Below are 72,089 nucleotides of genomic sequence, written 5' to 3' on the forward strand. Positions count from 1 at the left end.
ATCTGCCTCCCAATCTGTTCCTCCATGTCTCTGATGCTATTGGGGGATCTATAGAAAACTCCCAACAAAGTGACTGCTCCTTTCCTGTTTCTGACTTCCACCCATAATGACTCAGTGGACAAAACCTCCTCGACGACCTCCCTTTCTGCAGCTGTGATACTATCCCTGATTAGCAATGCAACTCCCCCACCGCTTTTACCTCCCTCCCTATTCCTTTTGAAACATCTAAACCCCGGAACATCCAACATCCATTCCTGCCCCTGTGATATCCACGTCTCCGTAATGGCCACAACATCGTAGCTCCAAGTACTGATCGAAGTTCATCACCCTTATTCCTGACGCTTCTTGCGTTAAAATAGACACACTTCAACCCATCATACTGGCTGCAACTTTGCCCTGTCAACTGTCTAACCGTCCTCGCCGTCTCTCTGCACTCGGTATCTGCCTGTTCAAAAGCTACCCCATCCACTGATCCGTAGCTCCGGTTCCCATCCCCCTGCCAAACTAGTTTAAACCCTCCCGAAGAGCTCTAGCAAACCTCCCGCCCAGGATATTGGTGCCGCTCCAAAACGGATGCAACCCGTCCTTCTTGTAGAGCTCCCACCTTCCCAGAAGGTAGCCCAATGATCTACATATCTGAATCCCTCCCTCCTGCACCAGTTCTGTAGCCACGTGTTCAGCTGCATTCGCTCCCTGTTTCCAGCCTCACTAGCACGTGGCACCGGTAACAATCCTGAGAATACGACTCTGCTCGTCCTGCCTTTCAGCTTCCAACCTAACTCCCTATATTCCAGTGATATCACCCAAAACAGAATGTCAGTTTCACCATTGGTGCTGAAGACACCAAACTCTCCCTCACCCTCACATCTGTCTTTTCTCAGTTGTCTCTGGATTGTCACATGGGTTGTGAGAAATCTGGTACTGGGTGAACAGCAATGTCCTTCAATTAAAGATTGGAAAGGCTGAAGCCATTAACTATGTTCCTTGTTACAAACTTTACTCTCGAGCCAGAATTCCTTTTCCTGGAAGTAGTCGATGACTGAACCCTTTTTTTGCAAACTTGGTCACACAGTAACCTCGAGAAGAGGTTACAACCACAAGCTTGTGCCATCACAATGACACATTCCGCTGCCCCCGTTTTACCTCAAATGCTGCTGAAAGCTCATCCGTGTATTTATCAGCTCCTGTTTTGAACGTTCAAACACACTTATGGCCGACCTCCCACATTCTACGCTCCTATTTTTTCTTCTATTTATATGGAGGAATCATACTCACTGTGTCCACTGTTAGAAGCATCTGCTGCACAAGTTCACTGGAGCTCATCAATGGTAACCAGGGAGGAAATCTGATCACAAAGTCAGGAGCCAATCAAACAGCAGCCAGCGCAAGTTACCCCAACTTCCAGTCAGACAGGGTCACATGACCAATCCAACTGTCCCTGGCTCCGACTCCAGTTTTTGTCTACCTACGACCAATTCAGGAGCACAGCCTAAACAACAGGTATCCCGAATGCCACAGCTCAAATCCTGACCAGGAATAGGACCCCAATCCCTGTCCAGCAGCGTTGCACCAAGTTCCACTTGTCCTCATTGCTGCACTTAAATAATTTGAAGAATCGTGGACTAACATATCAATCCTGTTGCAAATGACACCCTGTCAATCACAACAATCTTCCAAGCTATAAATTGCTGTGAACTTTCTCCACTCCTCCCTTGTTATCTGTATTCGAACAGTATTAGTTCTGCACCACAGTTTCTGCTGCACTGTCAGCAGTTTTCACCCCCAAAAAAACTGTACCCAGGACATCAGAAATTCCAGCACTCCATCATTTCAACTCTCTCTTTGTCTTCAAAACCGGTATGGAAGTCGATATCTTTCATCACGTGCTCATCAATCTCACACTCTCTATACTTTTCCACTCACTCTGGATGTCACACTGTTTGAACCTGCTCTGTTACATCTTCCGAGATGTCTCTTTGATTGTGTGTCGCGCTTTGTTAATGTCAGTTGTCATGGTTGTGGTCGGCGACCATTTCGCTGCATGTCACCGGTGTTTTGCCACCCCACCCTTTACGGTCTGGGTTCACCCACTTCTTTCATCATTGCAGTGGAAGGTATGTTGGAAAAGTGCATCCGTGAAGGAGGAGAGGAACCATCACAAGTCGAGTGATACTGGTCAGCTGTCCTATAACTGCTGGAGCCTGCTTAAATTGGAGAACCTGTGCAATGGGATTTGTGCCTTATATTTTTTCAAGATATTTAGCACTAATGTCATTTGACACAATTACTTTAATATTATTGCCATGCCCAGTAGAGCCATGTCAAATTCATATCTTTTAACATAGAATTTCACTGAGTGTGCAGCATTTTGTAAGTGACTTTTCTTTTAAAATGGACAATACGAGCCGCAAATAATGGCCAGCAATAGTCATCTGAAATGAGCAGTGAATTTCTAAACAGCCTTACTATCTCACAAGGACAAAATGATACATTCCAGACTAAGAAGTGGCAACTCCCGTACCCTGAGACAATCCAAGAGGCAATCCTGAACTGAAAGGGTCTTTCTGAAACAAAGACCATAATCAAGCAATACGCCAGATAATGAATAATCACACTAATTCCAACACCATGTTTGGGAATGAGAAATGTGACAATGCACATGATAAGCTAACCATGTTGGCTTCTTTTTATTCTTTAAGTAACAGCAACAGCAAAAAGGGCAGAAAAATCTAAGCCTAAATAATTGGAGACTGTAGCGTGGTAAGGTCTCCAAGCCTTTTCTACTTCGAATCCACTGGTACTGCAAACTGACCTCGTGGTAACGAGACTACAAGCAACTAAGTTTGTGGCCTGCAGAAATTCTATCCCTTCAAGAGAATCCTGAAAGCTACTTCAGCACGTGACTCTGGCTGTTGAACTAAGCAAAGCTGCTCTTCAGGAGTGAAGGCGTTTCGAGAACGAGCCATGTGAATTATGAACTATTATTTTGATAAGCTGTAAAAGTGCACTATTCTTTTCAACTGTATTTTCCTTAAGTGTGTTTTGTATGTCGCTGTATGAGTGAGTGCCATCGCGTTAGATTTCAGGGTGAGTTTTGAATGAACAGTCCAGAGGTTGGGCATTCATGCAATACAGGACACGTGAAGAGCAGTTCTGGTCTTCAAACAGGAGCTGTAATGCTCACATTTGGCCTGTATATTCGAAGAGGAATCACAAGAAAAATAATAATGTACAATGGACACATTGATAGACTGATAACAAAATGCTGCTTATGAACCAATGTTGCAAATTATTTGCCAATTGAGTATGTATTGCTTCATGCTCTAATTGTGATTAAGAGCAGCTGATACTAATTGTGGAAAGATCAGGGTACATTTGGAATAACCAGTTTCGACCCGGGGAGGGGTATCGGGGAGCTGGTCTGGAGAAGGTAAATGTCGAATGCACTTATGTTGTATGTAGTATTGTGAATAAACCTATGTGGAAGTAAGACTGTCTCCTGCTTTATCCTTTGACAGATGCATGTTTACCAAATTAACATAATGGTCCTGCATTTTGTGCCTTTCCAGGATCAGATCTTGTAATTGGCATGTTTCATGTTCCTTTGTTGATCTCTGTCAGGGCGTGGGATTTGCCTGACTTCAGGCCGTGCAGGGCAGGTGAATTAAATATTCTATTAGGCTATGAGTCCCTCCCTCAGGGTAATTAAAACCAATACGGAACCGACTCACCGCAAAGTAAAAATGTGCAATAATTGTAATTCATTTGAGGGAGAGGCAGAAGGACGTGGCAATGCTTTTGTTGGCAGATTTGCCTTGAGGATTTTTGTGGGGTTTGTTGAATATCAAGTTAGTAAGTGTAGAACTGATCCATCATGATAATGTGCGAAATCGGACATAAAATCACATAAACATTTGGGAACAACATGTAAAATTACGAGGGAAAATAGACCTTCTCGAGAAAGGAAACGAAATTATCTAAATAGGAAGATATTTGTCCTGACCAAGGTTTGAATCTGATTCACCAGTGAATCCACTTCTTTGGTTTCTGTTATGAATGTGAAATCTGTGGCAGCTTTGCCTTCACAGTGAACTGACATCGTCCTCGGGGTTAGAGGTTTCTTGCTGCTGTGTTCAGGTAACCCAGAAGATACAATGATATACTGGGGCCGGAATTGTATTGCTTACTTTCCGTCGTACTCTGCAATCTGTTGTCAATCACTTCCAGAACTCTGAGTAAGAGCTGTGCTGCTAACAGCTTCTTCCATCGCCTACCAACTGGACACTCGAGCTACAGTTCCATCAACAAGAAGACAAGGTTGGCCCTCCCATTAGCCCGAACCCCCGCACACCCATTCTGCATTCCCCCCTGTTACTACGATGTCCCTCCATATAGTGGGAAGAGATGGTTCATCTATCTCCCAAGATTAAGCCTTGAATACCCCAAGGTTCGATACACAACATCATAACTATCCATATTGTGACCTCCCCTTTGAAACATGTAACTAAGCATTGATGAGGAATTGAAGAGCCTTTATCAGATCCAATGACCCCTCCTCTTGTCCATATATGACACAATACTGAGCATTTTCCATGTTCTCCTGATCATTACAATGTATCTTTTCGAAATTATCACAGCCAATCGTGAAGCTCGTGGCTTGGTTCAACAAATAGACCAACGGAAGTTTATAATTCCCCCAACTACCCTGTGATTTGCATCTTTCAATTATTCGGTCAAAGATTGAGGCCAAGTTGAGAAGCAATTTACTCTGGATGAATGGCGGACAAACTGAAACTGTCTTATTTCACTCCCACAAAAAACAACGCATTGTATTGTTTGCATCAGATTTGGGCTGATAAAAGGCAACTAAAAATCGCATCACACATTTGCCATGAAATGGCCTTGTCCAACAAGAGAGAATCTAACCACCTCCCCTTGATAGTCATCATTGTGGTCAGTCCCCAATTACCACATTATTAATATCACAGGCGTTATCTTTGATCAGATATTTAACTGGGCCAGCCAAATAAATATTGTTGCTCCAGAGATCAGACGCTGGGATTTATGCAACAAATAACTCACTTACTTTTACATCCGCAATCTCCAAGGCATAAGTTAGGATTAATGGAATACACTCCACTTTCCTGAATCTGTGCCGCTGACAACAAAACTCAAGCGCCTCAGCAAGATCCAAGAAAACGGGCTTGCTTGATGTGCATCCGATGCACCATACTAACACTTAACTCCTTCCACCACCAGCACCCCAGCTGCCGTGTGCACCATATATAACATCACACTGCAGGAAGTTGCTAAATATATTTCGACAGCTCCTTTCAAGCATGAGACCGCTAACACCTAAAAGGATAACGGCGGCAGACGCATGGAAACATGAACACCTGAAAGCTCCCTCCATACCACAGACATCCTGAGTTGGAACGACATCACCATTTCTTCATTATTGCTGGGTCAAAATCCTGGAACTTCCTTTCTAATTGCACTGCAGGTGTACCTAAAGCAGATGGAATCCAGCGTTTCAAGTAGATAGCTCTCCACCTAGTTCCCAAGGGAAACAAAAAATAGATAGCGAATCCCAGCCTCGCCAGCAATGCCCACATCCAAGGAACAAGAAGGAACAGCCTTCACCTTGATACGTCAGTCTAAGCCCAGATGTGTGGTACATTGGTGCCCTGCCTGGCCCTGAGCTCAGCACATTCTCCACCGTTTATGAATAAGCGGTCTCCCAATTAAAATGGTGATGAGGAGGAATGTCTTCTCTTGAAAGTTCCATCGGATTTAGAATTCACTTACCCAGAAATAATTGGAGCCCGGGTCCTTGAATATATTCAAGGCTGGTTTAGACTGACTTTTCATTCACGAGGGAGTGAAGACTGAATGTTGTCTGGCGGGAAATTGGAAATACGGCCATGGTCAGATCAGCCATTATGATATTGAATGCAGAACATGATCTATGGGCTGAATGGACTAATCCAACTTCTATTTCTAATGACCTTATTACCATAGGTGAAAGAAAATCTGTTGCATCTCTTGCACCTGCATAGAAAGGAGCTGCGGGCAAGCAAATCAGATCTTGGCCATGACAGAAGTGTGAACAAAGATGTTTAGTTCATGATTTTAGGTGGACATGGTGGAGATGGAGGAGGATGATGTGTTGAAAGCAGTTGGACTGGACAGTGAGAATAAGTGAATTAATGTCATGGTCCTGGAAGGCAGGGAAGGAGGTGAGGACAGACACTCGGGTGATGGGAGAGATAAAGCTGAGGCCTCTGCAAAACTAATGTGAGGAATGCACGGTTAATATGAAATGATAAGACTGCGGAAGCTCTGGTTTGGAAGATAGCACCGTTGGGACAAACAGAAGGCAATGAGGAAACTGAGTGAATGGAAGTTACTTTTTACGCAAAGTGGAGTTGGAGGAAGTGTGGTCAAGGTAACTGTGGAAGTTGGCGGATTACAGTAAATATTAATGCAGAGTCTGTCCACTTCAATGGAGAGAGGGAATTCGTGGAAGAGAAGTGAAGAGTCTCAGATAGACCGTTTTCAGGCGAGGGAGGTACAGATATTGAAATGCAAATTTGATTAAATTTTCGATCTCGATGTGAAAGAAGGGTTTGACACAAAAACAATTATCCATGTATTGGATAAAGAGGGTGAAAAGGGAAACGGAGTAGCTCGGACTGTGTGAAGGACAGAACGGTATTGACAGTCCTGCCATTGTATCCAGTTCTCGGCACCACACTTTGAGGAACAATGTGTAGGCTTTAGAGCGGGTGTAGAAAATATTCAAGAGATAATTCTAGGGGTGACAGATGTTTTCTGCCGACAGATTCGAGAATCGGGGTTGTTCACCTGAAAGAGGAAATTGAAGGAAAGTTTGATAGAGTTGTTCCAAGCCATGCACGGTTTAAATTGCTCTCATTGGCAGACCAGCGAAAACCAACTGACACAGGATTAAGGGATTGGCGAAAGAATCAATAGCGACATGAGGGAAACGTATTTTTACACAGCACGTGCTTGGGACATGAAATGAACTGCTTGAGAATGTGGTGAAGCCAGGTTCAGTCAGAAGCGAATTGAATAAACAACTGAAGAGAAAAACAATGCAGGTCAGTGATGAGGAGGTGTGGGAGTGAGATTAGCTGAGCTGCCCGTGCAGAGAGCTGACATGGTCAAGGCGGATGAAATGGCTCCCTGATGTGTTGCAACCATTATACGTTCCTTTTTGTTTGAATATATTAATTGTTGAACGGAATTGCACAGATAAGAGGCGTCCAAAGTATAGACGAACATCCTTTAAAGGCTTCTCTGACGTTAGCAATTTAATTTCTGAATTGTCATGCAGAGTGAAGGCCATCACAAAAACAACATGAGATCTACAGATGCGACTCGTGATTTTTGTAGGACTTCCTTGATTTCTGTTGAACACAGCTTCCAGTTATGATTCGTTGCTTATTGCGATCAGATTTGTCCAGTCTTGGGGGTGGAGATTGGTCCAATTCAATTTTAGTGGAAAATATGTTCCATCAACAGGGAATTAATCTGTTTGTCGCAATCTGTTTCTTCAAAGATTAAGAAAAAAACTGTTTGAACAATTTTGCATACCTCAGTATCCCCATATTGATCCGGGAGGATATAAAGTTAATACACTGGGAATGTGTCACCTCAGAATGTATTTCAGAGATATTACCTGCAGCATGAACTGACCGATCACTCCAAGCAGGAAATACACCGACCAATTCATTGGGTGAGGAACATATTCTCTGTGATCCTTGCTATAATTGACGTTCCTGGTAAGTATCTATACCCAATGAAGTTTTGTAAATCTGTGTTAGAGCTGGCTTTTTTCATTACCATGGGAATAATAATGTTACATATAATCGAATAATTACAGTTACACAGACACACATTCAATCATATAATTGCATTAATTTCTTGAATGATATGTGCAGTTTTAATCTTTTGTCTCAAATGTTTCTAGTTCAAGGCATTCTACATTGTAAAGTTATTGGATTCTGTGGAATGTTATGTTCTGCAGAATCACAGCTCGAAGCAGAAAAATCTCAGAGGGGAAGGATTACTGGAATTATCTTTTAACGTAGACTTATACAATGTGTGTGAACTAACTGGAGTGGAACACCTGACCTCAGCGATCATGTATAACTGGGAGTCTCTGACACTCCAGAATTGCACTGATGGTGGCTGACTAACTGGGGTGGACAACGTAGCATTAGGGACCATGTATTTCCTGCAGTATCTGTCATTGTATTCAATGTGTGTCCCCAATTTACTCTTACTCTAAGTAGAGTTGTTGACAGCACTATCAGGTGCTGATTAATTTCCTTCCCGAGCGCGGTCCTGAGAAGCGTTTGGTCATAGGTGCACTGCAATAATAAATAATCCTCTTCAATATTACGAAACAAAACTGATGACTATGACTTGTTAATAGACAAGTTACAGGTTTTATAGCACAGAAACTGGGCATTCGGCACAACGAGATTAGAAGTTTCTTCCTGCTCTGCACGAGCCTCTCTTCATTTCAGCTCATCTAAGCCGATCTGTATATCCTTCCAATCCTGTCTCCCTCATGCACGAACCTCGCTTCTGCATATATTGTTTTTCCATTTCAACTACTCCAAAAGGTCTCAATTCCACGTTCTCAGCACTCCGAGTAATTAGAATTCTCTTGAATTCCATCATGCATTTATTGATCACCATCTTATTTTGAGGAATTGCAGAACTGGTCACCAGAAAAGGTGGAAATAGCAGTTTCACGTTATCCCTCTCTAACCACTATACAATTTTAAAGGCCTCTATTAGTTCAACACGCAGCCTTCTCTGAACAACAGAACAGAGCCACGACATATCCCGATAATTATAATCTCTCTGTTATGGTATTACTATTGTGAAGAATATGAGAACCTGCTGGTTCCCCTGGATATTTGTTATAATGTGTCGCCCAGAAGAATACACATTATTTATGTATTCAATAACCACCGCTATAATACTTTATTATAACACTATTCTTTTAGTGATATTCCTGCAGAAAATAAAGCCTGTGCTGTGATCACATTTGCAGTGACTCAGTAAATTCCCTTTTCAATTTAACTCATTTATACATTAGAGGGAGTGGTCCAAGACGGATGAATGCCTCCAATCCGAGGGACTGGTTCGAGTTTGGGAGGAATTCCTTCGTCCCCAGGGAGAGATTCGAGTCCGGGATGAGTTCAGACACTGCGAGTGGTTGGAGACCGGGTGCAGTTCTCCAATCCACCCGTTTTTGGCTCCTCATTGCTACATTTAACTGGTTGGCCAGCGTCCGGTGAGCGGGGTGTTGTTCCTCCCCTTCCAGGATTTGTTAAATCTCGAAGTGCTGAGGTTGGATGTAGGTTGAGGTCATGGACCCGATCTCACCCGATCCCAACCCACACGATCTTTGGTGCGAAAATCCTTCCTGCCTGGGTTGAGAAGCGGAGAATGGTTTTCAGTAATTTACAGCCACTTTTCCCTTCTCTCCTTGACAGCTAATTTAGTGTCAATTCTGATCCTGTCCAAGGGAAATTGCGGACTCTCCAGCTGCACCACCCGCTATCTGGTGGCCATGTCAACGGCGGATCTACTGGTCATTATCACTGAGATCATACTCCGGAAAATCAATGATCATTATTTCCCATTAAATTTCCTGGACCTCACCTTTGTGTTTCTCTCTCGTTATGTCCTGACCCGTGCAGTCGTCGACTGTTCCGTTTGGTTCACCATCGCTTTCACATTTGATCGATTTGTCGTCATTTGTTGTCAGAAGCTGAAATCAAAATATTGCACCAGGAAAACTGCAGCTGTGGTTCTAACAACAACTGGCATTCTGCTCTGTCTAAAAAATATTCCCACCTACTATAGATATAACCTTAAATGAGTAATCGACAGTGTACAATGGGGCTGCTCTAATAAGCCAAGTTATTTCACTGACCCGCGATGGATTGGATTCAGATTGTTTGAAAAGGTTTTAACACCATTATTGCCATTCATTTTAATTATGTTGCTGAACGCTCTGACTATAAGACACATTTTGTGACCAGTCGTGTTCGTCCGAGACTGTGGGGTCAGAGCAAGAAAGATAATTACAGTGACTCTGAAATGGAGAGAAGAAGGAAGTCCATGATTTTACTCTTCACCATATCTGGCAGTTTCATATTTCTGTGGCTGCTGTATATTTTATATATCTTTGGTGCTGATTATTACTTCGATGATGTTTCTAATTATACCTTTGAAGATGTTGCATATATACTGCGGAATTTCAGTTGCTGTGCAAACACATTTATTTATGTGGCCACTCAGTCTGAGTTCAGAGAGCAGTTAAAGAGCACCATGAAATATGAAGTTACATCAATTATTAAATTAATTAATAAACAAAGCAACTGACACCATCTTAAATATCCAGTGGTTAATGGACAAGAGGTGACCGCTGGAGGTCCAGAAGAAAATGGCCTGCAGGAGTAAATACAAACACAAGAGCTGTTAGCGACGGCAAGAGGGAGTCGTGAGCAGGAGGATCAGAATTAAACTCGCGGAAATCAAAAAAGATAACGAGCAATGAGTGAAGGGAAAGAGATGACCTTCGTAAAGGAGTTGGGAGGAGAGTGATTGCTCTGCCAAAAGGAACTGATGTGAAAGAAGCTTGAACTGGATATGACACCTATCATTAAACAAAAATCATGCAGTTTAATAAGTATGCTAACTGACTTGATCAATTAAATACATCTACAGAAGAAAACATTTCTATTTAAAAACAACGTTTTTTTTCTGATATTCCACTAGAAACATTTATTCTTAATTGCTTTGGCACCCTGGGAATGTTGAGTTGAATTGTTGATGGTAGTTGACATTGTATATATGAACATGAAATATTGCTTGTATAACTGCTTTGGATGTACAAGGATGTGTTATTTGTTCACGCAATGAAATGGTAACTCTCAGAGCCTAGGAAATAAGAGATGGACATGCTTTTAGCGAACTCCACTCGAATTACAGAGGTGCGGTGACAGCAGATGAACGTCATGTTAAACTAATGGAAGAGTTAATTCAAAGAATATCATAATAAGGAATCGGAAGCCCAAAAGATGGAAACTCAGTGTCTTTGCTTGTACGGTTTACAAAGGTGTCTGTGGTGTAATTGTTCGGAAACACAGTTCAACGTAATGTCAATTCAGAGACAGGAGAACAAAGGGATCGCCTGTGCTGGCAACATTCAAGGAATTCTGGCCTTGGAGGATAAAAAACTTCCATGTTGTCTCCAGTGCTTTTTTGTTAAGTCTTCATAACATCTTGCTTAATAAATTATACTGGATTCATAAGCAGCCGTTATTTGTAACTTGTTAGGTCAGGCACAACTGAGGACCCGATTGTAATAAATTGAAAATTCAGAACTGAGAATTTTTAGATAAAAGTGCTTAAGCCTCAAAACCCCAAAACATACAATGGTGCAACTTGGGGCCAGACCTTGAAAAATGCTAAAACGAAATGACTGGTTGTGAAGTTGAGTGGAATCTTGCTCTTGTTAGTCTGACCAACTTTTTTCATTCAAGATTGGGAATCCATGAGGGGAACAACCGGACATAGAACCTGTGAAAAAGATGTCATTTGAATTACGAGGAAAAAGATTGTTCAAAAACATAGAACGAATATCAGCAGCAAAGAGGAATAATTTAGTATTTTAAGCTTCCAAGAACCATAGAATCATCGAAACATAAAATGTTTAATGCACAGAAAGAGGCCACTTTGACCCATCGTGTCTGTGCCAGCCGAAAAAGGATCCACCTATTCCAATCCCACCTTCCAACAATTGGTTCTGAGCCCTGCAGATTTTCGGAGCTGACGTGCATATCCAGACTCCTTTTCAATGAGTTGAGAGTCTCTGCCTCAACTACCCTTTCAGGCAGTGAGGTCCAGATCACTACAACTCTCTGGGTTAATTTTTATTTCCTCATCTCCCCTCTACTTTTCTATCAATCAGTTTAAAGATATACCCCCTCGGCACTGACCTCTCTGCTAAGGCGAATAGATTCTTCACCTCCATTCTATCCAGGCTCCTTAGGATTTTGTACATTGCAATCTGATCTCCCCTCAGACTTCTCTGTTCCAAGGAGAGTTACCCCAGCCAATCCAATATTTCCTCCTACTTGCATTTTTCCGGTCCTGGCAACATCCTCGTAAATCTCCTCTGTACCCTCTCTAGTGCAATTGCATCCTTTCTGTAATGGGGTGACAAGAACTGCACACAGTACTCAAGTTGTGGCCAAACCAATGATTTATACAGTTCCAGCATAACCTCCCTGCTCTCATATTCTATGCCACAGCTAAGAAAGGAAAGGATTCCATATGCCTTCTGGACCACCTTGTCGACCTGTCCTGCTACTTTCAGGGATCTGTGGACATTGACTCCAAGGCCCCTCACTCCCTCTACACTTCTCATTAGTTTATCATTTATCGTGCACTCCTTTGCCTTGTTTGACCTCCCAGAATGCATCACCTGACATTTCTCTGCCTGGAATTCCATTTGTCACTTTGGTGCCCATCTGAGCAGACCATCAATATCTTCCTGCAGCCTATAGCTATCCTCCTTGCTATCTACAAAACAGCCAATCTTCGTCTTATCTGCAAACTTCTTGATTATGCCCCCTACATTTCCATCCAAATCATTAAGATATACCACAAAAAGCATGGGACCAAGTACTGAGCCCCTCGGAATACCACTGGAAATAGCCCTCCTGTCATTAAGACACCCATCAACAACTACCCTTTGTTTCCTGCCACAAAGCCAATTTTGTATCCACCTAGGATTTTGTGATAATTACTGTTTCTGAATTAACACATATATCTGGGCAGAAGGAACTTATCTGCCTCCAAGCCGAATGGACCTTGTGTTCTTTGTTTCTCTAAATAAGTGGACCATACGGTCACAGAGATTGATCAACTCCAGCAGCTTAAGACTTCTGCAACATTTATGAAAGCATGGTAATATTTTGATCTGAAGACTTGGCCTTCTTTTTTTAAAAAGTCAGGAATTGGCATTAATTCATTCATACATTTGTTTATTTTTGTTATCTTTCTGGAGAAAGTCTTTGGAATTATTTGTAGCCAGCTTGCATAACAACTGAAGACATTAATGTCTCTGAAAAATTCATCTGAAACCTCGAAAGATGGAAATAATTGTTTATGACGTTTAAATCAATAATAAATAAATTAATATGAGTTGCTATTCCAAGCACTCAAAAGGAAATCTACCTGAGTTTAAAGGGATATAAGCAAAGGTAATTTTGCAAAACGTTAATGGGAATACTGTCTCGGTGGTTGCAGAGTATTGAGGAAAACCTTTTTTTTAAGATGCATAAATGAAAGATGTTATCAACTGACGACACCATTATTTGAATTTGGGAATCTTAGACGAAAAAAAAAATCAGTATGATTCGGTACGTTTCCTATCAACAGTCAACCCCGCATGCATAATTTGTTGTTTTAATTGCATGCACTTACTTGATAATAGTTTAGGAATAAACAGCACTCATGTGAAAGGATAAAGATTGTCATCGAGTGAGGTGACCAGCAGGTGGGGTGACAGTCTTCAATCTGAGGATTGTCAATGAAGTTTTAACAGATAATAACATTCTTCATCATCAGTAGTCACTTCGGGTTATGATATTTTAGAAGGTAAGAAGATGCAAATTTGTGCAGATCACACCACTCATGAGCTAGAGAATAGAAAGAGTGGTCAACAACACAATGAGATTAAGGAAGAGGCAGATTTTGTCCTGTGGGGAATTGGAGGTTCTTGGAATGATGTTTTAAAATGACCAACGCTACTTTATCCTCATAATAATTAATCAGTGGAATCATTAAGAAAGGATTGAGTCAATTTAGTACGTTGTGAATGATAACATGATTTGCAACTTTTCCTGGGATTCATAATTAAACATCCATCCATAAAATAAATGTGTTGAGGTGGGGTAAACTCAGTCGTGGTGCATTTATCTTTAAATAGGTAACTATTTTGTTGCAACTTGCAATAAGTAATTTGAGTTATAAGATAATCCAGTTTCTATTTTAACCTAACTTATATCAAGCAAATAGGAGAGAAAATATTTGAGTATGACCACTGGGATTCAGAAGTGCAACAACAACTGAGACAAAGACAAAAGAATTATTATTGGAGGAATCAAATGAATAGACAAACAAAACATGGCAAGGCCTGGAATCAAATGGAATGTCGATTCTTGAAACAAAATATAACACATTTTAAATATTGTATTGGATAATAAAGTTTCTTCAATGCTCAACAGTTGGCGAGTAACAGTTCTTAGAGAATAACACCAAGTAGCTGGGTTGGAAAGTAAAGGTAAAGGGAAAGGTCTACAGTTTTTTAAATACAGTATGTAGTTTTTTTTAGGGACCCAAGCTACTTTGTGTAAATCATCTAATTGTTGGGTAATTTAAGGGTACAAATTAAGGGTAGGTTATGGCAGGGCAGCTCGACAACTAGGAGTGCTGCTCGTCAGCGATATCGGAAGTTAGGGACACTTACAGGGTCCAGGGCGAACACGTGTGCAGGAGGTGTCTCCAGCTGCAGCTACTCGAAATTCGCGTTTCGGATCTTGAGCGGCGGTTGGGAACACTGTGGAGCATCTACGAGATTGATATCATCGTGTATAGCACGTACAGGGAAGTGGTCACACTGCAGGTAAAGACTGCTCATGTAGAAAGGGAATGGCTGACCCCAAATCCAGAGTAGAAGAACTATGCTGATAGTGCAGGTGTCCCCTTGGTCCATCTCCATACCTAACAGATGTTCCACTTTTGAAACTATTGAGGAGATAGTTTCTCAGGGGAACGCAGCAAGAGACAGGTCAGTGGCACCACGGGTGGCTCAGTTGCACAGCAGCGTATGAAAAAGAGTGGGGGAACTATTGTGATAGGAGATTCTATCGTAAGGTGTACAGACAGGCGTTTATGTGTCCGCATAAGTGACTCCAGGATGATATGTTGCTTGCCTGGTGCTGGGTCCAAGTATCTCATGGAAATGTTGCAAGACATTCTGAAGGGGGAGGGTCAACATTCAGAGGTTGTGGTACACATTGGTACCAGCGACATAAGTAGAAAGAGGGATGAGGTGATGCAACAATTATTTAGGGTGTTAGGTAGCAAATTAAAAAGCAGGACCTCAAACGTACTAATCTCTGGATTACTCCCAGTGCCACGTGCTAGTGAGTATAGAAATAAGATGGTAGAGCAAATGAATGCATGGCAGGAGGGAGGGCGTTAGTTTCCTGGATCACTGGGTCTGTTTCTGGCAAAGGTGGGACCTGTACAAGGTGGATGGGTTGTAGCTGAACCGCAATGGGACCAACATCCTTGCTGGGAGGTTTGCTAATGCTGTTTGGGGGTGGGGGGTGGTTAAGCTAATTTGGCAGGTGGATAAGATATAGAGTGGAGGCACAGTAGGGGTGATGTACAGTCAAATATAGAAGAGAAAGGGAGTGAGACTGGAAGGTTCAGCAAATATACACCAGGACCCTTAGACATGAATCAATGAGTCGTTCCAAGGCTGGCGGGAGGGTTTAGTGGAGACCAGAGAGAACTCCGACCTTATCAGCTCCTTTCAAACAGAAAACCAACATTGCATTGTCAGCGATATTAATAAAACCCTTAACAAGACAGAAGGAAGCCATTCAGCCCCCCGAGCATGTCCCACCCATTCACTCAGGTCATGGCTGATTTGCTCCTTATCCACATCAACTGTCTCGGCTCCATAAATATTAATACCATTTCAAATCTCTCCCAATAATCAGGAATTAATGCCACTGCCTGTTAACACTCGGGAATTACTTTTCTCAACCTCTCTGCCTCGCTACCTCTCATACCTGCTTAAAGACATTCCTTAAAAAAAACCTGATTGACCAAGCTTTTGGTCATCAGCCTTAATCTCTCCTTATGTGTGTTTGGTGTCAGATTTTAATTTATAATGCACACTGCATAGTATCTTTGGGACATTTAATACTCGCCATCTTCGTCACCCTATTTCTCTGTCTCTCTCTCTCTCCTCGCCTCGAAGACAAGTATATCCTTCCTGAACACCAACATTTAACAGTTTCTCACCATTTGAAAAATGTTCTACGATTCTGTTCTTCCTGCCGAAGTGAAGAACCTCACATTTCTCCACCTGATATTCCAGCTGCCAATTTCTTGCTCACTCACTTAATCTGTCTATCGTCCTTTGCAGTCTCTTTGTGCCCTCCTCACAGCTTACTGTCCCACATAACTTTGCATCATCAGCCCGTACAAACCTAACACAGGCAGTGTTTGAGAGAGGCACTTTTATTCCGACAAGTATTATGGTACAACTGCTTGATATTTTGTGCAGGATATTTCTGTATATTCATCGGAGTTGTTAAGATGAAATATCTTTAATAAGAGATTATAGGAACATCGGCAGATAGGAACAGGAGTAGGCCATTCAGCCCCTCTAGCCTGTCTCACCATTCAGTGAGATCATGGCTGATCCGCAGCCGAACTCCATATACCTGCCTTTGGCCCATATCCCTTATTATCTTTGCTTCACAAAAATCTATCTCAGATTTAAAGCTAACAACTGTTCTAACTTCAACTGCTGTTTGTGGGAGAGAGTTCCAAACCTGTACCACTCTTTGCGTGAAGAAGTGCTTCCTAACATCTCTCCTGAATGGTCTGGTCCTAATTTTTAGACAATGTCCCCTAGTTTTGGAATCTTCCAACAGTGGAATTAGTTTATCTTTATCTAGCCTGCCTTTTCCTGTGAATATCTTGAACACTTCGATCAGATTACCCCTTAGCCTTCTAAATTCGAGCGAGAACAGGCCGAATTTGTGGAATCTCTCCTCGTAACTTAACCCCTGTAGTCCAGGTATCATTCTTGTCAACCTCCGTCGCAATCCCTCCAAGGCCTATATATCCTTCCCAAGGTGTGGTGCCCAGAATTGCTCACAGTATTCCAAGTGGGGTCTAACCACGGTTTTGTACAGCTGCAGCATAACCTCCGTGTCTTTAAAGTCCAATCCTCTAGATATAAAGGCTAGCATTCCATTAGCCTTTTTGATCATTTTCTGCACTTGATTGTGGCATTTTACAGATCTATGCACCTGAGCCCCCAAGTCGTTTTGGACATCCACTGTACTTAACCTCTTCCCATTTAGAAAGTACCCTGCTCTGTACCTTTTTGGTCCAAAATGGATAACCTCACACCTGCTCACATTGAACCTCACATTGAAATCCAACTGACGCAGGTTTGTCTATTCACCTAGTCTGTCTATATCTCCTTGTAGCTTTATGCTATCATTTGGACTGTTTACAATGCCGCCTAGCTTTGCATCAACAGCAAGTTTGGATATATGACTTACTATGTCATCATCCAAGTCGTTTATGAATAATGTGAATAATTGAGGCCCCAACTCAGATCCCTGCTGGACACCACTTGTCACATCCTGCCAATCGGAGTACTTACCCATTGTCCCCACTCTCTGTCACCTACCACTCAACCAACTTCCTAACCATGTCAATAACTTGCCCTCAACTCCCTGGGCTTCTACCTTAGTTAACAGTCTCTTATGTGGGACTTTATCAAATGGCTTCTCGAAGTTCATATAAATAACATCCAACGACATTCACCTGTCCAATACCTTAGTCACCTCTTCAAAAAAATTCAATGAGATTTGTCAGGCATGACCTCCTGTCATGAATCCATGTTGGATTTCCCTAATTAACTGCCATTTTTCCAGGTGTTCAGTCACCGTATCCTTGATTATAGACTCCAGCAATTTGTCCACCACAGATGTCAGGCTAACTCGTCTGGAATTTCCTTTGTTTCCCCTTTCACCCTTCTTCAAAAATGGAGTGACCATGTGGAACTTTGCAACCCAGAGGGGCCACTCCTGAATCTAGGGTACTCTGAAAGACTATAGTTAAGGCATCTACAATGTGCTCCCCTACTTCCTTTAACACCCTCGGATGGAAACGGTCAGGTTCTGGGGATTTCTCACTGTTTAATTGCATTAATTTCTTTGTTACTGATGTTTTACTTAACGTTAATTGTATTAAGTCCCTGTCACCTATCGGCTATTAATTTTTCGGGTCTGCCGGTAAGTAATCCTCCATTTCAACTTTAAATACTGAGGCAAAGTATTTGTTCAACATGTCTGCCATTTCCCCATTATCAATGACAATATCTACAGTTTCAGCTTTTAGTGGGTCTACATTGCTCTACCCGCATTCTCTTTATGTAACTAAAAATTTTCTTCTTATTGATTCTGATGTCCCTTGCAAGTTTCTTTTCATAATCTCTTTTAGTAACTCTTATAAGGTGATTTTGTGACCCTTTCCGGGTCTTTGTATCTATCCCATTCGGCCGGATCTGTGCTGTGTTTTGCATTTTTGTAAGCTTTTGCTTTTACTTTTATACTGTCCCTAATCTCTTTGGTTGTTCATGGTTATTTTATCTGTGAAGTGGAGCTTTTTCTTCTCAGGGGTATATACTCGCTCTGTTTTGTGTTAAATGTTTCTTTCAATATTCTCCACTGTTCTTCAGTTGTTTGACCCATTAAGAGATCTTCCCAGTTGACCATGGGCAGTCTCTGCCTCATCCCGGTAAAGTCAGTCTTACCCAAGCCTAAAATTCTTGCAGCTGATTCATGCATTTCACTTTCAAACTCTGCCTTGAATTCGATCATGTTGTGACCACTATTTGATAAATATTCACTCCAGTTAGGCTACTAATTAAAATTGGCTCGTTACTCATAACTAAATCTAATATTGCCTGTCCCCTTGTTACATCTAGGACATATTGCTGTTGGATACTATCCCAGACACATTCCAGAAATTCACTACGTTTCTGTCAGGTGCAAGTCTACCTCTCCCAATCTGCGTGTAAGTTAAAATCCCCCATTAATACGACTTTGCCTTTGTTAAACACTTGCCTAATTTGTGACGTTATACAATCTAACACCTCAGAACTGCTACCAGGGGGTCTGTACACAAAACCTCCTCCAGTTTTAGATCGTTTTCTGTTCCTCAGTTTTACCCATAATGTCTCCATTGGATGAAAGAGTCTCCTTCGGTGTCCACTCCCACACTCACATCCAGCATTTGAAACACAAACACAGAGAGACAAAGCCACACACAGACACAAAGACAGTCAAATAATCACAGGCAGACTGACATGTCCAGATAAACACACACACACATAGAAATCCACAGCCAGACACATCCATTCCCACTGACAGTGAGAGAGAGAGAGCGAGAGAGAGCGAGCGAGAGAGAGAGAGAGAGAGAACGGACCCACACAGAGACACATATATTCACATTGATCAACTTAGACAGCTAAACACTAAAACCTCCCTCTGTGTAAAGAATATTTTTACAAACATCAAAATCTCTCTTTTCCCCTTTTATATTTCACTCTCGGGGTTTCAATTTATTTTCAATCTGATTTCACAGGGAGCAGGAGAATGTTTGCTTTCCTTTTCTTGTCTTAGAGATCAGGGGGTATTGTGTAAGTCCCAGTGTCTGTGCAGTCTGTGACCCGTGACCCAGAGCTGTGACCCTGACGGGTGTGGGGGAAGGTGGGCAACAGGGAGAGCGTCAGTCTCAACCTCTTAAAGTGACCCCGCACCACTAGAACTGCTCCTTATGTTTAAACATTCGAGTGAGTCAGGAGGTGTTTGAACAAGGATGGGAACAAAGTTACATTTAATCTTCCAATATTTATATATTCAGTGATGTTAATAATCAGCAAATTATCTGTCAAGCCGAAATTCACACAAGTAAAATTGTGAATTCAGATTAATAATCTTAAAGGAGAAATTATTATTAATTAATTCCATTTCATTTGCTCAACATTATCATCTCGACCTTGTTTATTTCGAGATCTAATATTAATAAAGCCCACAGGAAGACAGGAGGAGGCCGTTCAGTACGTCGAGCCGGTCCTTTCTCTTTGACACATTTTATTCCTCACCATCTCCCTTACGGTGTGCGTCTCCCTGTCCCTCAGCCAGAGTCTCTCTCCCTCCTCCTTTCCCGTCTCTTACCCTCCCTCACCCTGTCTCTCCCTCACTCACTCTCTCTCACTCTCTCTCCCTCTCACTCCCTCTCACTCTCTTTCTCTCTGTCTTTATTTCAGTTGTTTCTGATATATGAACAGTTTGGTGAGCTTGAGTTGTTCTCCTTTGGTCTTTCCTATCTAGACTCTATCTAGGCTCCACATAATTTTATTCACATCTATTAAATCTCCTCTCAACCTCCTCTGTTCCAATAAAATAACTCTAGCCTGTCCAATCTTTCCTCATAGCTAAAATTCTCCATTCCCAACAACATCCTCCATGAATCTCCTCTGTATCCTCTCTTCTGCACTCACATCCTTCCTGTAATGTGCTGACCAGAACTGCACACAGTACTCCAGCTGTGGTCTTACTGGTGTTTTATGCAGTTCCAGCATAACTCACTGCTCTTATATTCCATACATCGGTCAATGAAGGAAAATACAATCTAAAATCCTGCGACGTAAACAATCCCTACTGTTAAAAAAAATCTGCCTTCAATTGTCACAGTGCAACACAAGTGTGATTTATTAACCTTTAACACAACATCATTTGTTACTCAGTCGTGTGAAGTGCACTGCACTGTTACTGACCTTTACTCCAGTCCCTCAATCTCACTTCATCTCAGGGAGATTGTTAAAAGATTCACCCCATCCTTTCAAACATAAATATTACCCACATCAAACCAGCAATTAGAAATTGTATACAGCTGCTGTGAGCTAGTAACAAGACTGAAGGTACTCGAAAGTCCAAAAATGGTTACATCTCCAACCGAGACAAATATATATCTTTATTTCTATTAATATCCATCCATCCATCTGAATGGATACAAATGGAGGTCAGGCCTCTCCCACAACAACATTCTTCGATCATTTCACTTTTTATGACAGACTGAAAGCTTTCACATATCTGCTCTCTATTTTACTCCAATTCTTTGTCTGATATTAATGAGTTGTAGGATCTGCGATGACCTCTCCCATGACAGAGAATCCTGTGACAAGAGCATCAGGTGAAACCTTTCTCTTCTGAAATCCAAGTTTCCTGTTTGTTTCTTGCTGTCTTGTTGCCAATTCCGTCTGGAGGGAGCAGAGTAAAAAGGCTGAGGGGATTTGCGGGGAAGGAGCTTATTTAAATCTTAAACTGTACCAGAGCAAGTGGAACTCTCTTCCACAAACGGCAATTGATGCTGAGCCACTTGTTCATTTTTAAATCTAAGTTTGATCGATTATTGTTAACCAAAGGTATTAAGTGATAAGGAGCCAAGACGGATATATGGTCTTAGATCACAGATCAGCCATGAGCTCGTTTAATGACAGAACAGGGTTGAAGGGCTAAATGGCCTCCTTCTCTTCCGATGTTCGATGACAAAATGACTGCTATCACTCTGTGTGTATCACTCACCCGCTCGGTCTTTGTTTTCTCTCTATCTGCCTGTCTGACTCTCCTCTCTGAGAATGTAGAAAACCAGACATCAGTCAGCCATTTTAGGTTTGTTCTGTGTTCTGTGTTCAAAGTCATGAGGGGTCCAGACAGGTTAAAAGGTTGGGACAGTTCTGGCAGTGCAGGGTCCCTTTATCGGAGGCACAATTCTGTGCATGCTGGCAATCTTCCTGTCCACTCCATCGAGGCACCTCATAATTTTATACACCTCAACTCAATCTTCCCTCAGCCTTCTCTGTTGCAAAGAAAGCAACGCCAGCCTGTCCAATCATTCCTTTGCAGTTCTTCGCAATTTTGGAACTCTCTTCTGCAAACAGGAATTCATACTGGCTTAATTGTTAATTTTTAAATCTGGGATTGATAGATTCTTGTTAACCAAAGGTATTAAGAGAGAAGGGGCAAAGGTGAGATAGGTGGTGTTTGTTAGATCACAGATCAGCCCTGATCTCATTGAGTGCTGGGACAGGGTTGAGGGGATAAATTGCCTACTCCTCTTCCTATGTCCAATGTTAAATATCCTTCTTTCACTCTCAGTCACCCTGTCATCTGTGTCTCTCTGTTTCTCTATTTCTCTCTCTGTCTCTCTGTTTCGGACAGTGTAGAACGAGAGTCACTCTGTATCCACCCCATGATTTTCCTGCCCTGGGAGTCCTCTCTGCTTATGCTGCGTTTCACCGGTCTCAGTTTGAACTGCACAAGACCATTTCTCTGTGTATAATACAATAGTCCCTGTCTTTACACTGTATCTAACCCCGTGCTGTACCTGTCCTGGGAGTGTTTGATGGGAGACAGTGTAGAGGGATCTTTACTCTTTAGCTAACCCTGTGCTATACCTGTCCTGGGAGTGTTTGATGGGGACAGTGTAGAGGTATATTTACTCTGTGTCTAACCCTGTGCTATACGTGTCTTGGGAGTATTTGATGGGGACAGTGTGGAAGGAGCATTACTCGGTATCTAACCCTGTGCTTTACCTTACCTGGGAGTGTCTTGATGGGGACAGTGTAGAGGGATCTTTACTCTTTATCTAACCCTGTGCAATACCTGCCCTTGGAAGGTTTGATGGGGACAGTGTGGAGGGATCTTTACTCTATATCTAACCCTGCTCTATACCTGTCCTGGGAGTGTTTGATGGGGACAGTGTAGAGGGAGCTTTAGTCTGTATCTAACCCCGTTTTTTTAGGGAGCTTTACTCTGTATCTAACCTCCGTTTTTTTTTCTTTCTAACCCTGGTATTATTTATATATAAGGTGGCCTTTATATCCCAGGCCCTTTTCATATATTATAGGTCGAGGGGGCCTTTATTCCTCAGTCCCTCTTTATATACATACTTATATTTTAAAAATACATTTATTAAAAACAGAAACAAACAAAAACTCAAATTAAAATACCATTCTCGGCGTCGACAATGCACTCCAGTCCCTGCACTGCCCACTGGTCGCGAAAGGCCTCAAGCATACCGGCGGACACCGCATGCTCCTTCTCCAGGGACAATCGGGCGTGAACGTAACCTCGGAAGAGGGGCAGGCAATCGGGGAGGACAAAACCCCCGACGGCCTGCAGCCTGGACCTGTGAATTGCCACCTTGGCTAGGCCCAGGAGCAGACCGACGAGGAGATCCTCCTCCCGGCCCACGCCCCTTCGCCCAAAGATCAGGAGCGTGGGAATGAAGTGCAGCCAGAACTTGAGGAGCAGCCCCTGAAGATACTCAAAGTGGGGCTGCAACCTCGGACACTCCGTGTCCATGTGGAACACGGACTCGTCAAGGCCGCAGAAAGTACATTCGGCCTGGGAGTCCGTGAACCTACTTAAAAGCCTTCTGAACGGGACTGCCGTGTGCAACACCCTCCACCCCAGGTCCCCGATGTAAAGGGGGAAGACTCCCGCGTAGAGAGACCTCCATCGGGGTTTCACCTCTCCGCCAGATGGCAACGCGGACGGCCAGGGCATGTCCGGCCGGCTGACGAGGGCGAGGAAGTAGAGAGTGTGCAGGAGCAGCCCGAACAGGAAACTCCTCCGCGCCGATTGGAATGGCACGGAGGGCATTTCCGAGAGGCAGCTCGGGTTGTGTGGGACCGGCTCCCGAGGAGCGTTTCGGGGCCTGACTCAAATGAGCAGTTCCAGCCGAGTGGCGGTCAGCTTGGCCGGGATCGCTCCGCACTCCCGAGCCCCCTCGCAACGCGCAGTTAGGGGCGTCCCGGGGGTTTCGGCTACTCCTCCGCCCGCCGGACAGTCCCCGGAGTCGGCCGCCCGGACAGCCAAGGCGCTCTCCTCCACCGTCGAGGTTGTGCCCTGACTTGAGGCGACCATGAATAGATGTTTAGTTTAATTAGAGATACAGCACTGAAACAGGCCCTTCGGCCCACCAAATCTGTGCCGACCATCAACCACCCATTTATACTAATCCTACACTAATCCCATATTCCTACCACATCCCCACCTGTCCCTATATTGCCCTACCACCTACCTATACTAGGGGCAATTTATAATGGCCAAATAACCTATCAACCTGCAAGTCTTTGGCATGTGGGAGGAAACCAGAGCACACGGAGGAAACCCACGGAGACACAGGGAGAACTTGCAAACTCCACACAGGCAGGTGCTGAATTGAACCCGAGTCACTGAAGCAGTGGGGTTGCGGAGCTAACCACTGCGCCACTGTGCCACCCTGGTAAAAGACATGCAACTCCCTCAGGGAAGCGCGACTAATAGACTCCACCGGGAGCTGCGTGTTAAAGAACAAAGAACAAAGAATATTACAGCACAGGAACAGGCACGTCGGCCCTCCAAGCCTGCGCCGATCCAGATCCTCTATCTAAACAAGTCGCTTATTTTCTAAGGGTCTGTATCTCCTTGCTTCTTGCCCACACATGTATCTGTCTAGATACATCTTAAAAGACGCGATCGTGCCCGCGTCTACGACCTCCGCTGGCAACGTGTTCCAGGCACTCACCACCCTCTGCGTAAAGAAATTTCCACGCATATCCCCCCGAAACTTTTCACCTCTCACTTTGAACTCGTGACCCCTAGTAATTGAATCCCCCACTCTGGGAAAAAGCTTCTTGCTATCCACCCTGTCTATACCTCTCATGATTTTGTACACCTCAATCAGGTCCCCCCTCAACCTCTGTTCCTCCAATGAAAATAATCCTAATCTGCTCAACCTCTCTTCATAGCCAGCGCCCTCCACACCAGGCAGCATCCTGGTGAACCTCCTCTGCACCCTCTCCAAAGCATCTACATCCTTTTGGTAATGTGGCGATAGAACTGCATGCAGTATTCAAAACGTGGCCGAACCAAAGTCTTACACAACCGTAACATGAGCCGACAACCCCTGCACTCAATACCCCGTCCGATGAAGGAAAGCATGCCGCATGTCCTTTTGACCACTCTGTTGACCTGCGTTGCCACCTTCAGGAAACAATGGAGCTGATCACCCAAATCTCTCCGTACATCAATTTTCCCCAGGACTTTTCCATTTACTGTATTGTTCACTCTTGAATTGGATCCTCCAAAATGCATCACCTCGCATTCGCCCCGATTGAACTCCATCTGCCATTTCTCTGCTCAACTCTCCCATCTATTCATATTCAGCTGTATTCTCTGACAGTCCCCTTCACTATCTGCTACTCCACCAACCTTAGTGTCGTCTGCAAACTTGCCAATCAGACCAGCCATACACCCCTCCAAATCATCCATGTATATCACAAACAACAGTGGTCCCAGCACGGATCCCTGTGGAACACCACTGGTCACACGTCTCCATTTTGAGAAACTCCCGTCCACTGCTACTCTCTGTCTCCTGTTGCCCAGCCAGTTCTTTATCCATCTAGCTAGTACACCCTGGAACCCATGCGACTTCACCTTCTCCATCAGCATACCATGGGGAACCTTATCAAACGCCTTACTGAAGTCCATGTATATGACATACACAGCCCTTCCCTCATCAATCAACCCTGTCACCTCCTCAAAGAATTCTATCAAGTTGGTAAGACATGACCTTCCCCGCACAAAACCATGTTGCCTATCACTGATAAGCCCATTTCTTCCAAATGGGAATAGATCCTATCCCTCAGTATCTTCTCCAGCAGCTTCCCCACCACTGACGTCAGGCTCACCTGTCTATAATTACCATGATTTTCCCTGCAACCCTTCTGAAACAAGGGGACAACATTAGCAATTCTCCAGTCCTCCGGGACCTCACCTGTGTTTAAGGATGCTGCAAAGATATCTGTTAAGGCCCCAGCTATTTCCTCTCTCGCTTCCCTCAGTAACCTGGGATAGATCCCATCCAGACCTGGGCACTTGTCCACCTTAATGCCTTTTAGAATACCGAACACTTCCTCCCTCCCCATGCCGACATGACCCAGAGTAATCAAACATCTGTCCCGAACCTCAACATCCGTCATGTCCTTCTCCTCGGTGAATACCGATGCAAAGTACTCGCCGAGAATCTCACCCATTTTCTCTGACTCCACGCATAACTTTCCTCCTTTGTCCTTGAGTGGGCCAATCCTTTCTCTAGTTACCCTCTTGCTCCTTATATATGAACAAAAGGCTTTGGGATTTTCCTTAACTCTGTTTGCTAAAGATATTTCATGACCCCTTCTAGCCCTCTCAATTCCTCGTTTCAGATTGGTCCTACATTCCCGATATTCTTCCAAATCTTCGTCTTTCTTCAGCCTCCTCGACCCCATGTATGCTTCCTTTTTCCTCTGAGCTAGTCTCACAATTTCGCCTGTCATCCATGGTTCACCAATCTTCCACCTCCATCCCTCACCTTCACTGGATCATGCCTCTCCTGCACGCTAATCAACCTCTCTTTAAAAGCCTCCCACATATCAAATGTGGATTTACCTTCAAACAGCTGCTCCCAATCTACACTCCCCAGCTCCTGCCGAATTTTGGTATAGTTGGCCTTCCCCCAATTTAGCACTCTTCCTTTGGGACCACTCTCGTCTTTGTCCATGAGTATTCTAAAACTTACGGAATTGTGATCACTATTCCCAAAGTAGTCCCCTACTGAAACTGCAAACACCTGGCCGGGCTCATTCCCCAACACCAGGTCCAGTATGGCCCCTTCCCGAGTTGGACTATTTACATACTGCTCTTGAAAACCCTCCTGATGCTCCTTACAAATTCTGCTCCATCTAGACCTCTAACACTCAGTGAATCCCAGTCAATGTTGGGAAAATTAAAATCTCCTATCACATCCACCCTGTTGCTCCTCCATCTTTCCATAATCTTTTTACATATTTGTACCTCTATCTCACGCTCGCTGTTGGGAGGCCTGTAGTACAGCCCCAACATTGTTACCGCACCCTTCCTGTTTCTGAGTTCTGCCCATATTGCCTCACTGCTCGAGTCCTCCATAGTGCCCTCCTTCAGCACAGCTGTGATATCCTCTTTGACCAGTACTGCAACTCCTCCAGCCCTTTTACCTCCCTCTCAATCCCGCCGGAAGCATCGATATCCTGGGATATTTAGTTGTCAATCATGCCCTTCCCTCAACCAAGTCTCAGTAATAGCAATAACATCATACTCCCAGGTACTAATCCAGGCCCTAAGTTCATCTGCCTTACCTACTGCACTTCTTGCATTAAAACAAATGCACCTCAGACCACCAGTCCCTTTGTGTTCATCATCTGCTCCCTGTCTACTCTTTCCCTCAGTCATGCTGACTTCATTATCTAGTTCCTTACAGGCTTTAGTTACTAGCTCCTTACTGTCCACTGACCTCATTTGGTTCCCATCCCCCTGCCACATTAGTTTAAACCCTTCCCAACAGCGTTAGCAAAAGCACCCCCAAGGACACTGGTTGCAGTCCGGCCCAGGTGTAGACCGTCCAATTTGTAATAGTCCCACATCCCCCAGTACCGGTCCCAATGTCCCAAAAATCTGAACCCCTCCCTCCTGCACCATCTCTCAAGCCACGCATTCATCCTGACTATTCTTTCATTTCTACTTTGACTATCACGTGGCACTGGTAGCAATCCTGAGATTACTACCTCTGAGGTCCTACATTTTAACTTGGCTCCTAACTCCCAAAATTCTGCTTGTCGGACCTCATCCCGTTTTTTACCTAGATCATTGGTGCCTATGTGCACAACGACAACTGGCTGTTCACCCTCCCCCTTCAGAATGTTCTGCAGCCGATCTGAGACATCCCTGACCCGTGCACCTGGGAGGCAACATACCATTCGGGAGTCTCGTTTTCGACCACAGAACCGCCTATCTGCTCCCCTTACAATCGAATCCCCGATGACTATAGCCCTTCCACTCTTTTGCCCGCCCTTCCGAACAGCAGAGCCAGCAACGGTGCCATGAACCTGGCTACTGCTGCCTTCCACTGGTGAGCCATCTCCCTCAACAGTATCCAAAACGGTATACCTGTCTTGAAGGCAGTGACACTGGTGGAACAAATACGTCGCCAGCGCACACCATCTCGGAGGATGCTCGACGTACAGGAATCTCAGCAGGGTCCGAAGGCGGAGAGTCGCAGCCTGGGTGCGGACGCACACCAGCGACTGGCCACACTCCTCATTCGGGAGACTCAGGACCACAGCAGAGACCCAGTGTTTCCTCTTGCCGCAAAATAAATCGACGGGTTTCTTCTGCATGTTGTTGGCAAATGCAGGGGGCAGGGCCAAAGTGACCAACCGGTACCACAGCATGGAGGCCACCAGTTGGTTTATGACCAGCGCTCGACCCCTGTAGGAAAGCACTCGGAGCAGTCCTGTCCAGCGCCCCAGCTGAGCGGTGACTTTCGCCTCCAACTCCTGCCAGTTTGCCGGCCAGGTTACCTCAGCGGGGCTAAGGTGGATTCCCAGATAGAGAAGGTGCGTGGTGCTCCACGCAAAAGATGTAATCTCCTCCGGCAGGGAGTCCACCCCCACTGACCCACCAGGAGACCGGAACAATTCTCCCAATTGATCCTCGTGGAGGACGCGGCAGAAAAGGTCTGCTGGCAGTCGCGCATCCTCCACAAGTCAACGGGATCTGTGACCGCGAGTAGCACGTCGTCGTCAGCCAGGAGGACGACCCGCATGGCCGGCTCGCGCAGAGCCAATCCCGTCAACCTCCTGTGAAGCAGACACAGGAAGGGCTCCACGCAGTTGGTATACAATTGGCCGGACATGGAGCATCCCTGACGCACTCCTCTCCCAAAGCGAAGTGGTGCCGTTAAGGACCCGTTAACTTTGACAATACACTCTGCGACGGTGTAGAAAAGTTGGACCCGGGCCACGAAATGCAGCCCGAGTCCGAAAGCGCGCAGAGTCCCGAAAAGGTATTCGTGATCCACCCTGTCGAATGCCTTCTCCTGATCGAGGCAGAGAAAGGCGACCGACTGATCAGTCCTCTGGGAAAGATGGATCAGGACTGGAGCGATCCCCCACCTCGAGGGTGCAGCTAAAGTCCCACTCGAGGATGATGCACTCGCCGCTATCGATGGAGCTCATTAGCAAAGAAGCACGCTTGCAACGCGCCAGGCCTGGGCATGTACACATTCACAAAGTGGGGTGGCACACTCCCCAGGCGAATGGCGAATTGGGGCAAGCGGCCCGGCACTAGCTCCTTGACCCCCAAGATCTCCAGCTGAAAAGTCGGGGCCAACAAGATAGCCAGCCCACTAGAAATAGGGGTGAGGTCACTCATGTAGACCCCACCCTGCCACTCCAGGAGCCAGGTGGCTTCGTCTCCCGGAACGGTGTGGGTTTCCTGCAGAAAGCTCACCGCGTATCTCCCTTCCCTGAGGACTGAGATTGTGACATCTGCGGTGAGACCCCCTGCTGCCGTTGATGTTGAGGCTGGCTGTGGATATCTTCATGTTAAAGGTACTTAAAACCCGTCACCTACACTTCACTGTGAGGAGGGTGTGGAAGTGCACCTGGCCCTCCACTCCCCCAGCAACCCATTGAGGAACACATTAAAATGGCGCTCTCAACCAGTTTCACGCCCGCGCACTTGCCCACTTTCTTAAGGGCGGCACAGACGGACTGGATGATCAGCGCCAGATTCGGCCAACGGTCGAGGGCCAGCTGAACTTTATTGCGGCAACCCCTGCAAACCGCGAGGAAATTCTGGAGATCCGCCGTGGGGATGAGAGGAGATTCGGTGGGAGGCACGAGGGACTCCACCACCTCACTGGCGATGGAATCAAGGTCATCCTCATTGCCCCAACCCGATTCCCCATCCTCCTCCGGGTCGTTACCGCCAGTGGCCGACACATCCACCACACACTGTGGGGCGGACGTCCCGGCCGCGCCAGCTGGTCTTGCCTCCGTCATGATCCCACCCCCAGGATCGATGGCAGAAGTCCTCTCTGGGTATAACTGTGAAACCGGAGCCTGTGGGCGCCAGCAGTTCAGGACCCAGCTCCACCTCCATCCCCAGGCCAATGAGCGGTCCAGGGGAGACAGATGTTCCCGACTCCGGAAATCCAGCCGGAGCCGAGACCGGATGCGGAGAGAGGAGGCCATCTCCCGCTCCTCCAGCAGCCACAGGCCCAGCAGATGGGGCAGCATTCTCAGTTTTCACCAGGTCGGGTGTCTCCTGATTGGTGGTGGACTCCGGCTGGGAGGGCGACGCCCCAGAGGGTCAGCCCTCCCTTTCACTCAGGGCACCCGACCCAGTTGCAGTGGCAGATTGGGCGGCATCCTCAGGCTCCCCCACCACAAGCAGGGCCCCACTTACTCCTTCAGGAGGGGCCTCATGTACCGGGGCCTTCCCCTCTCCTCCATCCTGATGAATGGGGAGCTCCTGCCCGGACTTTGCCGCCTTGGTAGTGGCGGTAGGGGAAACCTGGGGACCCGAAACAGGAGACAGCTTCCATCTAACAGATGGGCCCTGCGCCTCAGGGCCCCTCGTTACCTCTGTGGAGGGGTGCCTTCTCCTCTTTTTCCCATGAGGGCGCAGAGGCTCAGAGACCTCCATGTCATCAGAGGCCTCCGCCTCCGCACCCTCCTTCCTTTTAGTCACCCTGGGCCTGAGCCCAGCCCTGGGACAGGTGGATTCCTTGAGAAGGGGCTTTGGGCTGAGCTCAGGCTCGGGTTGTTTCAATGTGTCCAGGAGACGCGCCTCTTGATGTTTCTTTTGCCTCCGCGTCTTCCTTCCACTCGGACGGGCACTCCCCTCCCCGCTGGAGGCTGTGAAAACCACAGCCTCCAGAACCGACTGAGCGGTGTCTGTTGGAAGTGTGGGGGGAGTGGAAGGAGGTGCTGTGGAACCACCCTGGGCCGGCGAGGTGGAGCTTGCGGCCGGAAGGTTGGGGCAGTTCTTACGAACATGCCCCACCCCTTTGCAGACGTGGCACCGCGCCCCGTCCAAGGTCCAAAAAAAGCGGTAGGCCATCCCCTGGAACTCCACATTAAATTGGCTCTCCGTGTCCTCCTCCAGGGCCAGCTGCATAAATAACTGGCGGCGGAAGAGGTAGACATATTGGAGGCTGTGTTCCCGAAGAACAAGCCGGACTGGGGTGATCCCCGACCTCACCTTCCCCAGATGGTGCAGGTGGGGGAGGAGGAGCTCACTGGGAATGAAGGGTGGGACGTTGGACAACATTTTCCGATGCGCAGTGGCCCCCACAGTGAGCCATTTACTCAGTGCCAGGGACACCGCCCACTCGGTCCTCAAAAAGAAAACAGCCTTCCCATACATCTTGGAGGCTGCAACAATGGCCGAGGGGCCGACAACCTCGGCCATTGCCTTTTTGCAGGCCTCAATAGACATGTTGGCGTGGGGATAGCTCTTCACCCCATTGCTGGATGTTAGTAATTTAAAGGGTGACGGGGCCACGTGGGCAGCCACAGAAGTTGCAGCTGCAAAGGTAGTAGAGGGCCCCGCCACCTGTGATGAAGGGCTTGCCATGGGTCTAAGAGCTAAACCCACCCCAAATTGTAAGCCTGCACACCAAGTATCAGCGATTCACCGAAAATATTGAATATGTATTAAAACAAAGCAAACAAACAACAGGTTAGGGGAAAGGCTGAGGGTATAGAGGAGAGGCAAAGGCAGGCTGTAAGGGATGACTTGCTTCCTGGAGGTGGAGCTCACAGCACACTTAAAACAGTCTTTGAACTTGGTCTTCCGGTCTTCTGGTTGGGGTGTCGTCTTCAACTGGGTCAGCTGAAGCTGCCCAGGCACTATCTGTCCCCTTCCATCTGTTTAGCCGGGCAGCTTCAGCTGACCCAGTCTTGGCAATTGGGGTGGGGAGGGAGCTTCCCTGTGTGCTTGTGCAGCAGCACAGATTCCTGTTGAATTGGCAGCCCCACCCCTTGTTGTTCCAGCCACTTGTTCCTCCCCCAACAGTCCAAAGTAGATTACTGGTGTTCAGCGCCCACCTCCAGACAAAGCCTTGTTTCCAAAAATAAGTATATTTCTTCTCTTTAGTGGTGATTGTTGTTGAAGCTTCACCTCTGCTTAGTTGTAGCTGCTCTCCCTTGCTCAGTGCAGCTCCTCTCTCCACCTCTGCAACCTCCAACTGCCACCAGCACTCTAAGCTGAGGCTCGTTGCTGCAATCAGCAGTCAACACTCCACTTAACCAGCAGCCAACCCCCATCTGTACCTGTCCTGGGAGTGTTTGATGGGACAGTGTAGAGGGAGCTTTACTCTGTATCTAACATTGACCAAGACACAGAAAGCAGAGAATAGTTGTGAACGGTTGTTTCTCAGACTGGGTAGAGATGTACAGCGGTACATCCAATTGTACACAGCAAGCTCCCACAAACAGTAATGTGATAATGAGCAGAACCTTGTTTTAGTGATTTTGGTTGTGTTACAAAGATTGGCCAGGACACCAGGGAGAACTTCATTGAGCCCACACGGGCACGATGGCTGACTGGCCTCTTGCTGTGCTGGAGAATTCTGTGATTCGGTGAGTTCACAGCAGACTGTCCAAGATCTCATTTATAAACTGTTCCCTCTGGTTTATGATTCTCCCTCTTAGCTTAACCCTTGGAGACCAGGTATCATTCTACTCTCTTTATGCCATCCAATATTTCACACTCCTCCTTAACCACAATGTCTGCCTCATCTCCCTCTTTTATGACTATTTCACAATATTGTTGTTCCTGTGATTAAAGGGACAGTGACAGAGGGGTTATGGCATTGGGTAAGAGACAGAAGACAGATAGTAGTGGTGAACGGTTGTTTCAGACTGAAGGGAGATATAGAGTGGTGTCACCCAGAGGTTTATATTGGGACCACTGCTCTTTTTGATGTATATTAATGAACTGACTTGGGTTGACAGAGCAGAACTTCAAAGTTTGCAGATGACACAAAACTTTGGAATTGTAGTAAAGAGAGAAGAGAATAGTAGCAGACTTCAGGAAGCTATTGGCATTCTGGTGAATTGGACAGATACATGGCAGGTTAACTTCAATGCTGAGAAATGTGAAGTGATGGATTTTGGAAGGAAGACTGGGAGAGTCAATCAAGTCTAAATGGTACAATGTGAAACTGGGTTCCCTCTCACTGCTCTGACACGGATTTACCTTCAAGTAGCTTCTTCCAGTCCCCTTTTTCCTAATCACCTTCCACCGGACCAGCTTCATTCCTAAAACTAAGTGTAAAACTGACCCATCTCTTGTTGGCCTTGCTACGTACTGTCCTAAAAAAGTTCCCCTGAATGTATATTTAGGATTCTGTATCATCGATACCCTTTACACTAGTCTCAGTTATCAATGCACTAGTTAGCTCAGCACTAGACCGTGTCTTTGCTTATATTATACATGGCGCTGTATCTGCTATAAAAAATGGCTTAAAGAGTGGAGAGAAAACCATCCATTTTATATCCAGGACCTTTAGAAATAGGAGTAGGAGTAGGCCGTTCAGCCTGTCGAGCCAGTTCTGCCATTCAATAAGATTATGGCTGATCTGATAGTGGCCTTAACTCCACTTTTCTGCCTGCCCCCCCATAACCCCTGACTCCCTTGTCGATCATAAATCTATTTAACTCAACCTTGAATATATTCAATGATCCAACCTTCACTGTTCTCAGGGGATGAGAATTCCAAAGTCTAACCACCCGCTAAGAGAAACAAAATCCTCCTCAGCTCAGTCTTAAATGGGAGACCCTTTATTTTTAAACTGTGTCCCCTAGTTATAGACTCCCACACAAGGGGAACATCCTCCCAGCATCCGCCCTGTAAAGTCCCCTCAGAATCTTGTCTGTTTCAATAAGATCACCTCTCATTCTTCTAAACTCGAATGAATATCGGCCCAACCTGTTGAACCATTCCTCATAAGACAACCCCTTCATCCCCGGAATCAGCCCAGTGAACCTTCTCTGAACTGATTCCAATGCGTCCAGGCCTGACCATTTATCCACTTTCGAAGATACCAAACACCTTCATATTTCCCCTTTCACTCTGTTTATCCCATCCAATATTTCGCACTCCTCTTTAACGACAATGTCTGCATCGTTCCCCTCTTTTATGAAGACAGACTCATGTGTTCATTAAGAACCTTGTCCAAACCTCCATGCACACATTCCCTTTTTGGTCCCTAATGCTCTTTGCTTAGTTATCTTCTTGTTCTTCATGCATTTATAGAACATCTTTGTGTTTTCCTTACTTTTACTTGGTAATATTATTTTCTGACTATCTCTTTGCGTTCTTAATTTGCTTTTTAATTTCACCTCTGCACTTTCTTCACTCTTCTTGGCATTCTGTGGTATTGAGCTCTCAGTATCTGACATAAGCTTCCCTTTTGTGCCTTATCCCACCTGGTTTGATCCTTGACATCCAAGGAGCTCTAGATTTGTGAGTCTCACCCTGTTTGTCTTTGTGGGAAAATATTTGTTCTCAGCCCTCACAAACTCTCACTGCTCTGACACTCATTTACCTTCAGGTAGCTGTTTCAAGTCTACTTTGCTTAACCTTCCCCTCTCTAGAATTACCATCTCCACTGATCCCCCTGAAGGGCCCTCACATCCTTCCTTAAATGTGGTGACCAGAACTGGATACAATATTCTAGTTGTGGCCTAACCAGAGCTTTGTAAATGTTCAGCATAACCTCCATGCTTTTGTACTCAACACCTCTATTTATGAAGCCCAGGATCCCATAGGCTTTACTGATTACATTCTAAGTATATCCTGCCACCTTCAAAGATGTATGTACATGTATCCCCAGGACCCTCTGTCCCTGCACACTCTCGAGAACTGTGACATTAAGTCTAAATGAGCTTTCACTATCACTTCTGCCAAAATACATCAAATCACGTTTGCTTATATTAAATTCCATCTGCCACTTGTCTGCCCATTCTGCTGGCCTATCGATGTCCTGTTGCAGTCGATTGGTATCATCCTCACTCATTGCATCTCCTCCAAGTTTGTTATCATCGCCAAATAGTAAACATTTACTCAAACATTCGAACATTCCAAAATGCGAAGCTCACAAATTTAACACAAGTTTCCTTTTCTGAGTCTCGCTGGTCTGTTCTGATTTTCTGTTGGGTGGCATCAGCCTAGATTTTGTGTTCTGACCTGACCCCACAAACGTATAACTCAGAGGCAGGATTATTACCCACAGAACCACAGCTGGCTCCAATGCTCCCAGAAAATCTAGTTGCTGTGCAGGGCCAGTTATTTCTTTTTTGTGCGCTGCCCCTTTAAATATTTGAAGAATATTTGCAGACGTGTGTTATTTTTCATGAAACAGGACCTGCGTGGTACCTTCCAGGCTGTTGCACACAGCTTTGCAGGAACACTGACTGACACTCTCCATCCCAATCTCTTCCTATTTCTCTCTGGTACTCTCTCCCCATTGTTATCCTTCCCTCTCTCTGTTATTCTCTCTCTATATCTATCCCTGTCTTTCTCAGTGTCACTCTCTCCATCTGGATGGAGGAGGAGAAAGGGAGGCATATACAGTGTCAGCTTTACTCTGTATCAAGCCCCACACTGTACCTGCCTGGTTTGATGGAACCGTGAACACAGAGATTTGCTCTGTAGATAACTCCAGGTTGAACTTGGCTTGGCAGCATTCGATGGGACAGTGTTGACGGAGTTTTACTCTGTACCCCTGGAATTACGACGGTTAAGGGGTGATTTGATCAAAGTTTACAGGACAATACTGGAAACTGATGGGGTAGATGGAGAGAAAACCTTCTCACTGGTCAGGGGAGTCTCGGACGATGTGGACAGTCTATAAATCGAACAGTAGTTGAAAAGCCTTTCGAGGGTGAAGTTTATTAACGCTTCTACACACAAAGGGTGGTGGAATTTTGGAATTGTCTTCCACAAATGACCCCTCCTTATCTCTGCAATCTCCTCCAGCTCCACAATCCTCCAATATCTGCGATACTCTAATTCTGGCCTCTTGAGCATCCCCAATTTGAATCGTTCCACCATTGGAGGCACTGCCTTCAAGTTGCCAAGGCCCCAACCTTGGAATGCCATCTCTAAACCTCTCCGTCTCACTAACGCTCTTCCCCATTTGAAGACGCTCCCTAAATCCAAGCTCTTTGACCAAGTTTTTGGTGCTGAACTCTGGAATTCTCTACCTCACCGAGTTGTGGAGGCTAGGTCACTAATTGTATTTAAGGAAGAAATAAATACATTTTTGAAATCTCGGGGAGTCGAGGGTTATGCGGAGCAGACCTAAAATAGGAGTTGAATCCTGGGACAGATCAGCAATGATCTTATTGAATGGCAGGGCAGGCCCGAAAGGCTGACTGGCCTACTCCTGCTCCTACTTCTTGTGTTCTTGTGTCTAGTCTGATATCTACTGACGTGACTAGGTGCCAAATTGTTTTTTTTTAACTCATTTGTTGGATGTGTGCGTTACTGGCCAGGCCAGCATTTATTGCCCATCACGAATTGCCCTTGAACCTTCTTGAACCACTGCAGTCCATGTGGGGTAAGTACACCCACAGCGTTGTTAGGAAGAGAGTTCCAGGATTTTGACCCAGTGACAGTGAAGGACCCCGATATAGTTCCAAGTCCGGATGGTGTGAGACTTGAAGTGAAACTTGCAGGTGGCGGTGTTCCCATTTGTGTGTCCTGTTTGTTTGCTCTCTCTCCCACTCCTTTTTTCCAGACCTCCCTGTCCTCCTGTCCCTCTCTGTCATGAGAACCTAAGAACAGAAGAAAGTGGATGCAGGAACAGAGAGACCTGGGGATATCTGTGCACAAATTGAAGGTGGCAAGGCTAGTTGAGAAAGTGGTTAAAAGGCAAATGGGATCCCAGGCTTTGTAAATAGAGGCTGAGAATATAAAAACAAGGAGGTTATGATGAAGCTTTATAAAACAGTTGTTCATCCTCAACTAGTATTGTGTCCAATTCTGGACACTGTACTTTAGGAAGGATGTGGAGGCATTAGAGAGGGAGCAGAAAAGATTCACGAGCAAGGTTCCAAGAATGAGAGACTTCAGTTACGTGGATAGATTGGAGAATCTGGGATTGTTCGCTGTGTCTCTCTCTGTCTTCCTCTCTCTATCTCTCCCTCCTGCTATCTCTGACACTTGGAGAGATACAGAGGGCGAGAGGGTTAGCTATGAAGATAGGAGAAACAGACCAACAAATTCAGTAGAAGAAAAGCCACTAAGAAATTCAACATCAGAAGGGGGAAAAATACCAATAAATAGGGCAATGGCTCAAGCTGTTGGATGCACAGAACGTCGTTTACGAAGGGACATATTATCTGATCACACCCAAGATGGTGTAATTCTTGCCAACAAAGCCTATTTCAGCCTGCAATATGAAAAGGAGATAGAGAGAGCTGTGAGGGAATGAGTTGATTTTGACTGAGTTAATGAGGGGCAATGGCCTCCTTCGGCTCCCACAATGCCGGGCGATCTGTGGGATAGGCCGCGCTACACTCTGGGAGGATTTTCCTCATTTGCGCATTCCCACAAGCGCGTTAGCCGCCGCTTTTTACATTCTCCCGTGGCTCAGATTTTCAAGTTTCCTCCATTGAGATCGACGACTGAAGCCGCTTCTCCTTTTCCTTTCAGCTGCTTTTTGCGGAAACAAACCTCCGGCAGGCGACGTCACGGAAACATGGCGGCTGATGACGCCTCAGCCCCACCCACCGTGTCTTGTGGTCTGATTGGCTGCGTCTCCCCACGTGTTTGGCAGTCAAATGGGGCTAGAAGTGCCTGCAGCCTCCGCGGCCAGTGACCCCTTTCGCGGTGGGGGAGGGGCCAGCGCCAGACTCGTAAAGGGACCCTGCACCACCAGAACTGTCCCAAACTCTTAAAGGACCCAACATAGCCAGACAGAGCAAGAGAGTGACAGAGCAAGGCATAGAGAGGGAAATAGAAAAGAGAGAGTGAGAGACTCAGAGAAAATAGGTGATCGGGAGAGAGTGAGCGAGCAAGGGAAGGCGAAAAATGGAGGGAGAATTTCCGCAATTGGACAGAGATGGAGAGATAGTGATAGAGAGATGTGAAGAGAGATCAAAGAGAAAGGAAGGTGGAGAGTGATGAAGAGGTAGAGTTTGAGAGTGAGGAAACAGATAAATGGAGAGATAAAGGTGAGGAGAGAGTAACAGGGCAAAAGAGAGAGAGAGAGAGGGAGATGGAGAGAGAGTAAGAAGGAAAATGAGAAATTAGTGGAAATGAGCAGACACAGGGTGCACAGAAAGTGTGAAAAATTAATGAGAGATAGAGTGTCCATCAGCGAGAGAGGGAAAGTCTGGGATAGATGTGGGCAAAGAGAGAGGCAGATAGTGTGTGTGTGTGTGTGTTTGTGTGTGTGTGTGTGTGTGTGTGTGTGTGTGTGTGTGTGTGTGTGTGTGTGTGTGTGTGTGTGTGTGAGAGAGAGAGATCAGCACACAGACACAGCAAATGAAAGTCTTGCGGTGTCAAACAGTCATTTAATTGGGTGCACAAACAGAGAAAAGTAACTTTATCCCCGGAAGAATGAGTGGAGTCAATCATATAAAAACAGATTGCAGGTTAATGCCCAGATAAGCTTTATTAAAGATTACAAGTTGCAGAGAGAAATCATCCAGTTCTGTCAAGGTCCACTCTCATTCTCTATCTGTGTCTCTCTTTCTCAGAGAGATGGTGATAAAACTACTGATGTGATTTGTTCAGTTGGGATAATGCTTTGAATGCCAAGGAGAGGTGGTTGGATTCTCTCCTGTTGCAGATGGTCATTGCCTGGCAATGTGTGACATGAATGTTACTTGCCATTGGTCGGCCCAACCCTGAATGTTGTCCGGGTCTTGGAGCATGTAACTCAGGATTGTTTCATTATCTGACGCAAAATACTGTGGATGCTGGTAATCAGGAAAACGTTGATCTGAATCACTAGCTCTGTTTCTCTCTCTCCACAGATGCTGCTTGCCCTGCTCATTATATCCAGCATTTTCTGCTGGGATATCAGATGAAGATGGTTGGGCTGAGGACATTACCCCGATAAACTGCTGCAGTGAATGCCTGGGACTGAGCTGATTGACTTCCAACAACCACAACCATCTTCCTTTGTGTTTGGTATGATTCCAACCAGTGGAGAGCTTTCCCCCGATTCCTGCCGAATTCAGTTTTGCTCGGGATCCTCGATGCCACACTCAATCAAACACTGCCTTGTAGTGTACTTCCCAGTATCAGACAGGAGTGAATCATTCCCTTTGACCCGTTCTGTACTGAACATGCTCTGCTTCTTTGCAGCCTGATACAGGACTGTACACGGCCGATTAATGTAGCCCATCAAACACTCCAAGAGCAGGTTCAGCACAACTTATGAATGGAGTACAGTTCCTTTAACAGGCTCTCTCTGTCTCCCCCTCTGCTATCTCTGACACGAGGAGAGAGACAGAGGGAGAGTGGTATATATGAAGGCAGAGAGAGGGCTGTAGAGAGGGACAAAATTGGAGAGAGAGAGATTGTTGAGGTGGATTGTAAAGGATAATGTAAGATATATTAATTTGATGTAATCCTTTACTGCTCTGTACACAAACATATAAGCGATAGGTGTGGTGAGAAAAAAACATCAGGAGAGGAAGAAATGTAGATCAAGTTGGGGCCAAGGTGGACACTTTTGATGATCCACAAGGAAAAGCCTCCATTTTAAACATCCAGCAAGCTATTCCACTGTGGGATCCATCGCACCCTCATGATATTCGTTGTGGAAATTTCATGCTGGCTTCTTGGTTAATTTTTAAACTTGTGATTGATAGATTCTTGTTCACCAAAGGTATGAAGAGATAAATGGCAAAGGCTGGATATATGGTGCAAGTTAGATTACAGATCAGCCCTGATCTCATTGAATGCAGGAACAAGGTTGTCTGGTTAAATTGGAGGACCAAAGAGACTTGGGGGGTCCATATCCATGCGAGTGCAGTGTAGATTTACCAGAATGATAACTGGACTCCAAGGCTTAAATTACGAAGTGATATTACACAAACTAGGCATTTATTCCCTGGACTTTAGGAGGATCGAGGTGATTTGTTCAAAGATGTTGCGATATTAAGGGGAACTGATGGGGTAGTTTGGGAGAAACTATTTCAGCATTTTGGGAACATCAGAACAGCAGTAGGCCATTCAGCCCATCGAGCCTGCTCCGCCATTCAATAAGATCATGACTGCTCTGATAGTGACCTTCACTCCACTTTCCTGTCTGCCCCCCATAAGCGTTGACTCCCTTGTCGATCATGAATCTATCTAACTTAGCCTTGAATATCTTCAATGACCCAACATCCACTGCTCTCTGGGGAAGAGAATTTCAAAGTCTACCTATCTGCTAAGAGAAATAATATCCTCCTTAGCTCAGTCTTAAATGGGAGACCCTTTATTTTTAAACTGTGCCCCCTGGTTCTAGATTCCCCCACAAATGGAACATCCACCCAGCTTCCACCCTGGAAAGTCCCCTCAGAACCTTCTTTGTTTCAATAAGATTAATTCCAATGAGTATAGGCCCAACATGTTCAACCATTCCTCATAGGACAACCCCTTTATCCCAGGAATCAACCTAGTGAACCTTCTCCGAACTGGTTCCAATGCATCCAGGCCTGACCATTTATCCACATTCAAAGATGTCAAACACCTTTATATTTCCCCTATCACTCTGTTTATCCCATCCAATATTTCACACTCTTCCTCTTTAACGATAATGTCTGCATCGTTCCCCCTCTTTTATAAAGACAGACACTTGGTATTCATTACGAACCATGCCCACATCTCCCACCTCTGTACACACATTCCCTTTTTGTTCCCTAATACTCTATCCTTAGTTATCCTCTTGCTCTTCATGTATTTATGAAACATCTTTGTGTTTTCCTTGATTTTACTTTTATCTGATCACACCCGGGATGGTGTAATTATTGCCAACAAATCCCATTTCAGCAAGCAATACGGAAAGGAGCGAGAGAGAGCTGAGAGGGAATGAGTTAATTTTGACTGAGTTAATGAGGGTGCAATGGCGTCCTGCGGCTCCCACAATGCCGGGCGGCTGAGAAAAGCCCGTATCTATGGTACGGGCCGCGCTGCACTCTGCGAGGAGGCTCCGCACATGCGCATCTCCACAAGCGCGTTAACCGCCGCTTTATTCATTCTCCCGCGGCTCAAACTTTCAAGCTTCCTCCATTGAGATCGCCAACTAAAGCCGCTTCTCCTTTTCCGTGCAGCTTCTTTCTTACGGAAATAAACGGTCGGCGGCAAACATGGCGGCTGATGACGCCGCGGTCCCTTTGCCGCGGTCCCTCCACCGCGTCACCGAGCGCTGATTGGCTGCGACGCCTCACGTGCTTGGAGGTCAAAGGGGTCAGAAATTATCCCCAGCTGCCGCGCATCCGCGGTTTGGGCGACATGTGACCACCCCGGGGTGGGAGAGGGGCCAGCACCAGACACTTAAAGTGACCTTGCACCGCCAGAACTGTCTCAAACTCTTAAAGGTACCCAACATGGACAGACAGAGCAAGAGAGTTAGAGAGCAAATAATAGAGAGGGAGAGAGAAGAGAGAGAGAGAGAGAGAAATGAGATTGAATGAATAATAGAGAGATGGAGAGACTCAGAGAAAATAGGTGATAGGGAGAGAGTGAGAGAGCAAGAGATGGTGAGAAATGGAGGGAGAATTTCCTCAATTGGACAGAGATGGAGAGAGATTGATAGAGAGATATGAAGAGAGATCAAAGAGAAAGGAAGGTGGAGAGTGAGATAGAGTTTGAGAGTGAGGAAACAGATAAATGGAGAGATAAAGGTGAGGAGAGAGTAACAGAGTGAAAGAGAAAGAGAGAGATGGAGGGAGAGTGGGAAGCAAAATGAGAAATTAGTGGAAAATAGAAGACACAGGGTGCACAGAAAGTGTGAAAAATGAATGAGAGATAGAGTATCCGTCAGAGAGAGAGGGAAAGTCTGGGATAGATGTGGGCAGAGAGAAAGGTAGGTAGTGTGTGTGTGTGTTGTATGTGCGTGTGTGTTGTATGTGTGTGTGTCTCTGTGAGGGAGAGATCAGCACACGTTCACAGTAAAGAAAGACTTGCGGTGTTAAACAGTCATTTAAATGGTTGAACAACCAGACAAAATTAACTTTATTCCCCCCGCATAATGAGTGGAGTCAGACATATAAAAATAGATTGCAGGTTAATGCCCAGATAAGCTTTATTAAAGATTGAAAGTTGCAGAGAGAAATCACCCACTAATCCTGGTTGCAACCCATTGGACTCAATGCAATGGTCCAAAGATATTATCACTGCCAATCAAACAAATTCATCAGCTCAACAGCAAACAGTGAATTGATCCATAAACTGCAGTGTTCAATGATTCAAGGAAGATTACAGAGCATGACAGAGAACATGTAGACAGACACAGAGTATATAATTAGCTTCTCTGCTATGGTCCTATGACAAGGGGAGAGCGACTCTTACTGGTAATCTCTCTCCATTTCCGTCTTCCCCTCTTCCTTACTCACTCAATCGCTAGTTCCCCTCTCTGCTACTCTCTCCATGTTTATCTCTCTCCTCATCTCTCTCGATCTCTCTCTCCATCCGTACCCTCAATCCCAATCTCTCACTGTGTCATACATTCAACGATGCTGCTGCACACAGCTTTGCAGGAATCATGACCGACACTTTCCATCCCAATCTCTTCCCCTTTCTCTCTGGTACTCCCTCCCCATTGCTATCCTTCCCTCTCTCTGTTCTTGCCTCTCTACATCTATCCCTGTTTTTCTCACTGTTACTCTCTCCATTTGGATGTAGGAGGAGAAAGAGAGGCATAGATAGAGGAAGCTTTACTCTGTATCTAACCCCACACTGTACCTGCCCTGGGAGTGTTTTATGGAACTGAGAAAACAAACATTTACTCAATAGCTAACTAATAGCTTGGCAGCATTTGATGTGACAGTTTAGATGGAGTTTTACTCTGTATCCCTGGAATTGAGAAGGTTAAGGGGTGATCTGATCAAAGATTCAAGTGGTGGATGGGGTGCCAATCAAGTGGGATGCTTGTCCTAGATGGTGTCGAGCATCTGGAGTGTTGTCGGTGTTGCACTCATCCAGGCAAGTGGAGAGATACCATCACATACCTGACTTGTGTCTTGCAGGTGGTTGAAAGGCTTTGGGGAGTCAGTAGGTGAGTCACTTGTAGCCACAGTATTGATGTGATTTCTTCAGGTCCTTTCCTGGTGAATGTTTCCCCAGGATGTTGCTGCTGGGGGATTCAGCGATGGGATAATGCTTTGAATGCCAAGGGGAGGTGGTTGGTTTCACTCTTGTTGCAGATGGTCATTGCCTGTCTGTGTGTGTTTTTCTGTGCCCTGGGACCAATTTCTTCATGGGGAGGTCGTAATACTGTGTCATAATTGACGAGTTCGCAAAATGAATGTTCATGGAATGAACGGGACAAGGACAGAGTGGATACAACATTGGCTCAAGGAGAGAACACACAGAGTAGTGGTGAATGGTTTCTTCAGACTAGAGGGCGGTATCTTTGCCTGACATAATCGTATACACTTCTATTCAATCTCCCCTCAATCTCCTTTGTTCTAAGGAGACCAAACCCAGCTTTTCCAACCTAACATTGGAGCTAAAATCTTCCATCTCTGAAACCATTCTGGTAAATTTCTGCAGCCTCTCAAGGACCCTGACATCCTTCCTAAAGTGTGGTGACCAGAACTGGACACAGTTCTCCTGTAGGGGCCTAATTAGAGCTTTATAAATGTTTAACATACCCTCCCTGCTTTTGTACTCACTGTACACAGTGTACCTTGTGGTTCAGTGGTATTCCCCAGGGGTTTGGATTAGGACCACTGATCTTTTTGATATATATTAATGACTTAGACTTGGGTTTACAGGGCATAACTTCAACATTGTGCCATCTGCAATGTAATAAACAGGGAAGGGAATAGTAGTAGACTTCAGGAGGATAGAGGCAGTCTGATGAAATAGTCAGACACATGGTAGGATAACCTCAATGCTGAGAAATGTAAAATGATGCCTTTCGGAAGGATGGCTGAGGAGAAGTGATATAAACAAAATGGTACAATCTTAAAATTGGTGCCAGTAGAGAGATCTGGGATTTCATTTGTGTCACTTTTTATATCTGAAACATTCAATTTGAGGCTTGGAATCTGTAAGTTGAATTTAGCTTCATCCTGAAAAGTGTTAGCAAACGTTTTGGGAAATTTGTCAAAAGCTTTTTCCATTCAGAAATTCCTGCATGGTGGAAGTGTGAGCTATCTTTGCAGAGACAGGAAATAGGGGTGTTTGAATGGACCTGCAGGTTTTGGGTGATGCAATAAGGTGTGAATTTGAATAGTGTCCCTTGCAGATACACAGAATTGAAGGTATTTACAGAACACCACATGAAGTAGTTTACCAACGTCTGACAAACCTCAAAGACTTCAGACACAAGGAGGAAGAGGAGAAGGGAACAATATACAAAACCTGAGACAGTCAAACAACAGCAGTAGGAAAATGAATCTCTTTTTATGGGTTTTAATTTGAAGGCCTGAGCTGATGATTGAAAAAAGTAGGAGTTCAAATCCCACATTCGGCTCTTGTGAATTTGAATTCTGTTTTTTGTAAAGAAAATAAATAAATCTGGAATTAAAAAAGTTCTGGGAAGGAATGATTCACTCCTGTCTACCAGTGCCAAACCCGTGTGTGTCTCAGTTTTGCTGTATTAATTAACCATTTAAGATGATGTGGTGGAATGCCACATACCCAAGTTTACCAATGACACAAAAATAGACAGCATTGTTAGCAGTGTAGCTGGAAGCATCAAATTAAAAAGAGATATTAATATCTTAAATAAATGGGCAAACATTTTAATGTCAGAAAAAAAGACTAGAACAGAGTACTTTATAAATGGTGAAAAGCTGGAAACACTGGAGGTCCAAAGAGACTTGGGTGGGTCCATGTCCATTTGAAAGCAGTGCAGATTTACCGGAATGATAACTGGACTCCAAGGTTTAAATTCCGAGGTGATATTACACAAATTAGGGATGTATTCCCTGGAATTTAGGTGGATCAAGGAGATGTGTTCAAATATGTTGTGATATTAAGGGAAACTGATGGGGGAGTTTGGGAGAAACTATTTCTGCAGCTTGGGAGCATTGGAACAGCAGTAGGCCAATCAGCCCATCGAGCCTATTCCACCATTCAATACGATCATGGCTGATCTTCCACTCTTTATTTTTATTTTTATTTATTTTATAAAGCCTTTTTCCCAGACTGAGCTTCCACAGCCCACTGGGGTAGAGAATTCCAAAGATTCGCAACCCTCTGAGCAAAGACATTTCTCCTCATCGCTGTTCTAAGTGCGTTCCACCTTATTTTGAAATTGTGTCCCCTGATTCTAAACTCCCGAACCAAACGAGACATCTTACCTGCATCTAACCTGTCTTTCCCTTTAAGTATTTTGTATGTTTCAACAAGATCACCTCTCATTCTTCTAAACTCCTTTGAATTTAGGCCCAACCTGTTTAACCATTCCCCATAAGACAACCCCTTCATCCCTGGAATCAGCCGAGTGAACCTTCACTGAACTGGTTCCAATGAATCCAGGCCTGACCATTTATCCACTTTCAAAGATACCAAGCACTTTCATATTTCCCACTCACTCTGCTTATCCCATCCAATATTTCACACTCCTCTTTAACGATAATGTCTGCATCGTTCCCCCTCGTTTATAAAGACAGACACTTGGTATTCATTATGAACCATGCCCACATCTCCCACCTCCACACACACATTCCCTTTTTGGTCCCTAATACTCTATCCTTAGTTATCCTCTTGCTCTTAATGTATTTATAAAGCATCTTTGTGATTTCTTTGCTTTTACTTGGTAATATTATTTTCCGGCCATTTCTTTGTCTTCCTAATTTGATTTTTAATTTCACCCCTGAAATTCCTTCACTCGTCTCGGCTTTCTGTAGTATTGAGCTCTCAGTATCTGACATAAGCTTCCCTCTTGTGCCTTACCCCACCCGGTTTGATCCTTGACATCTAAGGGGCTCTAGATTTGGTAGTCCCACCCTGTTTGTCTTTGTGTGAACATGTTTTTCTCAACCCTCAGTAACTCTCACTGCTCTGACACTGATTAACCTTCAAGTAGCTGTTTCCAGTCTATCTTGCTAAAATCCCCCATCCCTGGAACCACCACCACCTCTGCACCCTCCAATGGAACCTCACATCCTTCCTAAAGTGCGGTCACCAGAATTGGATGCAGTATTATGGTCATGGCCTAACCAGAGGCTTCTTAACATTCAGCAGAAATTTGATGCTTTTGTACTCAAAGCCTCTATTTATGATACCCAAGATCCTATATGCTTTGCTGACTAATTTCTCGATATGTCCTGCCACCTTCAAAGATGTATGCACATGTATCCCCAGGTCCTTCTGTCCCTGCACACTCCCTAGAACTGGGCCATTAAGTCTATATTGCCTCTCCCTATCCCTTCTGCAAAAATACATATCCTCACATTTCCCTGTATTAAATTCCTTCTGACACTTGTCTGCCCATTCTGCTCAACTATCTATGTCCTGTTGCAGTCGATTGGTGCCATCCTCACTGTTTGCATCTCCTCCAAGTTTTTTATCATCGGCAAATACTGAAATTTTACAAAAAAACACTGACTTTTGGGGAACACTGCTGTCTACCATCTTCCAGTCTGAAAAACAACCATTTACCACCACTCGCTGTTTTCTATCCTTTCACCAATTTTTGATCCAAGCTGACTCAGGCCCTCCTATTCCATGAGCCTCAGTTTTGTTAACCAGATTTTTATGTGCTACTTTGTCAAACGCTTTCTTCAAATCCATATAAAATCCATTGCATTCCCTTCATCAACCTCTCTGTTACTTCAAAATATCCATGCTGGCTTTCCCCAATTAACTCAAACCTTGGATAGACATATGGATGAAAATGGAATAGTGTCGGTCAGATGGTTTCACAGGTCGGCGCAACATCGTGGGCTGAAGGGCCTGTACTGCGCTGTAATGTTCTAATTCTAATTCTACTTCTTTCCAAGTGCCTGCTTATTTTTTCTCTTTCAATGATTTCTCCAATTGTCCTTTTGAAAGCTACTATTGAATTTGTCTGCACCATGATCAGACAATGCATTTCAAATCTGAAGCACTTGTGTTAAAATAAACCCTTTTCCTCATGTCGCCAATGTTTTTTTTATGCCAATCACCTTCAATCTGTGCTCTCTGGTTATCAATCCTTCATCCATTGGAAACAGTTTCTCTTTATTTCCTCCATCTAAAGCTTTCATGATTTTAAACACCTCAATCAAATCTCCTTAATAGCTTCTCTGCTCTAAGGAGAACAAGCCCAGCTGCTGCAGTCTATCAGCGTAACTGTAATAATCTCATCCAGGAAACGTTCCAGTAAATCTCTTCTATACATTCACCAACATGTCCTTCCTGAAGTGTGGTCCCAGAATTGGGCACAATACTGCAGCCGAGGACAAACTATTATTTTATAAAGGTTTAGCATCACTTCCTGACTTTGACACTCTAGACCTGTTTATAAAGCTCAGGATCCCATCTGCTTTATTAACCCATCAACAAAGGGGGAAATTCTACCAGAACAATTGACCAGTTCCCTGAGACGTGAATCCCTGACTAGTTCCAAGGCTGGCGGGAGGGTTTAGAGAGAACCTCAATCTTGTCATTTTTTTAAAAACAGAAAACCAACAATGCATTGGCAGGGATATTAATAAAGCCCTTACGAAGACAGGAAGAGGCCATTCGGCCCCTCGAGCCTGTCCCGTCCATTCACTCAGGTCATGGCTGATTTGCTCCTTTTCCACATCGAGCTCTCTCGGCTCCGTAAACATTAATACCCTTTCCTAACAAATCTCTACTGGCAATCAGGAATTAATGTCACTGCTTGTTAACACTGGGGAATTCCTTCCCTCAAATCTCTCCACATGATATTACAGCTGCCACTTTCTTGCCCTCTCACCTAACCTGTCAATCTCCCTTTGCAGTCTCTTTGTGCCCTCCTCACAGCTTACTGTCCCACCTAACTTTATATCAGTCCATTTAAACTTAACATACTCCGTGTTTGAGAGAGGCACTCTGTCCTGACAAGTATTAAGATACAACTGCTTGATATTTTGTGGAGGATATTTCTGTATATTCATCGGAGTTGTTAAGATGAAAGATTTTTAATAAGAGATTAGAGAGTGTCCTTCTGTGTCCTCTCCCACCCTCACACCCAGCATTGGTAACACAAACACAGAGACACAAACCACACACAGACACAAACACAGCCATATAAACACAGGCAGACTAACATGTCCAGATAAAAACACACACACACACACACACACACACACACACACACACACACACACACACACACACACACACACACACACACACACACACACACACACACACACACACACACATCCACTGTCTGACACATCCATTCCCACTGACCGAGAGAGAGAGAGAAATCCATACAGAGACACATATATTCACATTGACCAACTCAGGCAGATAAACACAAACACTTCCCTCTGTGTAAATCATGTTTTCACAAACATCAAAATCTCTCTGTTCTCCTTTTAGATTTCACTCTCGGGGTTTAAATTTATTGTCAATCTGATTTCACAGGGGCCAGGATAGTTTTTGCTTTTCTTTTCTTGTCTTTGGGGTCAGTGGGTCATGGGTCAATCCCAGTGTCCATGCAGTCTGTGACCCCTGACCCAGCACTGTGACCCCGAGGGGGGATGGGGGTGGTGCGAGTAGGGAGAGGGTCAGTCCCAATCTTTTAAAGGGGCCCGCACCGTCAGCACTGCTCCTGAGGTTTAAACCTTCGAGTGAGTCAGTCGGAGTTTGGACCAGGATGGGAACAGAGTCACATTGAATCTTCCAATACTTATTTATTCAGTGGTGTTAATAAACAGCAAATTATCTGTCAAGCCCAAATTCACACAAGCAGTATTGTGAATTCGGATTAATAATTTTAAAGGAGAACCTGTTGTTAATTAATTCCATTTCATTTGCTAAAAATTTTCGTCACAACTTTGTATATTTCAGGATGTAATATTATCAAATAGAGACAGGAGGAGGCCGTTTGGCCCCTCGAGCCCGTCCCACCTCTTTGAGACATTTTCTTCCTCACCTTCTCACTTACGGTCTCTCTCTCTCTCTCTCTCTCTCTCTCTCTCTCTCTCTCTGTCCCTCAGCCACACTTTCTCTCTCCACCTTACCCGTCTCTCCCCCTCCCTCAACCTGTCTTTATCTATTTCTCTTTCACCCCATCTCTCTCTCTCTTCCTCACCCCATCTCTCTCTCTCTCTCTCTCTCTCTCAGTCCATCCGTCTCGCTCTCCCTCAACCCATCTCTCACTCTCTCTCCCTCAGCCCATACGTCTCTCTCTCCCTCACCCCATCTGTCTCTCTCTCTCTCTCACCCTCATCCCATCTCTGTATCTTTCTCTCTCTCTCTCACTCCCTCAGCCCGTCTCTCTCTCTCTCCCTTACCTGGTATCTCTCTGTTTCTCTCTCCCCCGCCTTGTCTCTCTCGTTCTCTCTCTCTCTCCCACATCCTGTGTGTGTCTCTCTCTCCCTCTCCCTGTATCCCTCTCCCACCCCCACCCTGTCTCAGTCTTTCTCTCTCTTTCCTCACACTGTCGCGACATTTCTATCTCCCTTACCCAGTCTTGCTCTTTTTCTCTGTCCCTCTTCCTCACCCTGTCTCTCTCTCTCTCTCCCCCAACCCGTCTCTCTCTCTCACACACACACTCATAATGTCTCTTTCTTTCTATCTCCCTTACCCAGTCTCTCAAACTTTCTCTCTCCATCTCGCTCACCCTGTCTCTCTCTCTCTCTCACACACCATTTCTCTCTCTTTCTCTCTCTCTCTCCCTCACCCTACGTCTTTCCCTCTCTCCCTCTCCCTCACCCCGTCCCACACTCTCCACCAAACGTTTCCCTCTCTCTCGCTCCCTCACCCTTTCTCTCTCTCTCTCTCCCAACCTGTCTCTTTCTTTTTCTCTCCCTTACCCAGTCTCTTTTCTCTCTCTCTCTCCTTCACCCTGCCTCTCTCGCTATCCCCCACCCTGTCTGTCTATTTTTCTCTCTCTGTCTCTCTCACCATGCCTTTGTCTCTCCCTCACCCAGTGTCTCTCTCTGCCTCTCCCTGTCTCTCTTTCTCTCTCTCTCTCTCCCTCTACCTCAACCTGTCTCTCTCTTTCCCTAACCCTGTCTCTCGCTTCCTCACTGGCTCTCTCTCTCTCCCTCACCCTGTGTCCCTCCCTCTCCCTCTCTCTCTCCCCCACCTTGCCTCTCTCCCTTCCTCCACTTTATACGTAGAGTGGGAGCTTCCTCCAATTAATACATAGAGAGGGAGTTCCCACCACTTTATACATAGATAGGGAGCTCCCTCTACATTATACATAGAGAGGGAGCTCCCTCCACTTTATACATAGAGAGGGTGCTCCCTCCACTTCAAACGTAGAGTGGGAGCTCCCTCCACTTTATACATAGAGAGGGAGCTCCCACCACTTTATCGATAGAGAGGGCGCTCCCTCCACTTCATACGTAGAGTGGGAGCTCTCTCTATTTTATACAGCTGCCATGGTGGGAATTGAGCCCCTGTCCCCAGGCCATTAGGTCGCACCTCTGGATTACTTGACCAGTGCTTTAATCACTGTGCGACAGCCTCCCTGTATGTGTACTGTGTCTGTCCCCCAATATCACCCCCAATAATTTCTGGGCTGTAACCCTGAACATGTTCCTGAATCAGTTTCTCAAAGTTCACATTGTAACTGGGAAAAAGGCAGGAACAGAGTAAAACGGATTGCTTTTGTTCCTGGATTCAGTTTCAACTGCAGACAGATCAGTTACATTTACAATAGGAATGCCAGGAGTGAACAAGGTCAATACAATAATATGAATAATGTAAATGACACCACTCATAATTGTAGATTCCGTCCAGTATGAGTACAGATTTCAGGTTTATTCTCGAGAGCGGTCTTACTAAGAAAATGTCTTTGACATTGAAATTATTGAGTTTTGTCCACCACATTATTTTCATCAGATTTAAAGCTGCTGATGTAATGTGTTTATTCAGGTGAGTGTAATTAATAGCAATTATCAGGGGTATAACAGTGTCAGTGGAGACTTATCCCCTGTATAAATCAGGACCCATTGGAATGGATCAGCTCAGAGTGCCTGCTGGAGCTGTGGATTCCAGGCTAACAGAAGTCTCTGCTTCTCACAGAAATGGGATATCTAGTATTCATTCAATTCATATTAATTTATTATCCCGTACTAGCAGCAATTGGAGTTTCAGGTAAGCAGTATCTCAGCTGTTATTGGTGTAAAGCGATGTTAACTGTGCTGCTGTACTGGGTATTATTTCTCAATGTGTGTTACACAGCCACCTGTTCTTTTCCAGCAATTTACTGATGGAATCTCCTCATTGTCCACTCTTTCAGTCTTGCAGGAGTTGTATTATGTCCTTGATGGTATCGGTTTCTGTAACCGTGGTATTGCTACTGGATTATTCGGTGTATTGAATGTAGTCAAATCAAGCATCTCCGTTAGGATCAAAAATCAGACCTTCAGGAGTTTGGAACATTTTCATGATGTGGATCAAACTGGTCCTGGAATATTTTACGATTTTTTTTCAGTGATTGATAATGAGACATCTCACGGTCTCAGTGTTACAAGGGGACAGAACAATATCCTCCCTCACCAATAACATGGCTCAGTTTAACTGGGATTTCAATGTATTTATTGATTATCACTGTTATCAAATATTATTTTATTCAGTGTGTGTCTGACGCTGCTTCAGACGTCTGGCTGCTGAACTGAGTTTGCTGCTAACACTTTCACATCTCCTTCTCTGCTTAACTGTGGACCTTCACTGTCACTGGAATACATTGCAAAATCGAAAATATTGATGTGATGTTTTATTGGTTTTCACTCTATCAGTTGGAATCAAGAGTCTTTCCATTTATCTGTAGATTATCATCTGCAGCGCTGATGTTGGTGTTTTGTTTATTAAACAATCCCACATTCTAACGGATTACTTTATAATTCCAGGAGAAGGAATTTCAATGATTGTGAAGTTTGTCTGGAAGAAGCTTTCGATCCTGTTTATTCCATGTATTGCAGATGACGTGAAGAGTGTAGGTGAACAGGTGGAGACTTGGGTGCTCTGTAGATAGATTAACCTATTCACAGAGGTTTCACCATTGAGCAAACTGACACTGAGGATAGAATCATTGAACCTGGGGCTGGTGAAAAGAACACAGGCGCAGAACGTTAGGAATAAATCATATGTGAAAAGTAGCATTAAGTAACAGTTTGCAGGGTGTGGGTGCTCCAGAGAGATAGGGAAGGACAAAAGGAACAGGGAGAACGAAACCGAGGGAATGGGATCAGCAGAAGTGAAGAGAAAGAGAATGAAGCAGCAGTGTGAATAATTCACTATCATAAAGTGCTGGAATGTCCAGAAAAATTAGTGAGAGAAACTGTGAGTTGAAGTTGTCTGTTGTCAGATTGTGTTCATTTTCCTGTTGGACTTGATCCTCTGTGTGGCTTTCTTTTAGGTCCTCATTTTGTTTTGTAGAAAGTTCCTATTCCTTACTTAGTGACTGAATAAACAGAATAGAATCAGTTCATCACTGATGGTAATTCATTATTTAAATACTGCACTTTAAAATCTCTGTGACTGCTGAATTCAATAAAGAGCGAGGCTGATATCAGAAATATATTTAAATTTATATTTAGTTGCCTGTACAAACTAAATATATTGACTATATTGTATAAACAATGAACTGTTCTCCAACACCAATAACCACACGGATTATTGTTTGAATGTATTAATTATTACTGGGATCTATAGATTAGATTTCCTCTAACACTCTGCTGGAGTCTTTCCCTGTGAATCTCAGCCTCTCCTCTCACTGTATTGAATCCTCAGTCTCCTCATCCATTGCTTCAGCTTATCCACTTCCCCAAACCATCTGCTCCAGTCTCCCCTCCTGCTCCAACATGTCCTTTTCCTTCTCTCCCTCCCAATCTCACTCTCTGCCTCCACCTCCAGCTGCATCTTCCAACCTGATAGAAATACAGGAAGAAAGGAGCAGGAAGAGGCCATTCAGCCCTTTGAGCCTGCTCCACCATTCTCGATCGTGGCTGATTCTCAAACTCATCGCCGTAGTTTTCAGCCTTTTCCTATTTGTTAACAGTCCCTGTCGGTTCTCTGAACCCAGAGCAACAAACCAGCTACACATCCCGCTCTCCCCAAACATCCCAATCAACAATCTGGAGACACATTCCTAATTAACCCATTGGATTCCATCTCTGTAAAACCCCTTCTCATTCTCCCACTGGCACTGCATCCTCACTCAGTACTTCCAGTAGATCCGGTGCTGACTTTATTCACTTTCTGTATCAATTTCCCAATTCATTATTAACAATTGTGTTTTCAAACATTTCACTCCCAGGTCAATGAATCAGTTTTCACTGCTCGAAGCGGCAACAAAGCTGGAAATTTCAGGCCAGATCCTGTCAAAATGCTGCTTTGTCTCCAGGTCTGATCAGCAATTTCTCTGCTTGCTTTTCTCTCTCTTCCAGTTAACTTGGTGGCGATTGTGATCCTGTCCCGAGGAAAGTGCGGTTTCTCCAAATGTATCACTGTCTACCTGGTGGGAATGGCAGCGTCTGATCTTCTGGTCGTTATCATCGGTCCCATATTGGAATGGATTGTTTCACTTTATTTCCCATGTTCATTCCTGTACATTACTCCTGTGTGTTCTCTCATTGCCGTTCTGCTTTCTGCAGCTACAGTTGTTTCTGTCTGGCTCACAGTCACGTTCACCTTTGATCGATTTGTGGCCATTGGTTGCGAGAAGCTGAAAACAAAATATTGCAGCGAGAAAACGGAGGCTGTGGTTGTAGGAACAGCGAGTGTGCTGGGCTGTTTCGTGTCTCTCCCCTGGTACTTTACACAGCAGCAAAGTTACATTCTTGATAATGTTCCCATGGGTTGTATTACTAAACTGAGCTTCTTTACTTCCCCCATATGGGGGGCATTTGAATTGTTTTCCCACATTTTAACCCCTTGTGTCCTGGTCTTTCTGATTTTGCTGCTCAATGTTCTGACTTTCAGACGGATTTTATTCTCCAGTAAAGTCCGCAGGGGATTCCGGTGCCACAGCAATGGATAGAATCACAAGGTCCCAGAGATGGAGAATCGCAAGAAATCAATTATTTTACTCTTCAGTATATCCGGCAGTTTTATACTGCTATGGGTGACTCGGATTGTGTTTATCATTTAGGTGCGAATTGCAGATATTCAGGATTACTCCGCCTCCACTGACCCTCTCTATATCACAGATCGAACATCAAAGATGCTGCAGCTTCTCAGTTCCTGCAACAACACATGTATTTACACTGTGACCCAGAATAAATTCAGACAGGAGCTGACGATGGCGGTGCAATACCCTCTCAATCTCATCGTTAAATTAGTGAAATCATAGAAAGAACTGAAGGGTTTCAACACTGGAATGGTGAGAAGGGGCAGTACCTGCAGTGAGACAGGGACACCAGCAGATGGAGATGGTGAGAGGGGACAGTAACTGCAGTGAGGCAGGGACACCAGCAGACAGGGATGGTGAGAGGTGGCAGTAGCTGCAGTGATACGGAGCCACCAGCAGATGGAGATGGTGAGAGGGGGACAGTAACTGCAGTGAGACAGGGACACCAGCAGATGGAGATGGTGAGAGGGATCAGTAACTGCAGTGAGGCAGGGACACCAGCAGATGGAGATGGTGAGAGGGGGCCATAACTGCAGTGAGACAGGGCCACCAGCAGATGGAGATGGTGAGAGGGGGACAGTAACTGCAGTGAGAGAGGGACACCAGAAGATGGAGATGATGAGAGGAGCAGAAACTGCTGTGAGACAGGGACACCAGCAGATGGAGATGCCGAGAGGGGGCAAGTAACTGCAGTGAGACAGGGACACGAGCAGATGGAGATGGTGAGAGGGAGCAGTAACTACAGTGAGACAGGGACACCAGCAGATGGAGATGGTGAGAGGGGGACAGTAACTGCAGTGAGAGAGGGACACCAGGAGATGGAGATGATGAGAGGAGCAGAAACTGCTGTGAGACAGGGACACCAGCAGATGGAGATGCCGAGAGGGGGCAAGTAACTGCAGTGAGACAGGGGCACGAGCAGATGGAGATGGTGAGAGGGGGCAGTAACTGCATTGAGACAGGGCCACCAGCAGATGGAGATGGTGAGAGGGGGACAGTAACTGCAGTGAGACAGGGACACCAGCAGATGGAGATGATGAGAGGGGCAGAAACTGCTGTGAGACAGGGACACCAGCAGATGGAGATGGCGAGAGGGGCAGAAACTGCAGTGAGACAGGGACACAAGCAGATGGAGATTGTGAGAGGGGGCAGTAACTGCAGTGAGGCAGGGACTCCAGCAGATGGTGATGCTGAGCCATTGCTGATGGGAGCATCTCTTGCTGAGTTTGAACGTTTCCGCAAGTCTGAGGAATTTACTTTATTGTGAAGCTGAGATGCCGAATAAAATAATTTCTTTGCAACTTTTGTAAAATGGCTATTTTTCCACTATGTGAACACTTATAACATGGAACTCATTCCTGTTTGGAAAGTTGTATTGAGTGATTAAAGGTAATGTATAAATAAAACAACAGGATCAAATAAAACTCAAACAATCATTTACAAATAAAAACTCTCCATAGAAGTTGTGTTCAGTTCTTGATCACTGATGTTATGACATCTCTTTCTCTCTCACTTCTCTTTCTATGCCAGTATCTTCTCTACTATAACTAAGAGTAGCTGCAATTTTACTCCAATTGTCTTTTGAAAGTTAATTAAATCTGCTTTCAGAAACCTGTCAGACAGTGAATTCCAGACCATAACAACTCCCTGCCTATTTTACCATCCCTCTGCTAGTGTAAACAGTCTCTCCTCATGTCTCCAAACTGAGGGAAAGATTTTGAATGCAATCAATTTCTCCAGGACAGCAGCTGCAGAGGAGCTGCAACCTCCTTCATTTGGACAAACAATGAACAAAAATCCCTCTGAATCCCACAGGAGAGCAGAGGAAAGAAACAGTCAGGAAGCATGGGGAAACAATGACACTTTATTGCAGCAGCAAAAACTCTTTGTCAGAATGTGGAGGTCTTTATCACTGAGCTTTATACAAACTGGAGTTGAAAAGTGGAAGATCTTTCATACAATTTGTGTTAAATGGTCATTTCCCAGCTTTGTAAACCCTTGTAACATTAAAGTGGTAAATGTTAAGAAAGATTTGTTTTCCAATGAGTACAGGGTAATGCATAAATATAGTAGCATTAAATAAAGTACTAGGTACAATAATTGACAAATATAATTGTAAATATGGACCAGAACTGTTGTGTGAAATGTCACCAGTTATAAAAGTTCTCTTGGCTGCATCATTAACCTGGCTCTAGTTTCAGTCTTTGTCACGCAGTAGAATTGACAATCCGAATAAAAACTGTCTGTTTAAACTGCAGTCAAACAGGCCTCTCCGTTACTCTCTCTCTCTCTCTGTTTCTCTCTCTCTCTCTCTCTGTCTGTCTCTCTCTCTCTATATATATTTCTCTCTCTCCGTTACTCTCTCTCTCTGTTTCTCTCTCTCTCTCTCTATGTGTTTCTCTCGCTCTCTGTTCCTCAATCTGTCTCCCCGAATCTCTCTCTCTCTTGGTTTCTCAATCTCTGTTTCTCTCTCTCCCTCTGGTAGTCTCCCTCTATGTGTTCCTACATCTCTCTCTCCCTCACTTTGTGTTTCTCTTTCTATCTGAGTGATTGTGCGTCTTTCTGTCTCAATGGCTTTCTCTGTGTCTCTCTTTCTCTCTTTCTCTCTTTCTCTCTTTCTCTCTTTCTCTCTTTCTCTCTTTCTCTCTTTCTCTCTTTCTCTCTCTCTCTCTCTCTTTCTTGTTTCTTTCTACCTTCTCTCTTTCTTTGTCTCTTTCTCTCATATCTCTCTTTCTTTGTCTCTTTCTCTCATATCTCTCTTTCTTTGTCTCTTTCTCTCATATCTCTCTTTCTTTTTATCACTCTTTCTTTCTCTCTCTCTTTCTTGTTTCTTTCTACCTTCTCTCTTTCTTTGTCTCTTTCTCTCATATCTCTCTTTCTTTTTATCACTCTTTCCGACTTTTTCTTTTTCTAACCCTAAACCCCACCCCTCCGAAATTTATTTCCCCCCGCAAATTTTAATCCCCCATGAAAATTTTTCCCACTGCGCTATTTCCCCTCCGGAAAATATCCCCCCCGGGAACAGACTCCCATCTAAATCCCCCCTGGCAACAGACTGCTATCTAAATACCACCACCCCCCGCCCCGGGAACAGACTGCCATCTAAATACCACCCCCCACCTGGGAGCAGACACCCATGTAAATACCCCCCGGGAACAGACTCCCATCTAAATAGCTTCCTGGAATAGACCCCCAACTAAATAGCCCCTGGGAACAGAACCCTGCAAATTTGCACACACCGCAAAATTTTGCCCCCACCAATTTCTCCCCCCAAATTCCTCCCCACCCCCCGCAATTTTTATCCACAACGCAATTTTTTTCACCTGCAATATTTCCCCCCGGAAAACATCCCCACTTGTACAGGTCCCCCCAATCGAAATAATCCTCGTCTGCAAACCCCTATCTGATATTCTCTAACTGACCCCCATCTAATACCCTCATGATCAACAGACCCCCATTTAATTATCCCATTTCCTCAGTTAAAAGACAACCCATCTAAACACCCGTGTTAAAAGACAATGCACCTAAATGCCCCCTGTTAAAAGACAACCCATCTAAATACCCCGCTTGCAAGCCTACCCATCTAAACACCCCCCTCCACCCATGACAAGGCAACCCATCTAAATACCCAACTCCCGGGAACAGACTCCCATGTAAATATCCTCACTATGAACAGACCCCATCTAATTATACGTACTCCCACTCCCCGTTAAAAGACAACCCATCTAAACAGACTCCCATCTAAATACTTCCCCCGGCAACAGACCCCCATCTGAATACCCCCCCAGAACAAATACCGTTCTGGTACACCCCATTAACTGACCGCAATCTAATTCTCCCCCCCACCTCCACTGTAAACACTCCCCCATTTTAAATACCCTCCCATCCTGTAAAATTCCCCCTCTACTAATTCCCACCCTGCATCATCTCCCCTGTGAACAGCCACCTAGGCCCGCCCCCTGTGTAACTCCCGTCCCAGTCAACAGCCCCGCTCCCCCCCGGTGTAATTCCAAACTCCATCACTTTCCTGGGTTTGGCTCCGTCTCCCGACAGTCCTGAATTCACTTTAATTCCTGGTCTGGATAAACCACTGGAACCTTTAACTCATGTCAGGTCAAACACAGGGCCGGGCATCGAGCATGGCCCTCCAGAGACGAACTGGCATTCTGAGAATTTAACACACAGGAAGACCCGAGCCCCAGACACATGCATCTCTGCAGAAATGTTTTTCACCTGTTTTCCCCATCGGCTTCAGGGAATCAAACTGAGGGAGAACACACAAACACACACACTGATTGGTACCGGGATGCAGTCGGCCATTCAGCCCTTTGATCCTGTCCCACCCATGTTAGATCATGGCTGATCTATCCCTTCCGCCACTGAGCCACAAGAAGACAGGCAGAGACAGTCGGGGAGCAGATACGCAGAGAGGCAAAGAAACACTGGACTGGACTTGGACTTGGTGCCAATGGTGCAAACCAGGGTGCAGGGAAGGAGGGTGGTTGTGAATCGGCTGTCCGTTCAGCATCTCTCCCTGTTTTTACCTCAATGGGAGCAAAACTGGGGAGAGATGGAAAGCAGGATATAGGTTCACATTCAAAAGAGTCTCAGTTAAAGCCGACCTACCCACACGACTGGACCAGGCGACAAGTGTCCAGTTTGGCTTGGCCCGGCTCTCTCTTCCGCGTCCAGCATTCGGGCTCAGGTCGGGTCGGGTAGTGCTGCACTGTGCTGCCTCCGGGAAGTAATCTTCAACTCAACATTCAGGTCAAGGTGGTAAAAGTGCAATTCATGAAGGCCGTCATTGGGCAGAAAGTGGTCTGGAATGTCCCGAGGTTGTGAAAGGTGCTGGAGAAGAGCAAGTCTTTCTTTGCAGAGAGAAAATGGATAATCTCATGAGAAGACTGGTTCAAAATCATCAGGGGGTCAAGACGTTGTTTAAGAGTCTAGAAAGAGACAGACTGATATTTCTGCTAGAAAAGACACACACACACGCTCTCACAACCTAATCAATCCACACACACACACACTCACCCTCAAACAAATCCACACACACACACACTCTCACCCTCTAATCAATCCACACACACACACTCTCACCCTCTAATCAATCCACACACATACACTTTCACCGTCCAATCAATCCACACACACACACTCACCCTCCAATCAATCCAAACACACACACTCTCACCCTCTAATCAATCCACACAGACACACTCACCCTCTAATCAATCCACGCACACACACTGTCACCCTCTAATCAATCCACACACACACACTCACCCTCTAATCAATCCACACACACACACTCACCCTCTAATCAATCCACACACACACACACTCACCCTCTAATCAATCCACACACACACACACTCACCCTCTAATCAATCCACACACACACACTCACACCCTCTAATCAATCCACACACACACACACACAAACTCTAATCAATCCATACACACACACACTCACCCTCTAATCAATCCACACGCATGGTCACCCTCTAATCAATCCAAACACACACACACTCACCCTCTAATCAATCCACACACACACACACTCACACTCTAATCAATCGACACACACACACACACCCTCTAATCAATCCACACACACACACACACTCACCCTCTAATCAATCCACACGCATGGTAACCTCTAATCAATCCAAACACACACACACACACCCTCTAATCAATCCACACACACACACACTCACCCTCTAATCAATCCAAACACACACACACACACCCTCTAATCAATCCACACACACACACTCACCCTCTAATCAATCCATACACACACACACTCACCCTCTAATCAATCCACACGCATGGTCACCCTCTAATCAATCCAAACACACACACACTCACCCTCTAATCAATCCACACACACACACACTCACACTCTAATCAATCGACACACACACACACACCCTCTAATCAATCCACACACACACACACACTCACCCTCTAATCAATCCACACGCATGGTAACCTCTAATCAATCCAAACACACACACACACACCCTCTAATCAATCCACACACACACACACTCACCCTCTAATCAATCCACACACACACACTCTCACCCTCTAATCAATCCACACACACACTCTCACCCTCTAATCAATCCACACACACACACTCTCACCCTCTAATCAATCCACACACACACACACTCACCCTCTAATCAATCCACACACACACACTCTCACCCTCTAATCAATCCACACACACACACTCTCACCCTCTAATCAATCCACACACACACACTCTCACCCTCAAATCAATCCACACACACACACACTCACCCTCTAATCAATCCATACACACACACTCTCACCCTCTAATCAATCCACACACACACACTCTCACCCTCTAATCAATCCAAACTCACACACTCTCACCCTCTAATCAATCCACACACACACACGGTCACCCTCTCATCAATCCACACACACACACTCTCACCCTCTAATCAATCCACACACATACACTTTCACCGTCCAATCAATCCACACACACACACTCACCCTCCAATCAATCCAAACACACACACTCTCACCCTCTAATCAATCCACACAGACACACACTCACCCTCTAATCAATCCACGCACACACACTGTCACCCTCTAATCAATCCACACACACACACTCACCCTCTAATCAATCCACACACACACACTCACCCTCTAATCAATCCACACACACACACACTCACCCTCTAATCAATCCACACACACACACACTCACCCTCTAATCAATCCACACACACACACTCACCCTCTAATCAATCCACACATACACACACACCCTCAAACAAATCCACACACACACACACTCTCACCCTCTAATCAATCCACACACACACACTCTCACCCTCAAACAAATCCACACACACACACACACACTCACCCTCAAATCAATCCACACACGCACACTCTCACCCTCAAACAAATCCACACACACACACAGTCACCCTCTAATCAGTCCAAACACACACACACTCACACTCCAATCAATCCAAACACACACACACTCTCACCCTCTAATCAATCCACACACACACTCTCACCCTCTAATCAATCCACACACACTCTCTCACCCTCTAATCAATCCAAACACACACACACTCACCCTCTAATCAATCCACACACACACACTGTCACCCTCTAATCAATCCACACACACACACTCACCCTCTAATCAATCCACACACACACACTCACCCTCTAATCAATCCACACACACACACACTCACCCTCTAATCAATCCACACACACACACACTCACCCTCTAATCAATCCACACACACACACTCACCCTCTAATCAATCCACACATACACACACACCCTCAAACAAATCCAAACACACACACACACACTCACCCTCAAATCAATCCACACACGCACACTCTCACCCTCAAACAAATCCACACACACACACAGTCACCCTCTAATCAGTCCAAACACACACACACTCACACTCCAATCAATCCAAACACACACACACTCTCACCCTCTAATCAATCCACACACACACTCTCACCCTCTAATCAATCCACACACACTCTCTCACCCTCTAATCAATCCAAACACACACACACTCACCCTCTAATCAATCCACACACACACACTCTCACCCTCTAATCAATCCACACACACACTCTCACCCTCTAATCAATCCACACACATACACACTCACCCTCTAATCAATCCACACACACACACTCTCACCCTCTAATCAATCCACACACACACTCTCACCCTCTAATCAATCCACACACACACACTCTCACCCTCTAATCAATCCACACACACACACACTCACCCTCTAATCAATCCACACTCACACACTCTCACCCTCTAATCAATCCACACACACACACACTCACCCTCTAATCAATCCACACACACACACTCTCACCCTCTAATCAATCCACACACACACACTCTCACCCTCTAATCAATCCAAACTCACACACTCTCACCGTCTAATCAATCCACACACACACACTCTCACCCTCTAATCAATCCACACACACACACGGTCACCCTCTCATCAATCCACACACACACACTCTCACCCTCTAATCAATCCACACACATACACTTTCACCGTCCAATCAATCCACACACACACACTCACCCTCCAATCAATCCAAACACACACACTCTCACCCTCTAATCAATCCACACAGACACACACTCACCCTCTAATCAATCCACGCACACACACTGTCACCCTCTAATCAATCCACACACACACACTCACCCTCTAATCAATCCACACACACACACTCACCCTCTAATCAATCCACACACACACACACTCACCCTCTAATCAATCCACACACACACACACTCACCCTCTAATCAATCCACACACACACACACTCACCCTCTAATCAATCCATACACACACACACTCACCCTCTAATCAATCCACACGCATGGTCACCCTCTAATCAATCGAAACACACACACACTCACCCTCTAATCAATCCACACACACACACACTCACACTCTAATCAATCCACACACACACACACCCTCTAATCAATCCACACACACACACACTCACCCTCTAATCAATCCACACTCATGGTAACCTCTAATCAATCCAAACACACACACACACACACCCTCTAATCAATCCACACACACACACACTCACCCTCTAATCAATCCAAACACACACACACACACCCTCTAATCAATTCACACACACACACTCACCCTCTAATCAATCCACACACGCACAGACACACCCTCTAATCAATCCACACACACACACACTCACCCTCTAATCAATCCACACACACACACTCACCCTCTAATCAATCCACACATACACACACTCACCCTTAAACAAATCCACACACACACACACTCTCACCCTCTAATCAATCCACACACACACACTCTCACCCTCAAACAAATCCACACACACACACACACACTCACCCTCTAATCAATCCAAACACACACACACTCACCCTCCAATCAATCCAAACACACACACACACTCCCTCTAATCAATCCACACACACACACTCACCCTCTAATCAATCCACACATACACACACTCACCCTCAAACAAATCCACACACACACACACTCTCACCCTCTAATCAATCCACACACACACACTCTCACCCTCAAACAAATCCACACACACACACACTCACCCTCTAATCAATCCAAACACACACACACTCACACTCCAATCAATCCAAACACACACACACTCTCACCCTCTAATCAATCCACACACACACTCTCACCCTCTAATCAATCCACACACACACACACTCACCCTCTAATCAATCCACACACACACACTCACCCTCTAATCAATCCACACGCATGGTCACCCTCTAATCAATTCAAACACACACACACTCACCCTCTAATCAATCCACACTCACACCCTCTAATCAATCCACACACACACACACTCACCCTCTAATCAATCCACACGCATGGTAACCTCTAATCAATCCAAACACACACACACACACCCTCTAATCAATCCACACACACACACACTCACCTTCTAATCAATCCAAACACACACACACACACCCTCTAATCATTCCACACACACACACTCACCCTCTAATCAATCCACACACACACACACACACCCTCTAATCAATCCACACACACACACACTCACCCTCTAATCAATCCACACACACACACTCACCCTCTAATCAATCCACACATACACACACTCACCCTCAAACAAATCCACACACACACACACTCTCACCCTCTAATCAATACACACACACACACACTCTCACCCTCAAACAAATCCACACACACACACACACACTCACCCTCTAATCAATCCAAACACACACACACTCACCCTCCAATCAATCCAAACACACACACACTCACCATCTAATCAATCCACACACACACACTCACCCTCTAATCAATCCACACATACACACACTCACCCTCAAACAAATCCACACACACACACAATCTCACCCTCTAATCAATACACACACACACACACTCTCACCCTCAAACAAATCCACACACACACACACACACTCACCCTCTAATCAATCCAAACACACACACACTCACCCTCCAATCAATCCACACACACACACTCTCACCCTCTAATCAATCCACAAACACACACCCTCACCCTCTAATCAATCCAAACACACACTCTCACCCTCTAATCAATCCACACACATACACTCTCACCCTCTAATCAATCCACACACACACACTCTCACCCTCTAATCAATCCACACACACACACACTCACCCTCTAATCAATCCACACACACACACTCTCACCCTCTAATCAATCCACACACACACACACTCACCCTCTAATCAATCCACACACACACACTCTCACCCTCTAATCAATCCACACACACACACACTCACCCTCTAATCAATCCACACACACACACTCTCACCCTCTAATCAATCCAAACTCACAAACTCTCACCGTCTAATCAATCCACACACACACACTCTCACCCTCTAATCAATCCAAACTCACACACTCTCACCGTCTAATCAATCCACACACACACACTCTCACCCTCTAATCAATCCACACACACACACGGTCACCCTCTCATCAATCCACACACACACACTCTCACCCTCTAATCAATCCACACACACACACTCACCCTCTAATCAATCCACACACACACACTCACCCTCCAATCAATCCAAACACACACACACTCACCCTCTAATCAATCCACACACACACACTCACCCTCCATCAATCCAAACACACACAAACTCACCCTCCAATCAATCCAAACACACACACTCTCACCCTCTAATCAATCCACACACACACTCACCCTCCAGTCAATCCAAACACACACACACTAACCCTCTAATCATTCCACACACACACACTCACCCCCTAATCAATCAACACACACACACACTCACCCTCCAATCAATCCAAACACACACACACTCTCACCCTCTAATCAATCCACACACACACTCTCACCCTCCAATCAATCCACACACACACACTCTCACCCTCTAATCAATCCACACACACACTCTCACCCTCCAATCAATCCAAACACACACACACTCACCCTCTAATCAATCCACGCACACGGTCACCCTCTAATCAATCCACACACACACACACTCACCCTCTAATCAATCCACACACACACACTCACTCTCTAATCAATCAACACACACACACTGTCACCCTCCAATCAATCCACACACATACACTCTCACCCTCTAATCAATCCACACACACACTCTCACCCTCTAATCAATCCACACACACACACACTCACCCTCTAATCAATCCACACACACACTCTCACCCTCTAATCAATCCACACACACACACACTCACCCTCTAATCAATCCACACACACACACTCACCCTCCAATCAATCCAAACTCACACACACTCACCCTCTAATCAATCCACGCACACACACACCCTCTAATCAATCCACACACACACACTCTCACCCTCTAATCAATCCACACACACACTCTCACCCTCTAATCAATCCACACACACACTCTCACCCTCTAATCAATCCACACACACGGTCACCCTCTCATCAATCCGCACACACACACACTCACCCTCTAATCAATCCACACACACACACACTTTCACCCTCTAATCAATCCACACACACACACACTTTCACCCTCTAATCAATCCACACACACACACAATCTCACCCTCTAATCAATCCACACACACGGTCACACTCTAATCAATCCACACACACACACTCTCACCCTCTAATCAATCCACACACACACACGCTCAACCTCTAATCAATCCACAGACACACACACACTCTCACCCTCTAATCAATCCACACACACACACTCTCACCCTCTAATCAATCCACACACACACACTCTCACCCTCTAATCAATCCACACACACACACACTCAACCTCTAATCCATCCACACACACACACTCTCACCCTCTAATCAATCCACACACACTCACTCACCCTCTAATCAATCCACACACACACACTCTCACCCTCTAATCAATCCACACACACACTCTCTCACCCTCTAATCAATCCACACACACACACTCTCACCCTCTAATCAGTCCACACACACACACTCTCACCCTCTAATCAATCCACACACACACACTCTCACCCTCTAATCAATCCACACACACACACTCTCACCCTCTAATCAATCCACACACACACACTCTCACCCTCTAATCAATCCACACACACACACTCTCACCCTCTAATCAATCCACACACACACACTCTCACCCTCTGATCAATCCACACACACACACTCTCACCCTCTGATCAAACCACACACACACACTCTCACCCTCCCATCAATCCACACACACACACTCTCACCCTCCAATCAATCCACACACACACACTCACCAACTAATCAATCCACACACACACACACTCACCCTCTAATCAATCCACACACACACACTCTCACCCTCTAATCAATCCACACACACACACTCTCACCCTCTGATCAATCCACACACACACACTCTCACCCTCTGATCAATCCTCACACACACACTCTCACCCTCCAATCAATCCACACACACACACTCTCACCCTCCAATCAATCCACACACACACACTCACCAACTAATCAATCCACACACACACACTCTCACCCTCCAATCAATCCACACACACACACTCTCACCCTCCAATCAATCCACACACACACACTCACCAACTAATCAATCCACACACACACACACTCACCCTCTAATCAATCCACACACACACACTCTCACCCTCTAATCAATCCACACACACACACACTCACCCTCTAATCAATCCACACACACACACACTCACCCTCTAATCAATCCACACACACACTCTCACCCTCTAATCAATCCACACACATACACACTCACCCTCTAATCAATCCACACACACACACTCTCACCCTCTAATCAATCCACACACACACACACTCACCCTCTAATCAATCCACACACACACACTCTCACCCTCTAATCAATCCACACACACACACACTCACCCTCTAATCAATCCACACACACACACTCTCACCCTCTAATCAATCCAAACTCACACACTCTCACCGTCTAATCAATCCACACACACACACTCTCACCCTCTAATCAATCCAAACTCACACACTCTCACCGTCTAATCAATCCACACACACACACTCTCACCCTCTAATCAATCCACACACACACACGGTCACCCTCTCATCAATCCACACACACACACTCTCACCCTCTAATCAATCCACACACACACACTCACCCTCTAATAAATCACCACACACACACTCACCCTCCAATCAATCCAAACACACACACACTCACCCTCTAATCAATCCACACACACACACTCACCCTCTAATCAATCCAAACACACACACACTCACCCTCCAATCAATCCAAACACACACACTCTCACCCTCTAATCAATCCACACACACACTCACCCTCCAGTCAATCCAAACACACACACACTAACCCTCTAATCATTCCACACACACACACTCACCCCCTAATCAATCAACACACACACACACTCACCCTCCAATCAATCCAAACACACACACACTCTCACCCTCTAATCAATCCACACACACACTCTCACCCTCCAATCAATCCACACACACACACTCTCACCCTCTAATCAATCCACACACACACTCTCACCCTCCAATCAATCCAAACACACACACACTCACCCTCAAATCAATCCACGCACACGGTCACCCTCTAATCAATCCACACACACACACACTCACCCTCTAATCAATCCACACACACACACTCACCCTCTAATCAATCAACACACACACACTGTCACCCTCCAATCAATCCACACACATACACTCTCACCCTCTAATCAATCCACACACACACTCTCACCCTCTAATCAATCCACACACACACACACTCACCCTCTAATCAATCCACACACACACACTCACCCTCCAATCAATCCAAACACACACACACTCACCCTCTAATCAATCCACGCACACACACACCCTCTAATCAATCCACACACACACACACTCACCCTCTAATCAATCCACACACACACACTCTCACCCTCTAATCAATCCACACACACACTCTCACCCTCTAATCAATCCACACACACACTCTCACCCTCTAATCAATCCACACACACGGTCACCCTCTCATCAATCCACACACACACACACTCACCCTCTAATCAATCCACACACACACACACTTTCACCCTCTAATCAATCCACACAAACACACACTTTCACCCTCTAATCAATCCACACACACACACACTCTCACCCTCTCATCAATCCACACACACGGTCACACTCTAATCAATCCACACACACACACTCTCACCCTCTAATCAATCCACACACACACAGGCTCAACCTCTAATCAATCCACAGACACACACACACTCTCACCCTCTAATCAATCCACACACACACACTCTCACCCTCTAATCAATCCACACACACACACTCTCACCCTCTAATCAATCCACACACACACACACTCAACCTCTAATCCATCCACACACACACACTCTCACCCTCTAATCAATCCACACACACTCACTCACCCTCTAATCAATCCACACACACACACTCTCACCCTCTAATCAATCCACACACACACTCTCTCACCCTCTAATCAATCCACACACACACACTCTCACCCTCTAATCAGTCCACACACACACACTCTCACCCTCTAATCAATCCACACACACACACTCTCACCCTCTAATCAATCCACACACACACACTCTCACCCTCTAATCAATCCACACACACACACTCTCACCCTCTAATCAATCCACACACACACACTCTCACCCTCTAATCAATCCACACACACACACTCTCACCCTCTGATCAATCCACACACACACACTCTCACCCTCTGATCAATCCACACACACACACTCTCACCCTCCAATCAATCCACACACACACACTCTCACCCTCCAATCAATCCACACACACACACTCACCAACTAATCAATCCACACACACACACACTCACCCTCTAATCAATCCACACACACACACTCTCACCCTCTAATCAATCCACACACACACACTCACCCTCTAATCAATCCACACACACACACTCTCACCCTCTAATCAATCCACACACACACACTCTCACCCTCTGATCAATCCACACACACACACTCTCACCCTCTGATCAATCCACACACACACACTCTCACCCTCCAAATCAATCCACACACACACACTCTCACCCTCCAATCAATCCACACACACACACTCACCAACTAATCAATCCACACACACACACTCTCACCCTCCAATCAATCCACACACACACACTCTCACCCTCCAATCAATCCACACACACACACTCACCAACTAATCAATCCACACACACACACACTCACCCTCTAATCAATCCACACACACACACTCTCACCCTCTAATCAATCCACACACACACACACTCACCCTCTAATCAATCCACACACACACACACTCACCCTCTAATCAATCCACACACACACACTCACCCTCTAATCAATCCACACACACACACTCTCACCCTCTAATCAATCCACACACACACACGCACCCTCAAATCAATCCAAGCACACACTCACTCATCCTCTAATAAATCGAAACACACACTAACACTCACCCTCTAATCAATCCACACACACACTCTCACCCTCTAATCAATCACACACACACACACTCACCCTCTAATCAATCCACACACACACACTCTCACCCCCTAATCAATCCACACACACACACTCACCCCCTAATCAATCCGCACACACACACTCTCACCCTCTAATCAATCCACACACACTCACACTCACCCCCTAATCAATCCACACACACACACTCTCACCCTCTAATCAATCCACACACACACTCTCACCCTCTAATCAATCCACACACACACTCACCCTCTAATCAATCCAACACACACACACTCTCACCCTCTAATCAATCCACACACACACACTCACCTCTAATCAATCCACACACACACACTCTCACCCTCTATCAATCCACACACACACACTCACCCTCTAATCAATCCACACACACACACTCTCACCCCCTAATCAATCCACACACACACACTCACCCTCTAATCAATCCACACACTCACACTCTCACCCTCTAATCAATCCACACACACACACTCACCCTCTAATCAATCCACACACACACACTCTCACCCTCTAATCAATCCACACACACACACTCTCACCCCCTAATCAATCCACACACACACACTCTCACCCTCTAATCAATCCACACACACACACTCTCACCCTCTAATCATTCCACACACACACACTCTCACCCTCTAATCAATCCAAACACACACACTCTCACCCCCTAATCAATCCACACACACACACTCTCACTCTCTAATCAATCCACACACACACACTCTCACCCCCTAATCAATCCACACGCACACACTCTCACCCTCTAATCATTCCACACACACACACTCTCACCCTCTAATCAATCCAAACACACACACTCACTCTCTAATCAATCCACACACACACACTCTCACCCCCTAATCAATCCACACACACACACTCTCACCCTCTAATCATTCCACACACACACACTCTCACCCTCTAATCAATCCACACACACACACTCTCACCCTCTAATCAATCCACACACACACACTCTCACCCTCTAATCAATCCACACAAACACACACTCACCCTCTAATCAATCCACACACACACACTCTCCACCCTCTAATCAATCCACCACACACACTCACCCTCTAATCAATCACACACACACTCTCACCCTCTAATCAATCCACACACACACACTCTCACCCTCTAATCAATCCACACACACACACTCTCACCCTCTAATCAATCCACACACACACACTCTCACCCCCTAATCAATCCACACACACACACTCTCACCCTCTAATCAATCCACACACACACACACTCACCCTCTAATCAATCCACACACACACTCTCACCCCCCTAATCAATCCCACACACACACACTCTCACCCTCTAATCAATCCACACACACACACACTCACCAACTAATCAATCCACACACACCACACTCTCACCCTCCAATCAATCCACACACACACACTCTCACCCTCCAATCAATCCACACACACACACTCACCAACTAATCAATCCACACACACACACTCTCACCCCCTAATCATCCACACACACACACTCTCACCCTCTAATCAATCCACACACACACACTCTCACCCTCTAATCAATCCACACACACACACTCTCACCCCCTAATCAATCCACACACACACACACTCACCCCCTAATCAATCCGCACACACACACTCTCACCCTCTAATCAATCCACACACACTCACTCTCACCCCCTAATCAATCCACACACACACACTCTCACCCTCTATCAATCACACACACACACTCTCACCCTCTAATCAATCCACACCACACACACTCACCCTCTAATCAATCCACACACCCACACTCTCACCCTCTAATCAATCCACACACACACACTCACCTCTAATCAATCCACACACACACACTCTCACCCTCTAATCAATCCACACACACACACTCACCCTCTAATCAATCCACACACACACACTCTCACCCCCTAATCAATCCACACACACACACTCACCCTCTAATCAATCCACACACTCACACTCTCACCCTCTAATCAATCCACACACACACACTCACCCTCTAATCAATCCACACACACACACTCTCACCTCTAA

This window comes from Heterodontus francisci, unplaced genomic scaffold, assembly GCF_036365525.1.
Source record: "Heterodontus francisci isolate sHetFra1 unplaced genomic scaffold, sHetFra1.hap1 HAP1_SCAFFOLD_66, whole genome shotgun sequence".
NCBI classification, from domain to species: domain Eukaryota; kingdom Metazoa; phylum Chordata; class Chondrichthyes; order Heterodontiformes; family Heterodontidae; genus Heterodontus; species Heterodontus francisci.